The sequence below is a fragment of the Melanotaenia boesemani genome, chromosome 7 (genome assembly GCF_017639745.1).
Source record: "Melanotaenia boesemani isolate fMelBoe1 chromosome 7, fMelBoe1.pri, whole genome shotgun sequence".
NCBI lineage: Eukaryota > Metazoa > Chordata > Actinopteri > Atheriniformes > Melanotaeniidae > Melanotaenia > Melanotaenia boesemani.
Window position 1 is genome coordinate 11338596 of NC_055688.1, and position 71524 is coordinate 11410119.

General features: G+C 37.9%; 5 protein-coding genes across 6 annotated transcripts; 2 read left to right on the forward strand and 3 right to left on the reverse strand.

The window, feature by feature from the left end:
• Positions 1-14956: 14956 nt before the first annotated feature.
• arl9 (ADP-ribosylation factor-like 9) lies at positions 14957-20229 on the reverse strand. Its single transcript, XM_041989570.1, has 4 exons — positions 19818-20229; positions 18532-18709; positions 16677-16852; positions 14957-16331 (listed from the first exon to the last, which is right to left on the reverse strand). The coding sequence occupies exons 1-4, from the start codon at positions 20034-20036 to the stop codon at positions 16140-16142; spliced, it is 765 nt and encodes a 254-aa protein (XP_041845504.1). The 5' UTR covers positions 20037-20229; the 3' UTR covers positions 14957-16139.
• Positions 20230-21144: 915 nt separating this feature from the next.
• On the reverse strand, positions 21145-22882 carry LOC121642708 (snRNA-activating protein complex subunit 1-like). Its single transcript, XM_041989568.1, has one exon. The coding sequence runs from the start codon at positions 22811-22813 to the stop codon at positions 21683-21685; it is 1131 nt and encodes a 376-aa protein (XP_041845502.1). The 5' UTR covers positions 22814-22882; the 3' UTR covers positions 21145-21682.
• Positions 22883-23650: 768 nt separating this feature from the next.
• On the reverse strand, positions 23651-33700 carry srp72 (signal recognition particle 72). The gene is made up of 19 exons (XM_041989563.1): positions 33562-33700; positions 32825-32945; positions 31308-31428; positions 30658-30801; positions 30454-30565; positions 30325-30356; positions 29714-29838; positions 29470-29527; positions 29257-29388; positions 29024-29152; positions 28240-28312; positions 27959-28023; positions 27782-27877; positions 27490-27593; positions 27150-27227; positions 26915-27052; positions 26737-26774; positions 26013-26172; positions 23651-24687 (listed from the first exon to the last, which is right to left on the reverse strand). Exons 1-19 carry the CDS (start codon positions 33659-33661, stop codon positions 24504-24506), a joined length of 2010 nt encoding a protein of 669 aa, XP_041845497.1. The 5' UTR covers positions 33662-33700; the 3' UTR covers positions 23651-24503.
• Positions 33658-40582, forward strand: leprotl1 (leptin receptor overlapping transcript like 1). 2 transcript variants are annotated; one of them, XM_041989572.1, is made up of 6 exons: positions 33658-33723; positions 33891-33957; positions 34613-34744; positions 35364-35439; positions 36816-37002; positions 37610-40582. In XM_041989572.1, the coding sequence occupies exons 3-6, from the start codon at positions 34729-34731 to the stop codon at positions 37724-37726; spliced, it is 396 nt and encodes a 131-aa protein (XP_041845506.1). In that variant the 5' UTR covers positions 33658-33723; positions 33891-33957; positions 34613-34728; the 3' UTR covers positions 37727-40582. The 2 variants fall into 2 exon arrangements, with proteins under 2 accessions (XP_041845506.1, XP_041845507.1); XM_041989573.1 differs by having other exon boundaries at positions 33891-33953.
• A 2121-nt stretch (positions 40583-42703) lies between these two features.
• LOC121642709 (zinc finger protein 853) lies at positions 42704-59588 on the forward strand. The gene is made up of 8 exons (XM_041989569.1): positions 42704-43063; positions 45033-45190; positions 45971-46227; positions 48519-48606; positions 51074-51186; positions 53294-53407; positions 53589-53676; positions 59324-59588. Exons 1-8 carry the CDS (start codon positions 42973-42975, stop codon positions 59360-59362), a joined length of 948 nt encoding a protein of 315 aa, XP_041845503.1. The 5' UTR covers positions 42704-42972; the 3' UTR covers positions 59363-59588.
• Positions 59589-71524: the final 11936 nt, after the last annotated feature.

Sequence of the window (71524 nt, forward strand, 5' to 3'; positions counted from 1 at the left end):
GTATTTCTGTGTGCTGATTTTCAGAGTTTTCTATTAATTTTGGTAAATGAAACAAAACAAATGACATTTTATTGACCAAACTTAGTAGAACATCCAAACTTCAAACTACATGTGTCAGGTGTTTAACAGACAACTGAAAGTTTGGCTTAAAGAAGTGGATGCATGTGCTATAAGTGAAACTATGTTTAATCTGTATGTACATTCCCTCATTTGATTTTAGCAGCAACATCACCCCCATACTATACTCAGAAATATTTCCTGTTGGTTTGAAAGTCAACACAGTCCAACATATTTTGAAGCAGATTTTTATCAGACATCCATAAGAGCAGCAAACAGGCAATGCTCATTGTTGAAGTTGAAAGATTTGATCATTTCTTGGCTCACATGGCCTTGTTAAGCAAATTTCATCTTGCAGACAGATCCCTGAAATGCATTCATAGTCAAATGCAACTCTTTCCAACACCTCTGGATAAACTCTGAGAGCCTTTCCTTCGAAGGGATCATTTTTCATTCCTCTGTTTGCCCTGTTCAGGACCATTTACTCAAACGAACAACTTAAAGTAAAACCACATGGATGCTCTTCCTATACACCACAGCTGTGGTTAATTGGGAAAATACCGTTTGCAGAGTAAAGTCCAGCAGATTTATTGGTCCTAAACCACAGCATCACGCAGAGCTGCTGCTGCCAGTTTCTCACTGCTACAGGAATACTCACCAAAGGCCTTTTGTTTGGAGAAAGTTCCTGTTTATTACTCTGCCATGACGTAGCTGCTGGCAGATATGCTCTACATAAAAACAAAATAAACAAAACAAACTGAGTTCTTTCCTCAAAAATGATTAAAAGTTATGTGTCATTATCTGAAATGAGACTGAGTGGCCTTAATACCTGCATTAAGTTGAGTTTTCACTCTGGATTAAAGCAGGAAGTATTTTAAACATTAAACAATAACCATGATATTAAGTTGAATATGATAAATGAAGACAAACTTAAAGCCACTTAATCTGGTAGTGCACAACAATGCTTTGACCAAGTCTTGGTTTAACTACTTCCTGTGTTTAACAGAAGGTGTGGGCTGACTGCTCAAAACACAACATCCTATTTGAGGCCACAGGCTCAAAATATGTGGCAAGAGTCCAGCAAAGCACAAAGACGGCAAAGACTCACAACTTCTGTCCACAAGTGAAATAAATAAAATCACACAAAAGTACAACATTAAGTCAATCAGTTTATAAGTTGTTAGACATCAATGAAAAATGTTTTTCACATGCTTACAGTCTTAGATGATATCTTAAAATTTTGTTCTTTAAATTTATGGAGAAACAAAATGTAAAGAGCAGCAGATATTTAGATTTCTAATGCCAGCAGGAGCTGATGCAGCAACCAGTTAGAAAGATATGCTAAGCCTGAAAGGTGTGGCCCTCTTTTTAAACTGACTTGATCGCCATTGCAACTCAGATTTTAATTGGCTTTTTTAAAAAAAAAATAAAATATATATATATATATATATATATATATATGTATATATATATATATATATATATAAGTTAGAGAACTCAGACCAGATACAGATACCATATTTGTAGGGTGCAATGTTTTTAATTTTTATGGCTCTTTATTGAACAGTGACAACACGGACAGATGAAGTACAACACAATAAACATAACTACATTCAGATTGCCAGGAGTGTTAAATATAAACTTTAAAAACAAATGTAAAGATTCACACGTACAAATTCTACAGCGACTTACATCTGAAGTCTACAGCTTACATCATAAGGCTTTTGTACTATTGTTCCACATCCTTAACAAAAAAGGGGAACATGGTATTTTACTGGTAAATTTACATCTATGAAATGAATGAAAAGTTTGTTTACAGAATTAAAGGATTATTACAAAAAGTATTTGTCTTCCTTTCTGAGGATACTAAAAAAAAAAAAAAAAAAAAAACATTTATAAGTACAGACCATTTATAAATCTGCTGAATTTCTACCAGAATCTCTGTGTGCAAAAGCAGTACCAAAAACGATGTGTCACAGTTTCCGGTTGATCCCCACAGAAGCTGCAATTAATATTTATGCCAACAGCAGTGGTATTGCAGATGGTACATTATATAATACCCCTAAAACATGTATGCATCCTAGGTCCTTACATCTGGTAAAATATGCCCAACAATGCCCCTACAGGTTGCATCTTGCAAAAGTGTAGTGTTAATATTTGAGGATGTGCACAAAATACATTTAAAATGAACTCACAGAACTATTTGTCATATATGCAAACCTGCTGAGTTATGCAACTAAACAACAGAGACAGGTACAGTAGTGCAAACTGTATATTTTCTATCACCATGGAGACCTCCATTCAATCATGTGATATAAAGTACATGCTTATACCTGTTATTAGCCCTTTAATGGATATTAAAGGTGAAAACAAAATATTTACATCAGCTAGAATTAGCAACAGCATTGCAACTACGTATTGTGAAGAAGAAATGTTGCATTTATAACTATATTATAAACCTTAACAAAAAATGGGTAAAATGGGTAGCATTTAAAAATGGTGAATGGGTATGATTTGTGGAGCACACTAAGATGATGAAAATCCAGTCTACAACTAAAAGTTGAGCTGGACACAACTGAGAGGGTTTAACATTAGGATTTCTTTCACAAAGACGTTTACCTCCTTTTAACAACAAGAAACAGGTAAAAAATAGGAGAATCTGTGTAACTCAGTTTGGTTTACTGTCAAAATAGAAGCTAAAATAAAGCTAGGCTACACTAGCTTAGCAGGAAGCTAACAGTTTTGTTGTCTTTTTCTTTTTCACGTTTTTCTTTTTGTTTGTCCACATGTCCCCACAACCTGCTTCTAACCCTCCTCCTTATATCTCTTATATCCTTTTATCTCTTATATCATGACAGGATCAATCCCAGATTAGCCGCCCAGTTTGAGCTAGCTTCAGTCTTCTGATGTCTGGCTGGTCTGGGGTCTGGAGTTGGACCACAGACCTGCACTGATCTAAAGACCCTGCCGGCTGCCACCCCAACAGTGCTCTCTTTTTACATAACCCTTGCTTATAGGCACCAGCAGTGGAAGTGGGCTTACAGTGGATATAAAAACTGATGTTGCAGCCTGTTTTGTTGAATAAACCAGTTTTAAAGACAAACTCTTAGAGCTATTCAAGTAATTGATTAAATTTGGGGTAATCAAGTGCGGACCTTGCGAGCTACTATCCTGCAGATTTTAAATGCTTCCCTGTTCAAACACACCTGATTAAAATTAAACGGATCAAACAGTTAACAAAGCTCTGCTCAGTGACTCACTCCTCTGGATCAGGTGTGTTGAAGTAGGGATATATCTAAAACTTGCAGGACTACAGCTCTCAGGGACCGAACTTGCCTTACCCCTTTCTTGGGGGGGGGAGCATAGCTTCTGAGGAGCTCTGACGGACTAAAAAATTACTGTTTCAAGTTTGCGGTGTATGTTGAATAAAAAGTGACCCAGTGTCATTGTACAAGGATCGAAACACACATGGTTGTGATGATAGGCCAGAATCCAGCTCAGCTGTGGAGGAAATACCATGTGTATCACTGCATCATGAATACAGGCAAGTTTTTATTCCTAACATAAATTGCTTTCGCTCCTAAAAGACTAGAGATTTATACCAACAATATTTCATAAGTCATAAAGTTACGGTCAAACACTAAAGTTTCATCCTCAGTAATTTTCCTCAGTTTATAGTCTATTTTGTGATAATCTTTTCAAAGCAGAAATCGAGCATGAATATTAGTATTGTTTAATATGATGATGGGTATAAACTTGAAAATAAGTGACTAGGTCATCATGGTGGCTGACTCTCATGCGAGCTGTGCATTTTTCCGGCTCCACACTGGTTCTCGCGGAGGAAAATAAGCCTCTGAAAGTTGCTTTGGTGCTGCCAGCATCTCAACACGCACGGTTGCTGTGGCTTTCTTTGCTGCCCTTGAAACCTGATTAGATATACAAGATTTAGGGTATAGTTTTAGTTAAAAAATCTCTTAGAAAATTAAAAGTGAGGAAATTTAAAGCTATTGGAAATGAACTAGTACTGCAAGCTGTTAACAAATTTGCACAATGTGCTGTATTTTTCTGTTGCTTACTAGACTTTTTATTCATAGAAAAAAAGAGCAGATTGTAAAACAACAGTAGTCAATAAATATCTAGATATGAAGTACAAGCTGAAGCTAATTCATTAAACAGATATTTGCCTGTTCCACAAAGTTCCACAATTAATTGATTAAGGGGTTAATTATGTGGAAAATTGGTTCTTATAGCTGGAAAATTTTTAATTGACTGATATTGAGCATCAAATTCAGAAATAGCTTTTTTTTCCTTTAGAAAAATTCTCACAAGTTACAGATTGATGGTGATGGTATTTTATGTATAATATTTCAGTAAACAGTGTTTAGTGATATGATGATGATGATAATGGGTGGTCTTACAATCCAGATGGGCTCCTCAGGAAATCCCATTTGGTAGCAGATGTTGCTCTCCCTCAGCCTGGGCAAAGACAGCTGTGTGAGTCTCTGAGAGAGTCGAGCTGTTCTAGATGCAAAGGAGATGGTGGAAGCGACACTCTGGGGGGGGGGAAAAAAAGATTTTTCTCCTTCCTTCTGAATCTAAATAATGGCTTCAGAGGATTGACATGTCATAATATGCTCTTATATATACACAATGTATTCATTTAGAAGGGATTAACATTACATAAACTAGAAAAAAATATATCAAGTTTTATCTATTGAGAATTATTCTATAATGATTAAATAGTTAGAATCCATTTACCAGAAACAGCTATTTCAGACAGAGGCTACAGCAGGAATCAAGGGTGAGGAAAAGCTGCCAACCAACATTACAAATTGGAATTATTCTGGTTGAAAATATGTTCACATCTTACCGCCCTGTCACTCAGAAAATCAGGATGAGTCAGTTTTGGGTTTGAAAGGTGCAGCAGTTGAGGCGTGATGACAGCAGTTTTCATTCTGGGATTGATGTGCCAGACAGGACAGTTATTCTCACACTGAGGTGTGTGAGGAGGCCTGTGGGATTACCAGGGAACACTTTAAATATACTGCAATGAATACATCTCTCAGTATGTCCTATTAAGATTTATTGTTTTTTTTTCTCAGTGAAATCATGGTTTTATGTTTTTATCATTGCTTAACTAAAAGACATTAAGATATCTATTGCACAGCTCCAGACATTATTTAATCAGGTAAACCTACTATCACTTTAGGAACACATCATGAGTAAAAGATCTGATGTCTCAGCAGGACCTGAAAAAACTAGTCCATGCTTCATCTTTGATTATTGTAACAGTGTTTTTACAGGCCTACCTACAAAATCAATTAGACACCTGCTTATTCAGCTTATTCAGAGCTCTGCTGCTAAGCCCAAGAAAGTGAACCACATCAGTCCAGCTCTGAGGTCTTTACACTGGCTACCTGTTCGTCAGAGAAAAGACTTTAAAGTTCTGCTGCTGGTCTGAATGGTTTACATCAGTGACCTCTTGACCCAGTATGAACCTGCCAGAACCCTCAGGTCATCTGAATCCAGTTTCTTATCAGTTCCCAGAGTCAGAACCAGACATGGAGAAGCTGCATTCAGCTTCTATGCTCCACATGTCTGGAACAAACTCCCAGAAAGCCTCAGATCAGCTGAAACACTCAGCTTATTTAAATCCAGGTTTAAGACCCACCTGTTCTCTGCTGCATTTCACTAGTTTTTATTTAGAAGTCCAAACCTGTATCTGTTTTTTGTTAAGCATGAATTTTTAAACTTTTAATGATAAATGATGCTTCTTTTTTTCTGTAAAGCACTGTGAATCACCCTGTCGTTGAATTGTGCTATACAAATAAACTTGCTTTGTCTTAATGACTGAAATAATGTAGGATTATGGTGATACATAATATTGTACATAATTACAAGGGCTACTTAAAGTGTAGTTTTAAGCAGTTTTAAGTTTCCCACAGAATACTATTATAAAAAGGGCACAATCAGTTGGAAACTCATAGAAATGCTAACTTGGTGTCCTTGAGTCCAACATGTATATCGTCTTCCTCTAATAGTGCACATATCTAAATCACATGAGATAAAGACATATATGTGCCTTCACTTCAACAAAATCGTTTTTATGCTCCTGTGCAGTTCCTATAAAAACGTTGGTAGTATTTAATTTTTTGTCAGTCATGTATTTATACCTTTTCATATTCTCATTGTTTAGACTGCATCATTTGTTATTGACTTTTAAGACCTAGATTGTCACTTTGTTTTGATTGTAATATTTGTAGTGCTGTTTTGTTTATTATTATTTATTTTTACTTGGATGTATCCAAATTATCCATCTATCCATCCGTCCATCCTGACTGTTTGTGGTGGTCTTTTGTTCTCTGTTTTGTGTGATTTATTCATCTGCCTGTGTCTTTTTGTAACAACGCTACGGAAAGATTAAGCCCCGACTGCTGGTGATTATTTCTTAAAGCAGGGAATTAAAACAACAACCTCTAAATGAAATGTCCTTTACTTAAATTACAGATGTGGCCATCTACTTGCGGTATTGAATTCTAAATAAACCCTGGATGAATCTCTCTTAAATCTTTCTCTGTGGCCAACAACATGTTCAGCTGCTGAGTTGAGGATGTATAAAAAGACTCCTGCGGTTGTCTACCAGTATCCCGGGGGTCCTGAACTTTGGACAATAAGATCTATTGTCTCGGCTCCTCGCTCTCCCACAGTCTGACACTGAAATAACAGATGTCCGAACGCTGGCTTCCTCACGCAGCCGAGACGTTAGTGTTGGACCAGAGCCTCTGCTCAGCCTTCTCATGTTTTATTTTGTGATATGTTATATTTTGCTGCGATTAAACTTTGGTTTGATCGTGGGCCTCGGGAGTCTGATGTAAAAAAAACAAAACAAAACAAAACTGGGGAGCTGAATGTGGAGATAATTTAGGAAACGGATACCAACAGTTTGTCATGCTGCTGCAAAACACACATACGTCAACAACAAGGCAGTAATGAGCGGTTTGATACAGTCAATACATTTTAAACAGGAAAAACATTTAAAAAGTAGCCAGAAATCTCATTTTTTTAACTACAGATCAGGAATTTTGGCCTCTATTGATTTAACCATGTTACATTAGGCTGAAACTGATTCTTTTATATTTTATTATGAATTTGTTTTAAAATAATTATTTTAAATTTTATTTGTTTAATTCCTTTTCTTGATAAATGACATCATTATTAATGACATGTTCAACCTCTATTCATATTTAAACTATTTTCAGAAGAAGCAAGGGTGGCCAGAATGAATTAATTAAAGTTTTAATATGACTTAAGTTAAAACTTCAAGTATTTAATGTGCTTTTTTAATCAGACTGTCGGATTTAGAATTTTTTTAATACAGATTTTGTAACTATTAGTGTTATAAAGGGAATGTAAATGTCACCACTCCTGTTAAAGAAGTTCCCAAATAGGAAAACATTTGATATGGCTGCCGCCAGTCGTGGGATTAGAAGTATAACAAGTGAAAATCATTTTCAGTCAAAGACTGGTGTTGACAGGGGTCCTTTACCAACTAGATATTAACATGAGGCCAGTAACCAGACTTCTTTTTATATAATGTACCTCCTTTCTACACAAAATATGTATTTGAAAGAGAGATTTCTGAGTGTAATAAAGGTAACAAATGCCACAGTTGATATTCTGGTTGTATATAAACAGGTTCATAAACCAGCAGTGTTTGTGGTCAGCTCATTCAGTAGAACCATGAGGTGTGCACGCTCAACAACCAGACTGACAACGCTAACAAAACATTAGCTACATGGACTCTAAGTGGAAGATACTAACCTAAGTTTAGTTTATTGTTTGTCAAAACATTGTAGCTTAGTTTTTATTTAACAACATGTGAGCATGGATTCCAGTTGTTTATTTCTATTTATTTTATAAAGGTTTATGAATAGAAAAGCCGTCTTGCTAATTCTGTTGGTTTAGTCTATTACACAACAATTCTTTCCCATTTTTAAACATGTTTTCTGTGTTTGAGTGCTGGTCAAACAGTTCATGTAAAATGCCTCAGTAAACTTTCATCTATTGCACCTTAATGTATTTTTTATTTTAAAAGAATTTTAAGTTCATATTTTTAAACATATTATTCATTCAATGACCTCTTTCTTCCATGTGAGTGTCTGCTTCATTGTTCCTCCTGATTTGTGGTCCACGCCACTTTTACATGGAATGAAACGTTATTCTTCATCAATAAGAAAGGCTAATTTCACATCCCCCCATCATCGAACTACCACGGGTCGCTATTTTTGTGAATGATGATGTTAAATGGCATACAGTATGAACTACACTGTGCATTTACTCTTTACCAGAGTTGGCTAAATATTCAGTTTTCACTTTAATGGGTTCAAACTGTATCAGTTTAACCAGTCAGCTACTGGTTTCTTTTCTTGTTTAGTTCTGATTGGCCCCAAAATCCACAGCGAAAATTGAAATCACTTCAGCAATGAGATGCTCATGTTTATGTACATGGGATCGTCATGATTCAATGACACCTTTAATAGAAGGATAACACCTTAGTTAAAATAGGTTCTGCTTTGTTCTTTTTTTCATCCATTCATTTTCTATACCGCTTAGTCCAATTCAGGGTCATGGGGAAACTGGAGCCTATCCCAGATATTAGCAGGCAGGAGGCAGGGTACCCCCTGGACAGGTCACCAGTCCATCACGGGGCCAACACAAAGAGACAAAGATGTAGATCCAGCAAAGAGACACTCGCTACTTGGGAGAATTTAGAGTTACCAATTAAACTAAAATGCATGTCTTTGGACGGTGGGTGGAAGCTGGAATACCTGGAGAGAACCCACGCGTACACGGGGAGAACATACAAAACTCCACACAGAATGGCCAATGTTCGAACCTCCTTCCAGCCGAGGCTCGAACCAGCAACCTCCTATCGACCTTAACGTGTTGTTTAAACATTGGTAGTTGTGTTCAAAATGTTTGACTGTAAAACTATTAGTTTGTTAGCCTTTTTACTTTTTCATTTACAGAGTTAAAATATAAAATTTATAAAAATTTCAGCTTATTTAAGACAAATTCCACAAGGGGAAAAAACTAAAGCTGGGGTTTTCATATTTATTAGATTACATTGACTCATAGGAATAAATAGACTTTCAGTTAATTTGCATAAGAAGAAACATAATATTAACCTCAAACAACAATTCGCAGCAACCAATTACCTGGCAGACCTAATCTATAATAAATTGATTAATTACTACATAAAATGAATAAATAAATTTATTTTAAGCTCCCTATAGAAAATTGTAAAAAGAAACCAGTCAGATGATAATGCTAACTATGCTAATGCTCATGTTCAGCTCTTTGAGACAGATGATATCAAGCTTACTTTCCTATGATTGGTTGAAGTGTAATTTCTGATGGTTTTTACCCTGCTTCTTTGGGGCTTCGGCTCCTGGTTTTGGGCGTTGACAAGCGCACAATATTTTCATACTGGGACGTCTTAGAGGAAGGACGTTTGGTCTTCCTGAAGAAGCTTGCCTCCTCCTCTTTCCTGCAGGAAAATGGAAGCTATTACCACGTCCATAATAGGTTGTGTTGTGTGTCTGGGACAAAAGCTCATTTTAAGCCAGAAGGAAAAAGGAGGAGGAGGAGGAGGAGGAGGATGGGGACCCAGAACAATGGTTAAGTGTCAGTCCTCACTTAATGATGAAGGTATGAGTGGAAAAATGGCCTGAACCCACAAAAACATTTCAATTTATTTCTATGGAGACTGTGGAATAATACCCGAGGACAAATTCTCCCACAGGACAGTTTTCATTCAGACTCATTGTTTTACTAATGAGCTTTAAACACGAGAGCATGTCAACACTAAATCCTTCGACTCCTTCAGAAAATAATGTCTGCTGATAGTCATTGTCATAAATCCAGCTAAAGATCAACACAAGCAATTAATTCAACCAAGTGATGAAGTATTAGGTTTATGTTTTTTTTTAATGGCACACAACAAACAAACAAAAGATAAAGATTTATTATAATTGTTTACCTTTAAAATAAAATCATCTGTTACAGGTGTAGCTTTGCTTTTCTTGGTTTAACATTATGGAACAGATAACATTCAGTCTGACACAGCTTGCAATCTAAGGTTAACACATACTATTAATAATTCTAATTTGACTGTTTTTTATATCATCTAACAGGTCTCTCTTGAAGATGAGACACTGGGTCTCAGTGGGATCACCTGTACAAATAAAGATTAAATAAATGAATGAATAAATATTTTTATGAATCTGAGATGGGAATATTTCCTCCATGTTAATCCAAAAACCTGTAATAATCGTTTATATTACAAATAGTCATCAGTTGCAGACATAAACTGAATGTAAAATTCAAAAGAACAAGCTGTTGTAATATAAATATTTAGGCATTACAATAGTAGAATTTATTATATATAAAATTACACACACAAAAACAAAGTAGTGCCTCCAGATGAGATCTCTGTGCAATGTAAAAGTTGCTCTAAGGATGCATTTAACAAGTCAAACGTCCAGTCAGGAAAAAGCTAGTTTGCCTACAGCTTGTATTTGGAGCCTGAATGTGTCATCACAGCTTGTGATGCTTCACACTGAACCAGCAGGTGGCTGCTGTCAACTTCACTTACAGTAAACTGTAGTTATAAATTCAGTGAGCTGCACTTCCTGAGTGGGCCTCTGATTAAATTATACTGCATGTTGCTGTGCTTTAAATCTGCCAGCTGAGGCAGAGAAACAACAGTCAGAATCCACACTGAACTTTCCCGAGCTGTAAGTATCATCACATCATCCCACTCACAAACTCAGCCTGACAGCTCCCCATGTAGCAGGGGAGGATGGGGGGTGATTGGCTCTGGTCATAAGGCAACTGGCATTGGTCCTGAACATCACTTTGCTGTCTCCTAAATTGACTGTGCTAAAGAACTTCACAAACATTTCCGCACAAATATATTGACGAAGCAAAAGATAAAAAGGCTTTAGAGCACAACACAAACCCTTCCTCTCATGCTTTTTTGATAACATCATCAATAATGTTGGAGGTGCAGACAGGCTGCACTTACCTCCGGTGGTCCTCCCTTGCTGAGAGGTCTCTTTTGTGCCTGGCTAGGTATTGGATTCTTGCACTTGGAGCGGCTCCGAGTGCTGAAGCAGAAATGGGCCATATTGGCTCCTGGTTACCCCAGCTCAGCTTCTCACTGATCAATAAAGAGATGGAAATTTAAAAAAAAAAGTGCAATTATAAAAATAGGGGACAGAAGCAGTAAAAAATATACAAAAATAGGGTATAACATTTGTACAATTCAACACTTTTCCCCTTTAAAAACACATTCAGAATGTGCCAAACATCTGTCTTTAATTAAGTCATTTTAAAGAAATTTGACTGAAGGAAGGAAACACTACCCACACTGGCTCCTGGATTCTAAGAAACAGCTTTAATCTTTGATTTATTAATAAACAAGGACTCTCAAGTACTAAAATGTACAAAGCTTTGAGGATACCAGATATCAAAAGCCATCGTGATACTAAAGAGGCTTGTCAAGAAAGGAAGAAAAAAGTTATTGTGGGCTACTTACCAAGGAGCTGTCGCCCAAACTGCTTTTGAGGTTTTGTGCTGTGCCAGCTCCACGATTCTGCCAAATAACATAACATTAACAAAACATCACAAACTGACATTAAAAACAAAATGTCTTTCATGGAGTCAGTATCACTTGGTGGGTTTTCCTCTCTTTGGTGAGGTTTTTTTTTTTTTGCAGGTCCAGGTTTTTTGTAACTTTATACAGCGAGTACACTCACCGGTCACTCGTTAAATTACTTGTTGACACAAATATCTAATCATGCAATGACATTGCAGCAAGTCAGTGCATTTTGTCATGTAAACACAGTCAAAACAACTCGCTGAAGTTAAAACTGAGTACCAGTATGAAGAGAAAATGGGATTTAAGTAACGTTGAACGTGGCATGATTGTTGGTGCCAGATAGGTTGGTCTGATGCTGATCTACTGGGACTTTCACACACAACCATCTCTAGGATTTAGAGAGAATGGTCTGAAAAAGGGGGAAAAAATCCAGTGAGCAGCAGTTGTCTGGACCAAAATGCCTTGTAAAGCTCAGAAGATAATTGGCAGACTGCTTAGAGATGATAGAAGGCAACAGGAACTCAAATAAGCACTGGTTCCAACTAGGATACCATCTCTGAACATGCAACATGTCCAACCTTGAAGCAGAGGGGCTACAGCAGCAGAAGACCACACCGGGTGCCACTGCTGTCAACTAAGAACAAGAAACTGAGGCTACAATTTCCACAAGCTCACTAAAACTGGACACTAGAAGATGAAAAAATGTTGTCTAGTCTGACGAGTTTCCATTTCAGCTGCAACATTCAGATGGTAGGGTCAGGATTTAGTGGAAACAACATGGATCTGTCCTGGCTTATATCAATGGTTCAGGCTGGTGCTGGTGTAATGGTGTGGAGGATAATGTCTTAGCCTACTTCGGTTCCCTTCGTACCAAGTGAGCATCATTTAAACACTGCAACATACCTGAGTATTGTTGCTGACCATGTCCATCCCTTTATGTCCATAGTGCAGCATTTTCTGATGCTACTTCCAGCAGGATAATGTATCACGTCACAAAGCTCAAATCATCTACAACTAGTTTCTAGAAGAAGACGGTAAGTTCCACAGCCACCAGATCTCAATCTAGTAGAGCAGCTTTGGGATGTGGTGGATTCTCATCATGGATGTTAAGCCAATAAATCTGCAGCAGCTCTGTGATGCTTTCATGTCATTATGGAGCAAAATCTCTGAGGAATGTTTTCAACACCTTGTTTAATCTACAGTTTAATTATAACAGTTTAGTTCAATGAGGGTCCAGCCTGATATCAGCAAGGCGTACCTAATAAAGTGCTGGTGAATGTAGATCCTACAGTTGTATTTGGACTATAAAGTTCCAAACTCACAATGAAGTTGACTTTATAGTAAGAAGTGACTAAATTAGTACAAATTCCTCATAATTTCTAAAGATCAGAATTCAAACTTCAAAAATTATTTTTGATTGAAAAACTTTAAACTTGTTCTGTATGAGTTAATCTTGAATTAATCTAACATTAAAAAAGCTAACATTACACTGTAATTGATAATTCTGCTCAAATTCACCATCCATGTTGATTGGAAAACCAGTTCTAAAATTTTAGTATTTCTTACATCTGCAGAAAGTCATGATGGCTTTACAAGAAAAAAAGCTTCTTTTAGCAAAGCATGTCATTACTTTTTGACTTATTTCAGCTCTTTTATTTCTTTTGTTTAATCTACTTAGACATATTCCTCCTTTAGTTTATTTGTAAACTTTACAGGACCAGTTTAAAAGATTATCAGTTGCTTTTTATTAAAGATTTCAACAATGAAGACGGGTTTCTGTGCATCATCATTGCAAATACGCATGCACAACTAGGAGACGGAAAACAGTGCTCATCTCTTTGTGTGGCAAGCTCCTAAACAGTAATGGTGAAGGATTTAATGCTACCAACTGGTCAAAGAGATGGAAGGAAATTGTTTAATATTCTGAGGGGATCACAGCCTTTTGCAAATTACAGCAGATCAAACAGTTCCAGTCCAGTTAAAACAAGAATGACCGCATCTCTACAGTCATCATTTTGTGTCATTACAAGACTTAACAGATATCCCTCTGTAAGACACAGGGTTCACACCATCTGCTGTCAGAAGTAGAGCCAGTGTCTGCTCATTTCTCAGCATGTGTAATAATAGCAGAGGAATTGATTTGTTTCAGTCCATGTTGATAAAACCAGTTCCACCCACTGTTTTCTGGCAATGTGTCAGATTCTTTTAGCTTCTCCTGTCATGCTGCACGCATGGGGATGCAGCTTGACAGTTTTTTCTGAATTTCAAGAATTTTAAAGACGATTTAAATATTGAGAATAAGAAACCATCAGCAGTTTTACCCGGTATCATGATTAAAATGTTAGGTGTTAACTACTGTCTTTGCTTTAATGAAGGTTCAGTTGTCTTTTTATTAAATGCCGTAACACATAACCATTTCTATAATAATTATTCCTTGGCTGTTCTTGACACAGTCTTGGTGTTTTCTGAATTTTGATTAAAACGTAATCCTAATCACCAGGTGAATTATATTAAAAAAAAGGGGGGAAAAGGTAAATAAACAGAAAAATGAGCACAGCAAAATGGTAAATATTTAATTAGGGCTTTCTACTTTAACATGTAAAATATAACAAGAAAAGCATATTGTGTTAATTATGACATCAAGTTATAATAGAAAGCTCGATGTGGAAGCCTGAGAAATGATAAAATTAAATAACTTTACCTGGTTGATGGACCAAACCTGGCCTGAACACCTGCAGGAATCAATAAAAGAATTTAGACAGAAAATATCAGACCACAGAACATTTGCACACCCAGACAGGAACTGATAAATTTACCTTGTTTTCCAGGCACCATCTCACCTTTCGGTCTGATGTCCGGTTATGGTGTCACAATTATCTACTGCTGTTGCTATGAAACCACGAGCCCTTAGCAACCAAATCCACACCTGAGGACTCCTTGAAACTGGAGTCAGCGTGGTTAATCCATCCATCCTACTGACTCAAGACTTCTCACAGGGTTAACAGGAAAGTGATACAAATAGGTCATCTTAGAAGGAAGTTGCTGTAGTATTTCTGGACCATGATATAAACGCTCTTTGATGAGATGTGACTAATTGTTTAGAACCATGTTCGTATGAGGCTTTCTCCGCAATGAGGGGCAAATGTTTGCCACCAGATAACCTAGTTTTATGCCCATAAGCAGTCATGCGGTGTGCTGTCAGTGATGCAAAGAAGACTAAAAACACAAGAAATATGATTGGAAAGAGTTTATTCAAGAGCGAAAAGATTAACATAACATAAAACCTTTCATGCAGTATTAACCATGTTTTGAGAAAAAAAAAAATCACGTTTTCATTTATCTTCAACTCATTTTGCTCTTTGAAACCTTTATATTCCCAGAATGTTGTGATGGTTTTGTAAACAGTGTAATTTACTTTTGTACAACAGATTTCCTCAAATTAACGATATGTTGGTGAGACAAAATAAGCAAAAACAAAAGCAAATTCAAAAGAACAAAGCTCGTAATCCATATTTAATATAAAACAGACTCCCTTTTGAACATTTAACACAAAATACACAGCACGTGAGATAACAATGAATGAAACCTTTATTTGATAGGATCCAACACTCAAGCAGGAGTAGTTGTTATGTAGTGTTCAGATTTGTCTGATGAACAATAACATTAAGTAAAGCAGCTGCATATCACAGCAAAGAGTTGTGAAAAACAGTTGTTTAAGTTCCCTGTAGCAATCCCATTTTAAAGTTTTGATATCAAAACAATTAAACATGTAGTTCTTTGGGAAATTTGCACACTAGCGACCCCAAATGGCAAAAAGATGTTACTGTTCTTAAACTGAATGCAGGTACTCGTCATAAAATTAGAATATCATGAAAAAGTTTATTTATTTTGGTAATTCCATTCAAAAAGTGAAACTTGTATAATATAGACATTCATTCCTCACAGACTGACATATTTCAAATATTTATTTCTTTTAATATTGATGATTATAACTGATAACTAATGAAAATCCCAAATTCAATATCATAGAAAATTAGATTATTATTTAAGACCGATACAAAAAAAAGTTTTTCTAGAAATGTTGGCCAGCTGAACATTTGAAATATGTCAGTCTGTGAGGAATGAATGTCTACATTATAATAAATCAACTTTTTTACGATATTCTAATTTTAAGACGAGCACCTGTATTTAAAGCTTTAAAACACAAAATAACTTGAAATGTGTAACATTCATGGCTCCATCTGCTGCTAAAAGATGTGTTGTTAAATACAGATAAAAACACACCCTTACAGGTAAGATGTGAACCATTTGTGATAAAAAAAAAAACAGAGACAGGTCATCAACTGTACACAAATACTGTACATTAAGCAGTTTCAGCCAACCACAGGAAAGTGAGAAGTGCAATCACAATGAGAAATCATTGCCGGGTTTCACCTGTTCCCCCACAAACCATCTGGATGATAATATCCCGAGCATCCTGAACACCCGAGCTAAGCTCTGCCTGGCCTTTCTTCACATGGGTACCGATGAGTAACAGCTGGCGCTCCCCGATCTCTGACAGGGACAGCGCGTCATGGAGGTCCGTGATGCTGCAGGAACCTGGAAGATCCTAGCATCAGAAGACAAACATGTTGATGATCTACATTAGACAGGCCTCTATATCTGTGTGGCATTTGGCACAGCATCACATGTTGACATTTTGATCTCATTTTAGTTGATTTTAATTATTTTATGTAACTATTTCAAATTTTAAAGGTACTTCTGCTATTACTATGCTATTTAATTGTTTTTATTTTAATGTTATGCTACATGTTGTAGCACACTGGTCAACTTTCTTGTTTTTAAAGTGCGTTATAAATAAAGTCTCTAGTTTTAAAGCCTCCGTCTTCTTGCAGAAGCAGCCTGCAGGTTTTCTTGCTGAGATCTGTCTGAACTGGTTTTCTGTCACACCCACCTGTTTGTTGGCCAGCAGCATTAAAGGCAGGCGAGGGTGAGAAGCCAGCAGCTCGTGTAAATGCTTCTTTGCTACTGGAAACAGTTGCGGGTTGGCAGAGTCGACCACGAACACCAGCAGTAGAGCTTTGGACATGTACCTCTGCCAGTATGGCCGCAGGTCCTCTTTACCTCCAACTGACATGCAGACAGAGACAAGCAGATGAGCCACAGTTTAAATGCATCATATCTTTTGTTTATATGGTTTCTAAGGCCTTTTAATTTCACACCGGATGTAATTTGAGTCTTAAACTATATTATAAAACCAGCAAGAACTAAACATGTCACAACAAATACTAAAATCAGGGCTGAGTGAGTGGAATAAAATCTAATGAAGTATGTAGAGTAACTTCTACATGCAGGTAAGCATACAGGTAAAAGAGTAAAAAGAATCATCTGTACCATTTCTCACTTTAGCTTTATGAGAAAAACCAGTACAAGTGACAAGAAATGTCACTAAAATTCACAATTTCACACATTACAAGCCAGGGTATTTTAAAGTTTTTGTTTTTATAATATTAAATTATTTACTGATGTACTAATAAGCTTATTAAAAAGTGTTTAACAGAAAACATTTGAAAAAAGCTACTGCAAAGCATTCATATCAAGATCATGAAATTATAGTTTGTGTGAAATACAAAAAACCCAAATATGCCCTCTCCGGTGGACATGCCATTTCTTTTCACTGAATGATCCCTCTCTTTGTTTTGCTGCAACTCGCATGTTAAAAAACAACCAGACAAAAAAACAGCCTGTCGATTAGCTAAAACTAAAATATGTGACACAAATGTCACTTTCAAAAGTCTCAAACATCTTAACTCAGGTTATAAGATGCATTGTTTTGTAATAAAAAACATATTCAGTCATGTTTACGCCCTTTCTGGAGACCAAACGACAGTTTTTATCGTTTTATGTTAATCTAATAACTTTAACCTTTTTTACGTCCATTTTTAAAGTCTTGTCTCTTTTTTCCTCATCTTGGAAGTATTGAACCATTCAGTTTGTTTTTTAGCTCCTAACTGGCCATCAAGGGAAGACAAATTCTGATTTTTGAGGTAAGTTGGTGGATTCTCAGTCATAAGAGCTTGAATAAAGTCAACTGGACTTGTTTCTTGGTAGAAGCGGACCTTATTCAAGCTCTTATGATGTTTTTAAGGTGATCTATTCCCTTCTCATACTTTGTGTTGTCATTTTAGCAAAGCAGTCTTTATTTTCAACATCATAGTGCAGACTAAGGGACTAGTTCTTTATAATACAAACTAACCTCAAAATATGACTTTTTTTTTCTTTTTAAAGGAGTTCTGATAATAAAAAGTCATGCATGCATGTTTCATTTTCCATACGTTAACAGCCTTTTTACTTGCCCCCTGCACGGCTTGTGTTTCAGTTATTGTCTCACATTTTTAACCTGAATGTATTGTTACAATAAGAAAAAAGATGGCCTATAAAATGGGCTTTGGACAAATGTATGAAACGTAGTCTGGAAGCAGAAGGGACAACCATTAACGGCCATTTACGTCTTTTACAGATCTTCAAAAAGTCCAAATGAATCACGTTTTTATTGGAGCTCATTTCTTTTTAATAGGAGTCAAGCCTCTGAGTGCACATGATGTAGCGGAAAATAGCTGCAGAGATGACTTTACTAAATTAAAATGAATTAAAAATTAAATAGAAAAACATATTTCATTAAGCTCCATAGTAAAACCATAAAATGAAGAATTTGTTTATGAATTCAAAATAACTGCAATAAGAACAGTAATTTCATCTCCTGAACCCAGTGTTGTAACACTGCAGGTGCACGACGAGCTCAGACTTACTTTCTAGAAACTCGATGTTCAGGTTGTCTTTGCTGATGGAGACAGCGTTGAAGCCCTGCGTTGGCTGTGTGTCCTGCTCCAGGACGCCAGTGGACAAACAGTAAAGCAGGCTAGTCTTACCGGCTCCATCCAGACCCAGAACCAGAACCTGCCTTCCTTTTGACTCTACTGGCCGGGACTGAAACACAGACCACACCAGATTAGGGCTTAGTATTCTGGTACTTAATTATAATCATACAATCAGGTAATACATACCAGAATTATACAGTCAGAAAATAACTCAAGAGATACTTGGTGAGGTAAATTCTCTGTTATTCATGTATTTTGTCAAATTACAAACATTAAACAATCAGATTTTAAAGAAAAAAAAAGAAGAAATGTAGTTATAATTTAACTTATATCACATCTTTCCTTTTTTATTCTACCCTTCTGGTTAGCCATCTATTAAAATGAAAATTGATTATTGCATCATTCTGTTTACATGGGATGAAGATCAATGATGTCCCACTGCATGCACAATGTTTGGCAAATCAATCTTCTGATGTTCTGTGCAGATTTCCAACTCCAGGGCAAATGATGTGAATGTTTACTGGATTTAATATTTTTAGACCACGCTTACCTGTATGAAAAGTAAGGATGCGGCCTCCTCAGATTAATAACTGACATTAAAAAAGTGTAGCTGCATTATTATTATTTGACATTTTTTTATTACTTTGAGTAAAATGACTTAACCAGCACTGAATAACACTCTGTAAAACTCTTCTCTTGTTGATATAACACTCTTGGAACAGGTGTACATGGTGACCAGAAACAATATACTTTGTGACTGATCTAGTGTATGAACATCAGAAGAGAGAAATGCTCTTGGACAAATGAAATGAGCGACTTTTGATGGAGTAGATAGGTGAAACTGAAATTAAACTAAATAGTGATGGCTAACAACTTGCAATCTCCTCTCATCTGTTATGAAAAAATAAATAAATAAAATCTAAAGAACGTACACTAGAACAACCTGTTCTTTGAAAAGAACATTTTAACAAAACTCAAGTTTTCTGACTACGTTTCCCAAAATGCATCACTGCAACTCTGCAAGAACGTGCCAACACGTGTGGTGAAGTGGTAAAATTATATTTCATTAATAAACTAAGTGATTATAGACTGATAAAAAATGTCAGATAAAACAACATTCCTGAAATATTTTATCACGTCGTTTTTATAGAATAGTTTGGTTATCTGCGTCTGTTTACAGAAGCAACTGCATCGTAACATCTTTCCCGCAACTTTACCGTTGATGTTTTCGGAGCTTCAACAGCGGCCACAGCTTCTTTAGCCGGAGCCTCCTGTTGGCTTTTCTCCTTTTCCTTTGAGACACTCTTAACATTTCTTTCCGGCCGTGTAGCGCTCTTCTGCCCGGCAGAGGACACATAGCTCCAGATAAGATAAGCGGTCCCCGCCGCAACAACAACGGAGCCGCTGAGAATCCCCGCTTCCCTCAGGCCGACCATGGTGCGCAACTGCCGACTTAGCTACTCTGCTTTTGCGTTCTTTGCCAGTCTTCCTCGGACATTGTTTAAGTTTAGACGGGACTTGTGCTCTTCTTCGCCTCCTCTTACGCTACTCTTCCTCAACAAGTGGCTTAAGTGACAGGAAGCTCCGGATGAACTTCTCCACACGAAATTTCCGGCTGAATTAAGCCGTCGTGGTGATGCAGTTGTACGAACAGACCACTGGAGGGAGCCAGAGAGTGCAGTAACTGCGTAAGCTACGACCGGCAGATGTCGCCATCACTTAAATAAGCTGTAACGTAAGGCCTGTGTTTATCTTCCATGTTTTAGATGTGTTTTAGATCCTGCTCTAACACACCTAAATCAGACAAATAACTTCCACATGAAGTTCTTTGCAAGCCTGTTAAAGAGTCATTTGTTTCATTCAGGTGTGTTAAAATAGGGTTACCTCTAATACAGGGCAGTGGGTCCTGAGTACTAGGACTGAAACACTTTAGATGGTTTCCCCTTCTCCAACATACCTGAGTGAAATCAGTGGGTCATTATAAGACTTGTGCAGAGCTTTTCATTTGAGAGTGGTGTTGTAGTAGGAAAACATCAAAAATCTGCAGTACCGTAGCTTATAAGGACCACAGATGGAGATTCCTGGTCTGAAATAACTTCAATATGTTATTTAAACATATTAATATTTTAGAACACGCTGCCCAGAGTCCAGTCCTTGAGCTCTACTATCCTGCAACCCTTACAGGTGCCCCTTGAATACACATGAATCAAATAAATGGCTAGTTACCAGGCCTCTGCAGAGCTTAATGACATGCAAATGAGGAAATTCACCCATTTGATTCAAGTGTGTTGGAGAAGGGTTGCACCTAAAAGTTACAGGACAGCAGATCTTGAGGACCGGACCTAGGCACCCCTGTTGCAAAATGTATTTTTAGATGTGCATGTTATAATTTTAAAATATACATTTATTTACCTTTATGGTTTTAATTCTTAAGATATTTACTAAGTCAAAAATAAAAATTTACAAGATTTGTTTTAAAAGAAAACTCTTTAAAAAAAAAAAAAGTTTAATAATGAGGAATTCAGAGTGTTGAACAAACGGTAGTGGGAGCAATAATTTTAATGAAACCGACACCAATACACCAAAACAAGTAACCGATAAACTGTGAGGTTAGGTTCCCATGCAAGGATCCAGTTCCCTCAGAAGATTTTGAATGAGGTAAGTGTAGTTTTTATAAAGATTTTCAAAACCAAAGACATCTGGAAGCCTGAAAATTCACAGGTGTCCAATTACAAAAACAAACATCTGGATATTTGCCTGTACTTTGTGCATTCCCTCTTCCATTCCTACTGCTGAATATGAAAAGCAAGAACATTTTGTTTAAAAAGAAACATAACTGATCAGTTAGGAAGTTGACATCTTAAGTACAGATATTTAACTTTTCTCTCATTGTATTGTCATAAGGGTTCTTGCCCAGACAAACTAGCTTGAACAGAATTTAGGAGAAAGATGAAAACTTAAGAGCAATTTATTGATAAATTAATAAATACTTCCACCGAAACATTTCAGGAACCGTAACTTATTCGATCATTGGGAACATAGCCAACTAAGCTCTTGACCAAAAAGTGGAGGTAAAGATCCTCTACTCTGACAACTTGTATGGTGCAGACTGGTCTAGCCTCTTCACATTTAGCAGCCCCTCCAGCTGCTCAGGAACACTCAGAAGCCAGGCTTGGGCAGTGCTGTCTTCCTTGGTCACGCCCAGGCTCTTGTAGGTCCGGGCCCGTAGAGAAATGGGCCTCTTCTTCTTCTGAGGAACAGGAGCTTTCCAGGCCTGCTTAGCACCAGAGCTGCAGGAGTCCACCACCTCAACATGTCGGTGTCTCCTGGACTTGGACACCTCCTGATAGTTTCTGTAGCTCTTCTGCTTAATGGAGGATAGGAGCCTGGCTCTTCTGCTGCAGGATTCTTCTTCAGTTGGCTCAACATCGTCGTCGTCGTCCTCTTCTTCCTCCTCCTCATCATCTTCATCTCCAGCCTTCTTGTGTTTTTTGCTCTGTGCGGGGAAAGTCTTCTCCTGCCATGTGATGAACTCAGACATGCAATGTTTTACTTGAAGAGCTAACTCTGGGTTGACCATGTTGACTTGGGTGTTCACCTTCATGGTGCCCCCCTTCAGCTTCTCATAGTGTCTCTGGATGTCGGCCAGCTCATCCAGGAAATCTGCAGACATGAGCTCCTGGACTGCAGTTGTCCTGCCCAGGAACTCCGCAGGCAAAGGGTCATTCTTTAGGTTGTGGTGCTTCTGGAAGGTGAGAAAATGAGGCATGGCTGTGTAGTGGAAGGCTTTAGCTGCAACAAGCTTCTGGTATATATAAACCACATCATAGTGTTGCGCGTCCACAGAGTCTCTGAGAAAGGCTTGCACGTGATCCCAGTCCTTCAGAGCCAGTCTGATCCTCACCGGAGGAACGGCAAGCTGCATGTTGTAAAAACCAAACATCAGATACAAACCGCCCGTTCGGATCTGGTAGCTGTACGGTGGCAGGAAGTATTTCATGGCGGTTGCCATGGTTACCCTGCTAAATCTCTTAATTTCACCGTTGTTGGTCATGCCCAAGAAAACGTCCGAGAATCTCATGTCCCTCCAAATGGCCGAGAAGTCCTCATACCTGACAGAGTCTGTCCGCTGGAAACGGCCCAGCAGTTCCTCCACGTCTTCAGTTAGCGGGCTGTAAAAGACATCCGAATAAGCAGGTGGAACGCGAGGCATCGTATCAACGGAAACTCTACGGAAAAACTATCAGCAGTTTTTCGCGCCTTTTTGAGGCTGAACGAGGTACGGCAGCAGGTGTTGCTCATTAGTAAAGAATCGGCGAACAGCGCCCCCTAGCGATTCATCCAGCATCAGCGGGATTAACGCTAAAGAAGAGGTAGTAAAATTAGAAGATGAAGTACATCAATATACTGAAAAAAAGTATTAATTTTGCGGCGGCACTTCTCAGATAGTTTTACTTTATATCTGGGATAGGCTCCAGTTTTCCCATGACCCTGAATTGGACTGAGTGGTATAAAAAAAATGAATGGATGAAAAAAAGGACAACAAAGCAGAACCTATTTTAACTAAGGTGTTATCCTTGTATTAAAGGTGTCACTGAATCATGACAATACCATGTACATAAACATGAGCCTCTCATTGCTGAAGTGATTTCTAATTTTCACTGTGGATTTTGGGGCCAATCAGAACTAAACAAACAGAATATCCAACAAAGAAAAAAACATGCTGAATGGAAGTATACTTATTTTAAGCTCATAAAATATAAAATTTATATTGACAAAGTTAGTTGTATGTGATTCTTACAAGAAAATAGAAAACTCATTTAGTCTCCTAAAACATTTTTTTTTTTGCTTTTGAACACATTCAAATTCTGAAGTTCTTTCTGAAATTAAAATTAACTTGAATAAAACTAAATTGTAACCATGCAAAAAAATGGATCCCTCTGATTTCTTTCTGCACAAAATATTTAGTAGAAAAAGAACATTTAACTCAAACAAAAATCAGATAACAAAAATACATACATACAAAAAAACCTTAAACACTGGAGGCACATAGCTGTTCAGAATTTTATTAAGACTTAACAAAATATGACTTGTCTGGCCAAATTATTCTTCAGTCATCATGCATCTTACAGTGAAAATATTTAACTGAATTCATACAGATAGATTCAAAACTGAAACCCGCCTTCACTACAGCCCACTGAAAATAAGAGGACATTTAAATGAAAAATGGAGCAGACAGCGTGGAGTCTAACAACTTAAAGGACAATCTCCCTAAAATCCTACCTTCAAGTTCCTCTGAATAATCTGCTTTTTTAAACCATTCACATTGTTTAGTTTGAAAACTATAGTTTAAAAAAAAGTATTTAAAAATGAAGAACAGAAAATTGCTTCAATTAAGTGTCTAAATAACTGATATGATTTTAAAAATGTAATTTGAATTTTATTAGATGACATTTATAATCCATTTAGACATTTCATGAGACATTTGTTGCTGTCTTTTACATAAACTGAAAAACACATAACTGTAATATACTGATGGAAAAATACACAAGCATCACTTTTCAAATATACTGTTAAGTTAGTTCTGTAGTGTTTTTGTTCATTTGAGTCAGATTTTAAAAGGTTACAGCTAAATAAAATGATAAGCACTGTTTATATCACTTTTTACAGAGCAACAAAAAGCATATTTTAGTGGAACTGTCCTTTAAATTTCCTCCTGTATCCTTCTGTACTTCATTTGCACATAAAAAAAAACAAATCAAAAGGTGGAGAAGAGTGAAGAGTACATTTTGGTTTTGCTTGAATAAATGTCCTGAACAGGAGAAAAAAAAAACAAACAAAAAAACAAATGAATTTAAAATAAAAAGCTCCTGATTTTAGTTGAAGGTGTTCTTCCTCACAATCTACCAGCCACCTTTGCCGCCTTTCTTCTTCTTCTGTGGTACTTTTTTGCGGGTGGCTCCAGACGCTGAGGGTTTCTGCTGTCGTGGAGGAACTGCACTGGGGGCAGCGGCAGCTGCAGATGAGCCAGACGCAGACCCTGGTCTCGGGGAAGTGGGGGGGCTACTAGCGGTCTTACTGGCATCCCTGAAGAGACAGATTGAGCCAGGGTGGGATTAGATGTTTGTCACACAGTCACTTAAATCATTATTCAACTCAAACAAGTTTGAATGTGATGAGTTGAAATATTTGTGTCTCTGTAGCCAAAAAAAAGTCACCACCTGGATTGGACTATGTTCAGTAGTGAAAGTAAGAACCTTTCCACACACATGATGAGAAGGGAACTCAAGGGATTAGGACAGAACAGCTGTGTAGCTACAAGAAAACCACTGAGGCCAACTGGAGAAAAAGGCTTCAGTTTGCTAGGGAGCATAAATATCGGACTCTGGGGCAATGGAAGAGGGTCATGTGGTCTGATGAGTCCAGACTGACCCTGTTCCAGAGTGATGGGAGCATCAGGGTAAGAAGAGAGGCAGATGAAGTGATGCAGCCATCATGCCGGGTGCCTACTATAAAAGCCTGAGGGGGCAGTCTATGATCTGGGGTTGCTGCAGTTGGTCAGGTCTAGGTTCAGCAACATTATGTTTCCAAAGAATGAGGTCAGCTGATACCTGAATGTACCGAATGCCCAGATTAATGGATTTTTCTTCCCCGATGGACAGCCTTGTGGACAGCGGCGAGAATCGAGAGGGATTCGTAACAGGAGCAGGGCAAGCCCAAAAACGCAGCTACGCTCAGGAAAACAAGCCCAAAAACCCACAACACACGACTGATGTTTGCAAGTGATAATAGGCGGACTTGGCAACACTGCTGTTTTTCTCTGGCGCAGTCGTCTGCATCGCTCCTTTTGTTTTATCTAGCTGGCTTTCTTTCTCCTTCTACCGTCTTGTTACCTGCCTTTTAAACTCTCGTCCGAATGCTGTAGTGCTGCAAAGTTTTCCCCAGGAGCCTCACAGACTCAACTGGCTGAGTGTATCACGTGTATCGTATCCTTTGACATGACAAGTGCCGCTTCTCAACAGAAATGCAAATACAGGTTAAGTGTTTTCATTTTGGCTCAGGGCACTTTTCATTATTTTCTCTGAGTAACTAAAATCTAACTTTCACTGCAGACATCGTGACTTGTCTTATCAGGAAAAGCACAGATAGCTAGCTAACACTATGGCTCATTTTCATGAACTGTCCCAGTAAACCATCTTCCTCTTCAACATCTCTCTCTGCGCTGCAGCCATTCAGAGACTCCTCACTGGTTTGTTTTTCCTCAAGTTTCAGAATACTTTTAATATAAAAGATTTCTTCAGCAAACACTGAGGTTTGTTTAGCAGGGCAACAAGTCTCAGGTGATTTTCCTCCATTAGTGGAGTCGATTAGAGGACATAGCACACATGCATCTGATTGCAGTGATTACTCACAGCTCGGCTGAAGCTCCTGCTGTCGCTCCTTGTGTGCCTTTTCCAATTTGCTCCTTCTTCTTGCCCTTCTTCTTTCCTCTGTAGTAAGAGCGCTCCTTCATGGGAAGCCACCTCTCAGGGTCAGGAGTTGCTTTGGGGTCGTAGTTCTTGGGCAGTTTGCCTAAAAACAAGTTTGAGTGGGGTGAATATTCTACAATATTAAATATTTTACAGTCAAATGTCAACAAGAAAGATTCATTTAGATCAACAAATGGTTTTTATTAATGATGAAGTTAAGGATTAGCTGCATTTCCATGGAGCAATTTTTATTTGACTCAACATCCAATCAGAATAAAAATTCATCATGTAAACATCTCCGCTCATCCGACTGGTTTAAGCACGATGGGATCAGGAGGAAAAAATAACAGTGCATTCACTCTGATCGTTTCTGTGGTGTCTGTTGTTTCTGAGCATGCTTGAACCTTGTGGGGGTCAGATGATATAATGAGTTTCAGAGAAAACTTGAAAAATGGCGGCAACAAAACGGTTTGTTAGAAACTAAAAAAAAAAAAAAGTTGAGGATTATTGAGCAAAATTTAAAAAACAAACCTTAATCTTCTGATTTAGTAGGCACTGAGCGTGCCTGACTTTATCTAGCATCTATATAAACATGTCAGGTGGAATCTCTGATCCGACTGATTCCAATCTGATATTTTTGTCCATGTAAACATAGGGATTGACATACCTTTCTTTTTCTTCCTCTTCTTTTTGATTTCACTTTGACTGAAAAGAAGATTCACAAGGAAAAATGGTTGTGAATCTGCAGCTCATCCTTTTATTTTTAGATCAGTACATCTTGGTGTAAAATAAGTCAAATGTTTAGAACAGTACAAAGCTGCTGTGGAAGAGCAATAAGAACTTACCCGGGCTCTTTGGGAAGATTTTCTCCCGTGACTTTAGCAGCTTTTTTCCTGATGTATGTGGCACCATGGGAGTTCTCCAGCTCATCCACGTCCACGTTGAAAGACATGGTGTCTGCGGATGGTAGATGCTTGCTGAGGCTGCAGAGGAGCGCTAAGGATGTCAACAGGCTCTTCTATGCCAACTCTTTCAACTTTAATGTCTTCCATTTTAAGCATTCATCATGTCAAAGGATACGATTTGGCTTTATCCGTGTCCACCAGAGAATAAGCAGAGATGAGCTGTGCCAGCGTGTGGACGTCATTTGTATTTTGTCTGTGTTGGGAAAAGGTACAGATGGAAGTTTGTTTACTGTTAGGCGGCTGTTACTGCAACTCTTCCTGACAAAGTAAGACAGATTGTTGGTTTCTTGTACTGAATAAATATTGAAAATGATGAAAAAAAAAAATGGTCAAATTGTTAAAGGTACTTGTAAATATTTGTTCTAAACAGAAGCAGCAGCAGTGAGGTTTGTTTTTCTAAAACACTTCACACGTTGGATGCACTGCTCGAGTATCCTGTAGGAACGTTAACTCACTTCCACAGCTGCTCCAAATCACTAATGGCTTCTTTTTTCCGCCCGTGCTTCAGTTTGAAGTTTGCAGCTTCTCGCACAAGCGCCAAGTGTGCAGCAGATCCGGGCTGTGGAGGAGAAACGTGTTATCTGAAAGTAGCATGAAGTCGTTCATGCTCAGGTTTTGTTGACATTATTGACAATAATACGCTTAAGTGGATTTTTTTTTTTCATGAGGGGGCAAAAACAACCACATGTACTAAAAAGGTGACTCGACAGATTTTTGTTCTGTAAAAACACAACAGTGGAGACAAACCTGTTCGGATTGATAATGTTCTATTGCTTGTCTGAAAACATCAATAGCGCCATCAATGTCTTCTTCATGGGAGTACATCGTCACCAAAGCTGAAATCTGAAGAGTAACCACACAGTTTATATTTTAGACAAATAATAAAACAGAACAAAAATAATCTTCTATATTTAATCAGCTTACCATCCCTGCTTTGTGCTTGAATTCTTCAATGGACCTCAGGACATCACAAGCTTTTGTTACATGACCTGAAAACCATAAAAAGGGCATTTCACCAAAATAGAAAGCCCAAAACTTCAAGTTAAAAAGTTTAAGATGTTAATAAAATTTAAATAAATCATCAAGTTGATCTCTTAAGTGGATTAGTAATTATCTACTGTATGACTTTACAACAGGAATCTGGAACATAAAACATTTTCAAACATCATCATGACCTCACCAAGTAGAAAAGGTGAAGTCAGTACCTTGAACTAAATAGAGTTGTGCCATGGTCAGTTTGATGCGGGACGCACACTCTGGATTTTGATCAGAAAATTGCTGGAAAAAAAACAAGGAAACAAGAAAAGTGGATTGAACTAGGGGCACACAGCAGATAAAATCATCTTGGTTTTAAAGACATTTTTATTTCTTTGCATAATATACAGCGTGGTGAAGTGATCTTTACTAAATTTCCCACAATTTTAAATCTTTTTTACTAAATGCTTCCAGGTCATTGTTCATAGCATTTGTGGCAGAAGTTCGTTAACTTGTGTGAATCATCCTGACAACAAGTAGCCGTACATAGGGAGGGAACTGATAAGATTTTAGTTATATCAATGTCATTATCAGTTCTGGCTGTCAACCTGGTTCTTTATCGAGTCCCTTATCAATTCCTGACCAAATGTCTTTAAGAAGAAGAAACAAGTATCAACAAGACAGATTGTCTGACTATTTAATATCTAAAGAGAGTAAACTCAACTCCACACAAACAATGTAGAAAAAAAAATCACTCTTCAATAACATCTTCAAACTGATCTGGATGTCTTGTCAGTGAAATGTAGCCATGCTCTGGATCGCCTCTGAAGCGCACGTCTGTTGTCGAATGTCTGTTTATCTGTAGTCAGTAAGCTGGCCAGCAGCTGTCGGCACCGATAGAGAGCATTGATAAGCCCAGTGGCGCACAATTCCAGTGCTTTATAAAATTTATAACTGGTTCCCGAGTGGAACCGTGTTTGTATTCCCATCCCTAGCCGTGTGCGTCATGATTACCTGCAGAAGCTCTATGGCCCTGCTGTGCTGCTTCTCCCGGCACAGCTGGGCCACCTGGATGAGGACCGGCAGTGGGTGACCTGGATTCTGAGACTGCAGACTGGACAACAGTTTCTTGCACTGGTCGGCCTGTTCACAGACACACAGCAAAGAACCAGTTTATCACAAATCAATCATAAAACTATGGAAGATGACCGACTGCTGCATCGTCTTCCTTCACATCCGATCTCTACCTGGTTGGTGTACATGGCCAGCAGGGCTTTGTTGAAGTCGATGGCCTGCAGCTGCTTCTTCGCCAGCTTGTATTCAACTCCTTCAGCATTCGTCAGTTTCACCTTTTTCTTCGAGTCGAACACGTTTTGGTCCTGAGGGAACAGAAAGGCTGTTAATGGTGACTGACAAATAAGGCTGAAGCTTGCTGCTAGTTCAAGCAGCTTTCCTCTCACCTTGTTTATTGTGATGATATTGTTGGCCGTCACAGCCAGCAGCCCCACATCCGACGGCCTGAAATAAAATCACATGATCAGAAAATCTCATGTAATATCTATTTAATGTCTAAATAACTCAAAATGATTCAATCACTAATTCCCAAGCACAAATAAGAAAACAGACATGGTGCCATTTAAGCCTGCATCACGTCTACTTCACCTGCATTTTCATGAAGTCTGACGTGATGAAGCCTCGACTTACTTGAGCTTGATGACCTGGTTGTAGAGCTGCAGAGCCTCGTCTGTCCGACCCTGGAGCTGCATTATGTACGCCATCTGAGAGCGGATGACCGCCAGCTCCGACTCAATGTCCTCTTCAGTCACATCCTGGATGAGACAAATTTACATTGAACTGTGATTATGAGAGAAATAACTTATTGCTTTCATTGGTGTAATTTTGGCTGATTTTGAGCACATTCATTTTTCTAATAAAAAAATATGGTTAATGAAGAATAAAGTTAATGTTTTTGAACGGCCAAGTCAAACTCCTGACCTTTAACAGAAGACATTTTTTTAACAGGACTTGAGTAAAAATCTGACGTTTTAGAAATGAATACAGACAGAAATCCAGAAAATAGAACAGCTTTTAAATAGTACCGATTACTTTGTACTGATTCTGACTCTGAGGCCTCAGTACAAATGACATATGTAAAAGATGTAGGGTAAATAAAAAACTAAAGTCCTAGAAACATTTGAACAACTGCCAAATGCCTCTACTAACTTGTTGTTGTCTTATTCATTTTCAACCAAAAGGGTTGAATTTAATCATGGTATGATGTAAAAAACAAAACATTTTTAAAACAAAAAACTTACAGAATCATCTGCCAGAGAGACTCTGCAAAGCTCTGTAAAACAAAACCATTAGTTAATGTCAACATTACATTAAAAAAAAAAATGGAGAAAACATCGGCTCAATAGAAGCAACAGTGAAAACTGACACACCTTCTGCTTGTTGTAATTTATTGAAGGCTTCTGTTAGTCGTCCTTGGCCAATCAGAGCGCAGGCAGTGTTATAACAGAGCTCATATGTTGACTCAGGAAGACCCAGATCTTCCTACAGAACCAGTGCACAGAGACCTTCACTCTTCTGAATTTGGAGCATTAACTTAAAGACTGGAAACAGCACATGAACGTTGATGAGTTTACCATCTGCGTCTTCTCCCACTGACTCATAGCAGCCACCACAGCAGAAAGGTTGGTCTTCCTCTCCTCCTCATACTCATCCTGAGAGTTCCTGATCAGATCTGTGTAGACAGACTTGCACTCTTCGTAGCGCTCCAGTCTGTACAACTGGTGAAGGAGAAGAGTTTATATCAGCGAATGATCTCACATTAGAAAAACAATCAGCCACTATTACTAATCAATAAACTGAGCGAACCTGAGAGCTGCGAAAGATTTATCCTGGGTTTAAAGGATAAATCTTATAGTCTCTTCATTGTCTGAATGCCATTTAAGAGATTTTAATAACTCAAAGTAATTTAATCTCAGTTGTCTGAGTGATACAATCATACAAATTTAATATGGAGGAGGAACCGGTTATTATTATCAGGTACGGAGAGACAGGATTAGTTTACTAAGAAACCTTTTCTTTGTGGGTAAAAGAAAAGGTTAGTTTCTTTTTACTTTTATTAACTTTATAAACTACTCTATACTTTATATATAATTTAAAATAAAATTTAATCAGTAAGACACAAGCATGAATCCTCTGAGGTTACTCCATACCTAAATAGTAAATGTATGCTATATAAAAACTAAACATATAACTGCATTAGCATAATTTTGTCAAACAGCCTCACCACTTGGCCGTAAAGTTCCTTCAGCTTGTCTGTCTGTTCGGGAGCAGCTTCGATGGTCTTCAGGGAACTTTCCACTCTGTTCAGCCGGTACTCACAGTACGCCTTTTCAAATATAACCTCACTAAATGGAAAGAAAAGAAAGGAATTTATCAAAAACAAGTGAATGGCAACAAAGCTAATGTGTAAAATGTTTTAATACCAAATGTGATGATCTATATCAAACACAACAGCAAACAAAGAGTAATTTATTCAGGAGTTAATTTTTATGATAAATTGTTACTGCATGTTAAAACCTTAGTACATTAACAGCCACCCAAATCTATCCAACAATTCACTTAAGAATTTTTTTTATCATCCAAAGTACTGATATATATTATACAGCTATAAAACAGTGTTTTAACTGAAACCCCAACACTCTCCCCCACACAATACATTAGCCCATCTCTGCTTAACACTCAGGCTGGACTAAGACATGGGAGGAACCCACGCTACTGGTGCCAACAAGGTTTAGCCACTTTTAGACTTCTTTTCAGAACCTTTCAGCATCCGTTACGATCTTGTCCAAAGACATTTCGGCACATTGGACTTGCGAAGCTGGGGATTAAATTACTGACTTCCAGATTGGTAAATAACTACTGTATCTCAGAGAAGCTGCAACAGTCTTTGTTTAGTAAGCATCTTGCAAAATACTGGTGAAAGCTCTTTGAAATGCTGACCAGAACCTGAAAATGCTTGTGCTGACAGAATCATTAAAACACATTTCAATCCCAGCTCCTCTCTTCTTGGCCGCCTCCTCCATTTTACAGATGTAAAGTGCCCCTTTTCCTTTTGGTTTTAAGATATAGTGGTTATCAAGCCATCCATGTTGCTTCCAAATGCCCTGACTGAGGGTTTAAATAACAAAAGACTATTTGATCTCTAATAGTGGCACCTTATTTTTGAAAATGGATGGCTAGGGCCAGGGAGGGGAATTAGGATTTGTCCTTAAAGTGGAGATGCAACCACTTAAAAACAAAAACTCAGATGTTAGGTTAAACCTAGTATGGTACTATGCTGACCTCACAATTTGCTTGATCCATGAGCACTGTAAAGGATAAAACAGCCCATATTGTGATAGGGCTAAACCTGCATGGAGGACTTTTTGGTGCTTGCCAACCTCAGCACCAAAGGACAATGATCAACAATCAACCTATAATATAAGACACTACTCTTTATCAGCTTTGGTAAATGTGGATCTTTTTACTCAAGTAAACAAATACAAATATTTTTGTTATGTTACACCAGAACAAAAATAACTGAGGACTTTACTAACAGTCTAAAAACCTTAAAAGTGGGTTTTTAAAACTAGGTTTTATTTAAAAGTATTACTTAATTGATGTTATATGAACCAAGGTACAACTAGTGTTATCCTTTGATTTATGTAAAAATGCACCGTAGCTGCATTTAAATAGGTGGCATATAACTATAATAAAAAGTTATTGGCGTTTATAATGACCACAGGTAAATATGTCGTTTACCTGCCGAGTACTTTGGAGTGGGTGTTCATGACATTCAGCGCCTCTTTGAAGCTCCCATTCTGGATAAGGCAAACTATTTTACATTGCAGAGCCGTCACATCATCTCTGTTTTCATGTAAAACTGTGGCAGAGAAAATAAACACAACAAATATTAAAAATTCGGCAAGTAAATCGTAACAGCTATCTGAGCCAAACATACATTTAATCTAAGATAAATTTACTCTTTATTCTACCAAAAAAAAAAAAGAAATAAAAAAAAAAAAAAAATAAAAAAAAAAAAAAAAAAAAGAAAGAAAGAAAGCACGGAAACAATAGCGACATAATCAGGAGAAATTCAAACGGTTTCCAACGCCTCTGTAGCAGCTAATTTGCTAACCATAAGCTTGCAGTCGGACTTGGGACACGTCAGTAATCAGACACCGAAAGCGCAGTTTGCGACGAAATATAACTATAAAATGTTGCAAAAACTACAAAATATTACAGCTGACTCTTTTGCCTTCTTCCATTAATATACGACACTGCCAAATAGGTTGGCACACGAAGCTCTGTTGCTGTTTTTAGACTTGACAGTTGACAGCTGAACAGTAGTTAGCATAGAAACATGCTAACAGCTAGCCCTGGCTCAGAATGGCAAGCCCCTGCTAACTGGCAACGGAGGAACAGAATCGCCTGTCTCTCGTCTGGGAATCGCTCTGATTCCGTGTCTAAAGGTGGCCGTAACAGACATGAACACCTACTCTTGGTGAGAGCTTTCAAAGCTCGTGTGTAATCTACATTCTGTCCGCAGCGATTTACTTCGGTCCACAGCGAAGCTAAAGAAACACCTCCGCTCGCCATCTTCACTGAATGGACCCATGGGCAAGTGGAAGCAGAACATGTTTACTTCCGGGCTTACAATGGTAAGTATGTATTAGGTAAATTAAAAAAGAGAGACAGAATATAAAATAATTGTTTTTAATGACCAATGCGTTTTTAGATTATAATGTAAGATTTCAATTTTGGAGATGTACTTTTTTATGTATAAAATTAACGTTGCGATATGATGCATTTACATGTCAACATTCAGAATCGGAGCAAGCAGAACTGCTGCCTCCGAACCGATGGAAACCAGCAACAGAAATGCCAAGCAGTGGGTAATTAAAATTATAGTTTATCTGTATTCGCTATTGACAACACTTTTATGAAATAATTAAACTAGTAATTTATTTTTTTTATTAAACTAAATAACATTTTTAATTTAATTTAATTTAATGTTGGAGACATTTTCTGTAATGGTATATTGCTTCCTGACTTGGGGCAGTCCTCATTAAAGCTAATTTTATCACAATCAACAAATCAATCAATCTTTTTTATAAAGCACTTTTTGTACAAAACAAATAGCAATGCAAAGTGCTTTCCATTAAAACCCAACAACAACAACAAAAACCCAGCCCCCGAAGGTCAGGTCAATTTGGAAACACACCGGAAGCCAATGCAGATATTTTAAAACTGGACTAATTTGATATTTTCTCCAACACTATTAACAAACAAACAACAAAAAAAAAGTTGTAATCTAAGACACTAATTCAAAAAGTTACCAAGTTACGGGATCAGTGACTTAGTAGCTAGATACCAAGTCATAATTTTGAGATACTAAGTCATAATCCAGACAGTGTCTTACAATTTACAGTATTTAAAAATGAACACTTAGTTTTTCTCACAATTTTGTGTCAATATTGTTATTTTAACACATCAAAAATGTGTTCCATTATATTTCTGTGATAATTGGCTTATTTCCTAATTTTACAGTGGTACATGAAAGCCGCGTGGTTGGAGGTTCAGTCGGGCTCTTCAGCTGAGGAGCAGGAGGAGGGGGCACTGTTGTCATCCGTCAGGGCTGTGTGTCGAGCTTTTGTCCAGGAGAAATGGCCGGGATTAAAGGTAAGCAGAGTCCATTTCTCTGTGCCTGTACTAGAATCCTGAATTGCACCTCAGCTCGGATAATGAGTAAAATTTGCTGGAAATACCAGTAATGCAATTTAAATACCCAGCTAGCTAACGGTAACGTTAAAAATGTTAGCAGCAGGGCTAGTTTATTCGTTAGCAGAAGCTAGCTGAAAGACCACCAGTTCCTAAAAGCCGCTTCTAAATGGTGAATGTAACTAAACAGATTAAATGTTTTATGACTAGCACGCTGCAGCCATTACGGTGTATGTAATGTGTAACCACGTAGTGAATAAGTTACCAGCAGTGCTAACGTTAGCCGCACCTTAACTTGAGGAGTTACACGGTTGCTAATTGAGCTGCACGGATTAACGGTTGTTAACAAGCAACCACGCGGACTGATTGACGCTAAGAGTTGAACGAGCGCCTCTGATAGCATGACTAGCTGTTGCACGTGAAATCAACTGATTCATCACATGATATAGTCTCAGCCGTTAGGGGCCCTGTTGCCATACTGAGATCATAGATAATGGGAACACACACACACACACACACACACACACACACACACACACACACACACACACGATGCTGACCCCTTCTGCCTCTCTTGCAGCTCTCATCAGCCTTTCCTTTGGAGGGGCTATTGGCCTCATGTTCCTTATGCTTGGATGTGCCCTCCCAGTGTATGAGTGAGTACCCCCATCAGGAATGCTGCTTAGCTTGAAGCACTCTATTTCCACATCTATTCCATTTGACTTTTATTGTTTATTGCATTCTGCAATGCACTAAATGACACACTAAGTGATGTTGCAGAAAGAACGGCTGTTCTTGAGGTTTTGGGAACAACAACATTAAGAACATTGTTCTTCCTGCTATTCAGGATATTACAAAGAAACTAATACAATTTTATGATCTCTTATCCTTTCTTTGAATTCAAAATAATGGGTTATATGTAGTCACGAAGGATTTTGTACTCAAACTGGAATTGTAAATTTTTAGCAAAAGCACTTTTACCTGCCGTAATATTCATTGTTGCCGGGTGCTACAACAAAAACAATAAAAAACGTAATATGAAACTGTTAACTAAGTCAGTAAATTTGTTTCTGCAAGTCATTAAGATGTTATTAGCTGAATTGGCTTCTTGTGACCAATGTTAAATTCTGACCAACTTTTATCTTCATCTTAAATTTGATCCTTTTCAGTTTACATTTATTACACATAGTTTGTAAATGTGCTGGCTTGTCCAGCTGACAACCATAACTGTTCTTTAACTGCAGTTTATTGTTTCCCACAGATAGTTTCTCTCTTTGTTTTCTTTTTGTTTGTCAAACTTTGACATCCTGACCTTACAAAAGCTACAGATTTTTTAAACAAGCCCGCTCTGCTTAATTTGTTTTTGCAACTTTAACTTTTATATGGTATTTTTGGTGGAGAAGTAATACAGTGCACTTCCACCAGGTTTACGCTGGGGTGATGTGTGCTTTTTTGTGCCACTTTATTCACATCTTAACGTGGTTGGGAGGAGGATTTATTATGTATTTAATTTCCTCTTTGATTCCAAATACAATGACAAAATTTTAGTCAAGATAGTAGCTGTAGTTGAAGTGTTTACTGAGAACTGTCAGCATCAATTCATTTGTTATGACAGTCATCAATTAAATATGTTTATTTAAAGGCTGTGATTTTTGCTAGTCAACTTTCAACTAATGGAGCTCCTGTTTGTATGTTTTATAGATGTTAGTAGGCAAAAAGTTATGTTAAAAAAGATAAAACAAAAGACTCTGACATCTTGTGTTTGACATTTCTGATTAAACCTGAAATGTGTGTTTTGATGGTTACTTGCAGGCAATGTGTAAAGGTTCATTGTAGAAAACAAAGAAGGATTTATATTTCCACTGATTTTTTTTTTTTTAACTCAAAGACAACAAATTAGCCTCCCCCTGTGAAGTTTGTGTCTTGTAATTTTATATTTTAGTTCATTTTGATGCATCCTGCATCGTCACAGCATGTGTATTTGTGTCTCCTTCATTTGTCCTGTTTCCCTCTTTTTTTTCCCACTCTGCAGCAAATATTGGCCTTTGTTCCTCCTCTTCTTCTACATCCTCTCCCCAATCCCTTACTGCATCTCACGGAGGGTGGTTGATGACACAGACTCGGCCAGTAACGCCTGCAAAGAGCTGGCCATTTTTCTCACAACAGGCATCGTCATCTCGGCCTTCGGCCTGCCCATCGTCTTTGCGAGAGCTGAAGTAGTAAGTAACCAGGACTTATAGTGTACTTTGTGATGATGGTGAAAGGAGGTGCTTCCAGAATGGAAGGCTTATTTTATTTTTTATCTTTTGCACACAATTAAAAAATTTAAACTAGTTCTTTTGTTGTTTTGTTTTTATGTACATTAAGATAAATCAACGGACTCTAGAAATGACAGGTTTATCTTTAAATCAGTGAAGATGTTGTTAAGCTGTGAGCCTGTTTCAACCAGCATCCCATTTAGCAAATTATTGTTGCTTCCACATAGCAGTTGGTTAGATTAAATTAAGACAAGTTGATGAAGTTTAATCCGTTACGTTGAACAGTCCTCTCTTATTCAACAGTCTTCGTTTTTCAGTCAAGTCTTAAAAGCAACTTGTCTTATCTTCTAAACACTTTCTGGAAAATATCTTGGTTGAGTTAAAAGCTGATGTTTGCCCCCTAAAAGAGGCGCTATCACAGCAGAGATCAAAGTGAGTGTAATGAATATGTCTCTGCTTCAGTGAGAGGAATCGTTTCTGTACTTTTGTTCTTGACACTGTTTTTATTTTGCTCTAAATAAGCTCTGCAGCATTTGTTAGCATTAATTATTTATGTGCTTGTTTGCAGATTGCCTGGGGGGCGTGCGCACTTGTGCTAACGGGTAATGTAGTCATCTTTGGGACCATCCTGGGCTTCTTCATGGTCTTTGGATCCAACGACGACTTCAGTTGGCAGCAGTGGTAAAAAGGCCATGGGAGAGGGACCTTAGTCTGAACTGTTTTTATTAGCATTACGACTATTATTATGGTATTACTGTTTGGTTGTTGTTGTTGTTATTTATATGATGACCACCCATCCATAGACTTACACCAAACCAGTGCAATACTTTTTTTTTTTTTATTTTATTGCCTGCTTCATGTTGAACTGACAAAAGATGGAAAATGCTGACGTTCAGTTGGATTTTTTTTTTCTTTTTTTATGTTTTAAGTTTTGCTCTCTGATTTATTTGTTGTGAGTTTTCTTCATCTATGTCCCTTTTCATTTGACACGTTGTCAGCTGGTGAACAGCTGCTTGTCTCATTTAGGAAAACATCTTGAAAAGTAAAATCCAACAGGACACAGACAGATCAACTGACCTCTTTTCTTTCATAAGCAGATATTCTGAAAACTGATGTTTTTCTTTTCTTCTGGAAGATGAGCACAGATGAGAGAAAATCAATAGAAAACTGATGATAAATATGCAGGATATGAGCTCAGTTATTCTCACCACTCACCCAGAAATTTTTTTCTTGGTCTTATTGGCTTTATACAACTTCTTTTTGTAGAATTCAGCAGATATAAGTCAACTTTCACTAATGATATGTGACCATTCCTGAAGCTGTGAAACTTGGCAAGAACATGAGTGTGAAAGTGTTGCACCACCAACAAAACACATGTTAAAATGTGTTACATAACTTAACATCTTTCCATTTCTTGCCAGTCAGCAGTCCGGGATTCATTAAAACGCACTCACCATCACTCACAGATCAAATTAAACAGACTTGCTGATTTCCCAGGTGCCAGCAGGATGCAAGTGCTTATTCACCATCTTACTCTGCATCTGATAGTTCTTTCCTCACAGTATGCATGAGATTGTTTTTCTTGTAAGGTCAAGAAAGTAGGAAGCACCTAAAGCAGCCACCAGCTAAGGTAGGATTAGCTGGAGGACAGCAAGCTTGTTGGAAACTCAGCCAAGGTAATGTAAGACTCTGGCTACTTATAACCCAAGCCCAGTCAGTCATTACAGCCTTTAAGCTTTTAAATGTGACTTTTCAGCACATTAATTCCATTTCTGAAGCATGCATCAGTCATTTTCAGTATTTCCAGGATGTGAAAGAAAAAAACTGGAATATGGAATGACTGAATTAGTTAAGATGTTTTTTTTGTTTAGTTTTTTTTGTTTGAAGAAAGTTAGTTCATGCAGTGACTGGACAAGCAGGACCTGCAGTGCTGTGTTTATGTTGAACTGCATTAGTAGCTAAACATGGAATTAAGCATCTGCTGCCTTGCTGGAGCAAGGCGGTGGTGGAGTGGTACATCTTAGATGTGGTCTTGTTTTTGCTTGTTTCTAGATGCCACTGTTTCAGTATACTTTTTACCATTTATTTAAATTTTGTCTCAACATGACAAGTTAGTTTTAAGCTCAGAAGGCGCTAACCAGATTTCCAGTGGAAGTGTTCATACATATTGTCCTACAGTCTGTTTCATTTTCACTTTTTAAATGCCTTTTTTAAAATTACTTTAATATCAAACATGCATATTCATGTTATAAGAATAGTAAGATTTAGGAAAATATGGGTGGTCACTTTCCTGTATGGAGTTAGATATTCTTTATGGAGCTAGAGGCAGTTAAATAATGGTGGAGCATGACGACTGGAAACAGGGAAACGGCGCAGCTCTCTGAATAAGTACTCTTATTAATGGGTTTTATTTCATTAGTTGAATCCATGCTCTAAGTGTCTGTGCAAGGCTTCAAACTGAGCTTTGTACTTAAACTAGAATGTTTTTTTTTAGGCTTGTGTCTCTGAAAATTTCCACTGTTTCATTTTCTGTCTGATAAATTAAACAAGATACAGCTTCAGAGAAGTTGGCAGCGGGACTGACCTCAGTGCTTTGACTTTAACCAGAAATCAGCGTTTGACTGCTACGTTTCTGTTTGTAGTTGTGTGTTAATGCATATTTAATGATAATAAAAAAAATGTTCTAAACAGTCCAAAACACGAAACAGAAGTTTACTTTAACTTTATATTTAATTGATAATTATGAGGACTGGAACTGGAGAAGTGGGTTGTCTTTCTCACCAGGTGTCTTGTCTTTTTTTATTGAGTCAGTCTAACCGTTTGGCCAGTTTCCCCTTTAAATGCTAAACTTCTCAGCTCCATAAATATCTGACTCTTCCTCTAAAGTGACGATGAACAGCTGATGCTCTTTTAACCATTTCCTGCGTGAAGATAAAAACCTGAAGCAGAGAAAAAATTAGAAAACGAAATAGTTTTCCACTGATGGCCTCAGAGTTTAAGCATAAATTAATATCAACTCTGTGTCATGTTTTCAAAGCTTTTATCCCTTACTTGAAATCACCATCTGATCAAAAGAATTGATTGTATTTAAAACATTCAGAGATGGCAGCGTTTGTTACAAGCACATTTATTATTAAAGTTGCTACTGACAGAATTGTGCGTATGATGATGTTAACAGCCGACTGAAGCTATGGTGGCCTGTGAGTCTGTCTGCTTGGACGAGCACGGTAAACCTATGAGGCGTAAACATCTGTATGACACTGTATGAATTAAAAATGTCAGATGTTCTCTGTCTTTCTGTTTTGTATTCTGCTGTTAACCCCTGAGGTGACACGGTGTAATGTGTGATGAGTTTATCTCCGTTTCTGTTTTGGTTTGTTTCTCTCGCTGACAGTGGGAGGATGTTGTATTTATTTTGTAGGATGCTTTGTGTCTATGTTTAATGCCATTTTCTATTTACAACTTATTTGTTGAAGGAGCAGAGGTCAGCATGAAGGTTTTTTTCCCCCCTTTTTTATTTTTAATAAACACCATTTTTGAACATCCTCTCCTTTGAGTTAATGCTGGGCTCAGTTTTACTTTGCAAGATTGCATTTAATGGGCATTGATTTTATACAAATTCAAAAGACTTTGTTTAATGGTAAAGAGTTGTCTGGAAAATCAGCCAATACATTTTAAGCACACGTCAGTAACAGAACTGTTGGTAATACTTTTTACTTTACTTTAATTATTTTCTTAATCATTTGTTTATTTAAAAAAAAAAAAGCCAGAAATCGGTGAAAAAAAGTCTCTTTAATTCTCGAAAACCCAACGATGTTTAATCTAAAATAACGAAGAAAAGCAGCAATCTATAGAAATGAAACACTGGCATTTTGATTTAGAAAATAGCTCAAATTCTGCTCTTAAAGCGGTACTACTAAACCTTGACAGATTTCCTCACTGGAGCCCCCTAACGAAGGCTCATTGGGCATTTGTCTTGCTTCCTGTCTTTGGTCTCTCTCCAGCCCGTCACTTGAACATTGACTCTTGTTTTATCTCTTGCTATGTCACTTTCTGTCTTTTTCTTGATTCTTCTGATGTCCTCCAGGGTGAACCAGTCATGGTGCACATCCAAAATGGCTAGTTTGTTGATATCCAGTTGATGGTGTGTGATACCTTGAATTGAAACACAGCTGTCACAAGATGCCCAGGGCTGGAAAAAAAAAAGAAAAAGGTAGTGGAGTGTGTGGTTTATTATCCTCAGGATGCTGCACATTCCTGGAATGATGGTTCCTGAAACGATAGTTCCAGGAATGTGGAATGTAGATGATAAATGTCAGTGTGCTATCAAAACTAGTCAGAAGATAGTCAGTTTTATGGTCGTGTGTAGTATTTCTTTAAAAAATGTACAATTTTCTGTTGCTTGACCATATCCAGAGTGGCTTCTTTGAAGTTTGCAGTATGAGACAATTCACACCACATGTTAATCTGTGATTGTAAAAAGGAGAATTCTGATAAAGCAAGATGTATTTTACCCTTTATTTTAGCTACATCCTTCAATCCTGCAGGATGAGTTTTTATCTCTATTTATACTGTGATACTGATTATTATCCTGATAAGGCAAATGTTTTTTAAACAAAAGAAGACTTTATGTAAAAATTCCTGAATTAAAACCTAACTGAAGATGAATGCCAGTGTTTAAAAGTATGATGAAAAACTAAGAAGCAGATTTATCTTTAAGAAGTTTGTCTCCCTCTACTGGCAGAAAATGACAGAAGCAGGTACATCAGCAGCTTGGCTCAACCTTTTCAAGTTCTTCAGATTTGAAGATTAAAAATCTTTGATTAGAGACTTAGATTATTACATTTGGCACAAAGAAATGGGAACTTCACACTCAGCAGTGGGGATACCTCTGATGAAACCCTGAGGCCCCCAAGCCAGACATTTTCCCTGATTATATAGCTTGACATTGTGTCCAAGACCACTAACAGGATAAGTGATAATGACCAGCCTTGTGGAGTCCAGCATGCATCATAAATGAGTCTGATTTTGTACCAAGGATGCGTACAGCTCTTCCTGTGAATAGACAAGCATCTAATACTCTGCAACAATGGTGGTAACCCCCTTCTGTAATAACCCTAACAGAAATCTTCCTGGGGCAAAGGTTGTAAACTTCCTCCAGATCCACAGAAACATGTAGACTGAATGGTCAAACTCCCACACCCCACTCAGTAACTCTGTAAGGGTAAATAGAAAAAAGGCTGCAGTCACCCACTGGTGATCTAATCCCAAAACATTCAACTTTTCCTTTGAATGATCTGATCACAGGTAGGATTTGATTAGAATATTTTTTTACTCTTGAGAGACCAAATATGTTAGACATGTTTTGAAGTGGATTTGAGTTTTGATGATACAACTACTAACAAACAAAAAGGGAAAAGACACTGAGAAACACAATAAGTGATACAAAATGTTTAAGTGTTCATTGGTATTTATCTCCAAACTCTAACCTGAGGCTGCTGCTGCAAAGCCTCCTGCAAGACACAACTTGCCCACCTCCTTCTGCTCTCTCGCAGCCTCAGGGGACACTTTCAGCACAGTATTTGCATGTAATGTCAGATCAAGTCTATAATTTCGGAATAAAACAAGTAATACCGTATCTTCATTCTTTATGCAAGCAGCGGACCAAATGACAACAAAGCACACAGCAGCAGCGCTCCTCACTTCCATGTTATGACAACAGACACTTGGATTAATGCTTAAACTTGCCCTGTGTACCTGCTCCAGGTATGAGTCCTCTTTAAGACCTTCATCTGTTGGAGAAGTTAAATATTGTGTGAAATGTGCACACTGTGTCCTCTCTGACCACGCAAACACACACACACGCCCTGTCCCTGAGGATCATGGGAAGGAGGTTTTAGATTCGAGGGAGCAGTTCAGACACACAGGAGCATGAGGAGGTTTTTCCGAGCGCATAGGGACGAAGACTACAGTCAGATCCAGTACCTGACCGCCAAATGCACCCGCCTGACTCATGATAAAGGTAAGTGCTGAAGGTCAAGACTTTTACGATGAAAATGGGTGAAAATTCCCCTTTACCCCTTACACACATTGCCTGTTTGCCTGTTTTATTGTAGTTTTTATTCAACAGACGTGTTTGAACATAACAGAATTCAACACCACATTCAATCACATTCACTACATTCACCTTAATGTGATTTATTAGTAATTCCTTGGTGATCATCAAAAAGTTTTGAAGAGTTTATACTCCTCCAGTTTGCTGGGATTTTCATGTAATCACATTTAAAACTAGTTTCATGTTGTAAAATGAAATACTATGATTAACATGCTTGCTACATGCTAAATTTGAAGCCTTGTTTTAATTGTTAAATCATTAATTGTGTATTGCCTGATATAATATATATTCTGTAGTTTGATTCAGTGATCACAACTTAAAGTGAAACTAGGTAAAATTGGCCATGCAAAAGTGTACTTATTCTGTCTTCATATTTACACAGTCATCAGGACTTGAAGTAAAACAACTTTTATGTATGAGTTAATATTTCTTTTATTCCTGTTTTTAACTGCTCCATACCATGGAGATAAATTAGCCTGAAATGGTGTGAAAATAACATCTAACTGTACTCTTGACTTGAAGAGGTGGCTACAAACTTGACAGCTTTGAACAAAGCGTCACATCATGACATCTGTTGGACAAAAATGACATTGCAACCACAAAAATCGTCTTCTGAGGCCTAACACATAATCTATACGGTAGATATTGAAAGAAAAGTCCTGCATTATTTTTGCTCTCAGTTTTCTAATATTTTTGACAAAGGGATTAATAGAAGATTAATAGAAGATTATATATTTAGTCTCTTGTGTGTCATCTATCTAATCCTTCCTTTTAATACTGAATTTGACTATCTGTAATATGTTCAAGGGCAATCCATCTACTACACAACCCCTTGCTCTTGATTTGTGATGCCTAAAATAGTTTCAAATTACTCAAGCTGGATAATTGGCCTCCGTGTCCTGTTGTAGACTAAAATGAAAGAAAAGAAAAGAAAAACAAACAAACAAAAAAACACTCACAGATTGTCAGATTGTTTTACATGCTAGAAAAGAGTCTAAAACATTACACTGTCCACAACCCTCTTTAACTTCTTTTGGTCATCATTTGCATGACCAATGGGGGCAACTAGTTTGGCAATAAGTCTTTAAGGACTGGTTTTATATCAATACATATATTGGAGGGAAGGATATTTGGGAGTTATGTAATGTATTTAGTAATGATTTGAATTTACATTAAGTCTTGTTCTGTTATTTTTTCTTCTCTTTGTATTACTGATATTCTGGGTTATTTTATGGATTGTACAGGATAGACAAAAATAAGCCTCGGCTCCAGCCTGTTCCTTTTTTCAGTAATGTTTAGTGCAAGTATGTATAATAAATCTTTGTCAGTTGAATGCATATATTTCAAGTTTTGTAGATTGTAACTAAAATAAACCATTCATTCATTCATTCATTCATTCATTCATTCATTCATTCATTCACTCACTTGTATCAAATAGGACTCATTTAGTGTTATAAATTCCACTTTTTACATGAGGATTTCTACTTCTGCCTTTATTAATATATCACTAATCATTTGCGAGTTTGGACTATGGGATGGTTTGAAGACACTGACCCAATAGACTCACCATTTTCAACTTTTTCTAAACCAAGCTATTTTAAGAGAGAGCATCTTTGTAAAATAAGCACGATGATGTTTAATAGAAGTACATTTTTAAATGTATAAATATGTATTTTTTAATAGTAATATTAGACACAGATCCTAATAACAGGTCATAAACAACCAAATAATTAAAGGTCCTGAGTGCCATTTACAGACCATATATATAATCAATCTGAAATGTGTTGTAATGGATCCCCATTAATTTAAGACATAAATATGAAGATTATGTGTGACTGTCCAACCTGACTGTAATTTGGTCTTTGGGTGACTGCAGGAGTACTGGACAGAGAATTTCTGGTGTCCAGAGAGAGGGAGAGGAAACTGCAGAATGATCTGGAAGCTGTGACCACTCGACTCCTCCAACAGGAGCAGCTGAACATTGAGCTCAGGATGAACCAGGACCAGCTCATCAGCAGGATCCACCAGCAGCAGGTGGCTTCAACATGATTCCTGGGAGTCCCACAGAAAATGATCATACCGGTGTCTGACAATAAAAAAAACAAAAAAATAACAAACAAAACAAACAAAAAAACCCCCCAAAAAACAATATCTTTAAATAATTTAAAACAAGTGTAATACACTAATAAATTCCTTTAATGTAAATATTTGATGAGTTGGTCGGATGCAGCTGAAACCAGAGATGGCACTGTTAAACTATTAGCATATGCTTCATCTTAATATTAGCTATTTTTTCTCTCTTCGTAAGTGTACAATACTAATTTTCAATATGTCTTCATTCAAAGTGATATTCCTGATAAATATAAAAAAAGCTAAGGTAAAATCTGCACTCTGCACTTTTTTTTAAAATTTATTATTATTTTATTTTTAGCTTAGCATGTTCTTAAGCTAACTAGTCGGCTAGGGCTACTTTCAGTTGATATAGCAGTGGATTCAGTCAGTTTATTTTACATGTAGGATGGTATAAAATGTCATGTCTTTTGTCAGTTAAACCTACAGTAGGGCGCCAGAAAGAAGCAAGCTAGCCAGTGGAAATTATTTTAGGCTATGAAGATCCCAATGTTCTTTAAACTTTAGCGGTATCTAGACGTTTGGAGAGTGACACCCCCAAAGAGTTTTGACTCATTTTCAGGTTTGAGCTAGTAAGTTTATGTGTGTTTATATGAATTTCTTTGTTTGTAGTAACAATACTTTGTCCAGGACATCTTTCAGGAAAATGTCCTGAATATACATTTCTGTTAATATGTCTTGTAGGACCTGGTGGGCTTGCTACAGCAGCGTGTGGTCCTGCTGGTGGAGGAGAGCTCTCGGGACGCAGAGCTGCTGCAGCAGGTTAGCTCCGAGTTGCTGTGTCTCCAGAGCTCTGAAGTTCAGCTGCAGGGCCTGGTGGAGCAGCTGCATGCTGAGGCCCAGCATCGGGCTGCAGTGGCAGACAGCCTCAAGGCAGAGCTGCATGCTGAGGCCCAGCAGAAAGCTGTAGTGGCAGAGAGCCTCCAGGCAGAGCTGCGCAGGTAGGCCCACAGTGGATCCAATAGTTTATGTAACTCAAGACTCAGTAGCCTTCATGTTTAGAAATGGTCAATATTAAAAAGTGAGACCAAAATTATAGCGGGGACCATTAGAGAATCCATCACAGTCTTTCCAAGCAAGGATGAATTGGGGCTCACCATTTTTATATCAGAAATACTGTCACAGACATCAGTAAGCTCCAATATAAGATTTCCCAGAGCAAGATTGCAAAAAAACACAAAAACAAAACAAAAAAACAAACATAAAAACCCTACAAAACAATCGGCTTCTAAACATCTATATAGCAATATATTAAAAGACTTTTGGGATTTGGGGAAATTTGATCCCCCAGATGGCACAGCGTGAAAAAACATCCTGCTGTCATGATCAACTACATGGGCTAAGGAGGACCTGGGGAGACTATTTTATTCAGAAAGTCCACACATGGACACATGAAAGAAGTCCTATATCAGCTCTGTGCAGAAACAGAAAGTTCTCTGGACACACACTCATCTCAGATGGGTTGAAATGACAGTGGACTTGGGTTCTGTGGTCAGATAAGGCTGCATTTCAGATGGTTTTGGGATAATCTGATATTTAGTTTGAGATGCCAAATACAAACCAGGCAGCTGTCAGAGAAAGCTGCAAAACCAGCATCTGTGGTGGTATGAGTGTGCGTCAGTGTCCATGGTATAGATGATTTCATATGTGTAAAGATAGCATTGATTCACAGGTGGCTGTTGGAATTTAGGTCTGTGGCTATTTCAAAAGTACAATGTCAAACCTCATTTTACACAACTTCCAACTGCATGTCTTCATACACAAGGTGTGTGTGCTTGACTGGCCTGTCTACAGTCCACGTACTTTAAAGCATGTCTACTATAGAAAATGAATGGAGCATCATGAAAAGGCAAATCAGATAACAAAAAACAAGGACTGCTGAGAAGCTGAGATCTTGTATTAAGCTAGAAAGGTTTCTCTGAAAATTGTATCATTTAGGAACTTTAGTTCCCAAACCTTAAAAAGTGCCATTAAAAGGCAGTTGATGACACACAGTGGTTAACATGCCTGTATTCCAACTTTTGACATTCAATGTTCTCAATGAAAATGTTAAAATTAATGTATTTTTACTTGTATTTATTAAAGGCTGAAAAATTGACAAATTACAAATAAGTTTTATTGCATTTTAAAAATTTTCCACTTTTTTTTGTGAAGGGGTTTGTTTACTGAGTACTATTTTGGTATTTATCAATTGTTGTATAGCAGTGGTAATATTATTCCACAGACTTTTGCAATTTATAAACAACTTTTAAACTTTAATTGCTCTCAGACAAAGAGCTGCCAGGGCTCAGTATATCTCAGAAACAGTTGCATTAACCCGTCCGTGAAGATTCTCAGTCATTCAGGTCATGGCAATCCTGAGTGCATGAATCGAGACAAAGAAACCAGATAAGAAGTCGAGTTGTCTTTTTTTTAAAGTACTTAGCGTTCCAGTAACATAATTTCTCCTGCTGTTACTTGAGATCCTGAATTGTTGATGGTCTGATTCAAACACATTCCTTCATGTTCTTCCCAGCTGTTCAAATGGAACAAAAATTAGCATGAACCCAGACAAGGCTGCAGACAGAAAAAGAAAAGAAACATCAAAATTATTTACCTTTGATCACCATCTCTAGTGAACCCATACCTACAGGAGCTGTCATCAGCTGCTTTGCAAACCCACAAAAAAGAAAATAGTCTCCAACCCGAGACTGAACAAAAACATCAAACTTGGACCTGCACTTTAAAGTCAGCAGAAAAAGCCAGTTGTCCCTCATTCTGCTTCCTTTAATTCCCCACAGAGCTTTGGATTACAGTTAGTTTGTCATCACATTAGGACTTCAAGAGTTCAGATAAAAGAGAACTTTGCATCTGCACAAATGTATTATTTAAATCTGCTTTTCATTTATTATCAACACCAACATGTGTTATTATCTTTGAGGATTAAAAATAAAAATCTCATGAATGAAAAGAACTGTTATTTTGAATAATATTTTATATTTTCTTACTAACTAAAGTCTGGCAGTCACACAAAAAGAATATTACACAATACTGTCAATATCTTACATCTGTTGTAAAATATTTGAAGTCCATTTTCTTTTTAGTTACTGGTGAGTGAATAAATGTAAATAGACATATGCATGGAATTTTCTGTGTAGCTGATTCATTTGTCTATCTGCAAATGGTAAAAGCATGGGGAATGGTAAGACGACAAACGGATAAAAAATATCTTTCCCCCATTTGTCATAAACAGTAAGATGCTGGAGCTTGAGGAACTACAAGACACCAACAGGAGCCTCAGAGAGGAGCTGAGGGAGCTCCGCAAAGCTCATAGCAAAGAGGTGAGGGGTCAAAGTTTAACTCTGTGAGTTGAGATTAAAACTGTATCTGCATGATGAAAAACAAAACAAAACAACATAATGTTCAGGTTTGAAAATTGATCCTAAAAAACTTTAAACATGCTGTGCCACGGATAAAACATCTCTGAAGGAGCACATAACGTTTGTCAATCCATATGCTAATTTTCTGAATGTTCACCTAAAACAACACGCTGACATCCGTTATGTACATTCATGGAGCCATTATTGCCCTACAGCATCTCCAGGCTGAGAATCTGCACTTCACAACTTTGTGTTTATTCCTGGAGCGTTTCATGACAACTGCTCATTGCTTTACCGCACATGTCAGCAACTGGATACCAACATACGGGCTGTTTTGAACTGGAACGTTAGCATGCACACTATCAAAGAAACCAAAGAGAATTTTCTTTTTCAGAGGAGCAGTCCTAAACAGCTCACACTCCTGCTCTTTAAATGCTACTCTGGTCTTTATTATACATTGGAAGGAAAGCATACTTATTTAGCACCTTTTTACTCAGAAACATCCCAAAGTTCACCTCATACATAGCGTTGCTGTCAGGCACAAACCTCCTATGTCCAAAATTCATGATTTTTTTTTCCTTCATAAATCAGCACTATTGGTCACCCTTTATGTCCGTCTGTAGTTTTACAAATATTTAACCAAAGATATATGATGTAAAACACAATACCAAGTTTGATGACATTAGTCCAATTATTACAAAAAGTTTTGGACATAGGAGGTTGGTGCCCGACAGCAGCGATACGCAGGTGTGCTAAGAACAAATAAAAAACAGAACATTAATGCAGTTCAATTTTATAACGAAGAATTAAATCAATTTGTAGAAACAAGCTGTGAGCTGAGGTGAAAAACTAAGATCTTTAGTAAATCTTTAGTTTGGATAGTCTGGACTCTTACTGTAATTTTAATGTACAGTTTTAACCAGTAGTCCAAATATTTTAACTGGGAGGTCAGCAGGATTTTTTTTTCATAAGTTCAAAAGCGATTATGTGTATGGCCACCATTTAGTGTGTCAATAACTCATTAATATTAATAATTTATTAAATATTAAATTAATAACTTATGTTAAGTCATGGAGGAGCAAAAAGAAAAACAAAAAGAGACTAGAGAGAATTGTAATTAAAACCAGTAAATAAAACCTCAGAGATGAGTCCTGTCCAAGAAATTCAGCGGTTCAGGCCACCAGTCATAAATATAATACACCATATACAGGGAACATAAAATAATAAATGTATAAAAATATGATTAAAGGAAAATATAAAACCATCTTAAATTTAGAAACCAAAAGGTTTAAACACCAAAACTTCAGAAAATTGAATCACCTCAACTGCTACACTGCAGGCCAAAAGGGGGCAGAAGTGTGCTGTTTTTTGGCCTGTAAACTAAATATTATTTAAACATGATTACTCAATGAGAAGCTTCAACTGTATGCCACACAACTTCTGACTCAAACAACACTTTAACAAGAAAAATGGAAGTAACATGCAGAGTCACAGGATAACAAAAGAAAGTTGTGGAGTGTGTGAATGTTTTAGACTCGTACTGATAATGTAACACAATCTCTGGCAGGACGCTGAGGCCAAACATCCAGCTTGAGTAATTCAGAATTATTCTCTGAGGCAGATGGATTGCCCTTGATTTCAACATAATACAGATACAGTCAGATTCAAGATTAAAAAGAAGGATTAGATAGGAGATACATACAGATTTCCTGATCAAAATTTTAGAAAACTGAGAGCAAAACTAATTCAGGACTTTCAGTTGAGTATCTAGAGAATAGTTTATATATTATACCTCTGACAACAATGTTGCCCTGTGGGTGCAATGCCGTTTTTGTCCAGCAGATGTCATTATCACACACTTACAGCGCTTACAATCAGGAGTACAGTTAAATGATTTTTATGCTTCAGGCTAATTTATCTCAATAGGGAAGAATGCCAGTTAAAACCAGGAATAACACATTATTAACTCATACATAAGAGCTTATGGTTCAAATTTAAACCAAGTCTGTTTTAGTTCAGATTTTGTTGTCATAAGGTTTGTATTAGTGTGTAATAGGTTTGGGTATTTGTGGATAATTCCCCTGTTTTGTCAGAGGAATTATCTTTAAAGACTCCCTTGTTGGCCTGTGCTTCAACTAGTCCATCAACAAGCAAATAATCTATTTTTACTTTTTATCTTTCCTTTAAGACATGTGCACAAGGCCAAGAGAACAGAGCAGACTGCAGTATCAATGAGAACTTAATGAGAAAACGTTTATTATAAGCCTGAACTCACTCATCTGTCCGAATGATGAGTCGTTACTCTAATCTGTATTTACACACCACAATCACCGTTTCCTGATTTTGTTGTCTTGATCACATCCTGGTTTCAGGAGGAAATAAAGTGATGTCATCTGCCTGTTTTTTTTCTTTCTTTTGTTTGCTTGAGGTAAGAGAACTGCAGCAGGAAAATGAGGGAAGTCTGAAGAAACTGCAGGAGACAGCAGAGCAGTTTGAGTGGCTTTGTCAGCAACAACGCTACTGGATGTGTTGTGTCAAGAGGTGGGTATAATGTAGCCCAAAAAACAAACAAACTAAAAACACCTTATGATTTCCACACAGGAACTTTATTGGTCAATTAGTCAATCAGAATTTATTTGTATAGCACAAATAAAATCCCAGAAATTTACTTGAGGAAATGCTAAAGACGGATAAAAGGTCGCAAAAAATCATTAAATTATACAAAACAGTTATAGAGGATATTAAATCAGGAAGATAGATGAGATAAAATAAAATAAATAAATTTGCCAGTTGGTATATATTTACACTGACAAATGCCAAAATTAACCAACTATTTGAAGCATTTTTATTCCAGCTTGAAGGAAGAAGGGTTTTATATTAAGTACAGTGCTGGCAAAAGTTTTGGTGGTGTCTCAAATTTTGTGCGTCAAAGTTTGCTGCTTCACAATTTTTTTAAAGAACATATCAACATATTTCTATTGTATCCTACTGGAAAAGAGTCGGTATGCACAATGTTGACCCTCTTCATTCAGACTTACTAAAATTGAGCTTCTGAACCAAATCCTGTCTGACTGGGATCCTATGGGGGTATTTTTCTATCTTTAATCAAGAGCACAATTCTTTGCTTTAAGAGCAAGATTTCTGGTTTTTACACTCAAATACCATCTTGCTCTCTCTCAAAACTCTGCTCTCACACTCAGAAAGTCCCTCTTGCTTTCAAATATATTGTTCTTCCTTTTAAAACTCTGCACTCAGACTTGGTCTCTTTCCCTCACACTCAGACACATTCTCTGCTCTCTCAAAACGTCTGCTCTTGGATATTTTTCCTCTCTCTTGGGTTGCAGAAAGAGCTTGGCTTTCTCTGTGTGCTACATGTGAACTTGTTCTTAAATGTGTATTAAATAAGCGTAACATGTTCACATTTGGCACTTTCAAATAAAGTGACTAATGCAGATTTAAAGGACAAGACATCTAAAGAAATGTCAAGCACTCAGTTAAACTGAGTCCAATCTGTCATTGTATGAAAAGGATTTAATTGGCTTGATTACTTTTTAAATCTGATGTGCACATACAAAAACTGATACTACTGTCCAAGCCAGTTTGATTGATGGTATATTTTACTAATCTATGCAACCATCAAATGATCTTGCATGGGGAAAAACATAACTGCTTAGGGTGTTCCAGCTGAAAGAACTGTATACTGGATTTGCTGCAGTAAAGAAGGCTTTGGGACACCCAAGAATATCCACCAAGTATCAGGATTTTCATAATTTTTTGTAGTTGGGAGTGAGTTGGGTTTCCATCAGCACAGAGCTTGAACAGTCAGGTGTGAGTGCTTCTGCATGTAATGTTGATAAAACCTTTGGATGATGGCTCAGTGTCTAAAAGGGCAGCAAACAAGCTGCTTTTCTCCAGGAAAAACATCAAAGACAGACTGAATTTCTGCAGAAAGTACAAGGACTGGGCAGCAGAAGACTGATATACAGTTATAGTCGCTGATGAGGCATCCCTCCATCTATATGGGACATCTGGAAAATCAATTGTCAGATGAAGAAAAGGTGAATTCTAGCACGAGTGCTGTGTTGGGCCAACATTGAAGCACCCTGAGACTACTGTGTGTGGGGTTGCTTCTTATCTAAACGAGTTGGCTTCCTCGCACATCTGTCAGGAACAAGGATTGGTAATAAAACATTCTCTAAGAGCAACTTCAAGAATAATCCAACAGCCATTTTGGTGCAGTTTCGAGCATTTCAAGGGAGCATACCATGCCACAAAGCAAAAGTGATACCAAAGTGGCTTGCCTGCATTAGCTGGAACTTTTTTTTTTAAAATATGTGACCTATCACATATAAATTTATAAACGCAGATTAGAATCAAGAATGAGACTGATAATAGCTTTCTATTGGTAATACAATTAGAGTCAAAGCTTGTTATTACTTTATTATTACATCTTATTAACCTGTTTCTTGGTAGTAAATTGTGTTAATCTAAATTAGGCACAAACAACAACAACAAAAAAATATATATATATACACATTTCATTGCATTCTGCAAGAAAAATTCTTTATGAAGTTTGGAGGGGATAGAGGTTTAGTTGGCTCCACATGTTGCTGTGCATAAAGAAAAGCTGTGTTATTGGGTTTCACAGGTTCAAAGACTGTCTGATGGAGGAGCGGAGGGTTGGGAAAGAAAAAGAGCTACATGATGGCAGTTTAAAGCAGACCCTCCTCCGTCCCCTACCAACCACAGAGGGCTGCGACAGGTGGGCGCATGCCAACAGATCCATCTGTCTTATTAAACCCAAAGTCACTACGTTACCCTGCTACAAAAGATATTGTTGAGAATACCTGCATCAGTTCAACAATATAAATAATGTTCTTCATTTTCCTGCTTAACGTATTCTCTGTATGATACATGTTAAACCTGATTTTAATTCAAAACAGCCTAACATCATGGGATGAAGAGCAAAGGGCAGATCTGGATTCACAGGTCGAGAAGTCCAACATTTTTTATGAGGAGCTCTTTAACCAGGTATGTTTTGTTTGGCTCAGATTTATTTTGTGCTGCTTTTTGTATGAAAAAATGCTTAATAGATCACATTTGATTTGTTATCATTTCAGCCCAAAAGTGGTTCAGAATGTCTCTGCTCAGTCTTTTGGATCTTTTGGTAGGAGACGTGACAAAACCTTAGGGATTTGATATTTAAGCTTCATTAGTGCTAATATTCATCAGGAAAAGTTACCAGTCCTCAACAGGAATTGTCAGTTTTCAAATAAAAGCTTATTCAAGGCGGAGGTCATGTATGTCTGTCTTTTAGCAACATAACTTAAAAAGTTATGGACAGATTTTGATCAAATTTTCAGGAAACCTAATAAATGGAATAAGTAACAAGTGATTACATTTTGGAGGTGATCAATATTACCCCCTGGATCCAGGAATATTTTAAAGGATTCTTTACTATGGAGAGATAGGTACAATTATGTCATTAGAGCTCCTAGCTTAAAAATCATTGGCAAAAAAAATAAAAAAATACAAAAATTACAATGGCTCAGCAGAGTCATTCCAGTTCATCCCAGTTACCTGTTTCTCCATCTCTCTCGCTTTCTTCTCTCCCTTCTATGCATTCAGTAAACCCTGATCTCTGGTCTGCAGTTACTCTTCGTCTTCTTCTTTATATTTTTTTGTTGGCTTGCAAAAACGAATTGGTGCATTACTGCCACCAAGTGGTCTGGAGTGTGGTTCAGACTGTTTCCAGGAGCCCAAGTTGTCAAAACATTAGTTTGTCTGCAACATTTTCCCAATCCCATGGCCCCCCGTATCATGTTGTCATGCCCCCCAGTTTGAGAACCACTGGTTTACGGTGATACCAGGGTCCAAGTACGGACACAGAGCTGAGTATAAGTGAACAAGGTATAATGTAATCCAGTGGCAGGAAAAAACGGGCCGGAGATGAGCAGAGGAGTGATGACATGTAAAGCAGGCAGGTCTGGGTTCCCGAGAGCAGCAAACAAACAATGATTAGACGAAGGCTGAGGGAAATCACGGACAAACTAAAAGTAGAAATGGCCAAGTGCTGTTTCCACTGGGTAAACCAACAATCTGGTGATGACTGGAAGGCCAAGCAGGTATAAATGCTGCTGATTACAGCTAAGGTGAAGATCCATTTGCCAGGTAAACAGAGGCATACCCACCACAGCCACACACCAGAGCAGGGACATGAACCACAACATAAAATGGTTAAAAACCGGGAAAAAACATACCACATCTGGAAAAAATGAAAATTACAAATCCTCAAAATATGTGTGACAAAACATTAGAGGGATATAAAAACATTAAAGATCATTAAGTAAAAAAAATATATGATTAAACCAGGGAAATAAATAAATAAAAACTGCAAGAGGTCTACCTTAAAGTTGTTTTGTCATTTATTTATTTATTTTTACTTAAAGGGGATTTGTGGATTTTGTAACTGAAAGGTTTGTGTGACAGGTTGATGTGTGTAATCCAGGGTTGTCACTGTTTTCATTACTTTAAAGATTCCCCATCAATTTCTTGACCATATAATCTCCCCAGAGGTATTTACACTGCATTTTATTGGAAGAATGAAACTCTTACATACTCAGAAAATCCTAACATTTAAGAAGTTATATCACTAAAAGGCTTGATTAAAAACAATTTAATCAAATATGTGATTAAAAATGAAGGACATTCTTATTCTTAAGTCTTAATTCTCTGACCCTCCAGTTCTTTAATGAGCCTTTTTGTTTTTGAGTATTTGATGATAATATGGTGCAGATCACAGGACTGATATAAAATGCATCCACAAACAGAGCCAATATTCTTCTGGGTGCAGCTGCCGGCCCCTGCAGGAGCTGTCATCCAGCCAGAAGTTTCACAAAACCCTGATATTGTCTGGGTACCACAGTCTCTTCATTATACTTTGACTCTTACAGATCAAAGTATTTGTGCAAAAAAAACATTTAATGCAAAATGCTCCTCAAAGAACAGAGGTTAGGTTCCAAAAAGGTTCCACTGTACAGTTTCCCTCTTTGGTTTGGCCAGGACAATAATGGCGACAATGGACCAGGATTTGAATGAATACACAATAAGTTCCCCTAAACAGGGAGAGGCAGCAAAGAAAATCTATTTTTCAGATTAACAACCAATTCATAGTTTTTGCATCTGTGTCTTGATGTAAATTGTGGCATGTATCTAAGCGAATGGTTGGAGCAGACTGTTTTGTTTTGGTTGCCAGCCTGTAGCCCAGCATCTGTGATGACATGGAGTTTAGGCATTGCAAGCAAGACAGACTGCACACAAATCAGGAAAACATGGCAGTCACACAGTGCAATTCCAGTTATTCTTCTGAGAATTTCTGCAGGGAGACTTACAGCTATGCCTTAATTATTTATCGTTTTTAATAAACATAAATATCTGACACCTTGTTGAAGTAGCTGATTGTTACCATGAATTTATGGTGTGAATACAACTGTGTGTCTTTTAGCTTCAGTTACATTAACATCAATACTCTCTGACTAAACAGCCTGAATGGAAGTTGTTTTTTTATTGTTCGTCTAAGAGCCAACTGAGAATATTTTTAAAATGATTCAAGCAGAGCCCCTCTCACATGGTCATATTTTATACTCTTGCATTTTTATTCCAATGTCAGATAGGTTGCTTTTACTGCACAGCATGGGAAAACTGGTACTAATCAATCACTTTTTACCACTGAAACTCAAAAAGCATGATATTAAAAAGTGTATCTGTTCTTTTGCTAGGCCTATAAGAGCTTCAAGCTGCCAAACGAATGAGAAATTTAAACTGCACAATTTGAGGGTACTCACATATCTAACCTGTGAGCACTTATTAAAGGAAAACTAACTAAATTTCTCCTAAATTTCAAACTACTAATTTGTCTTTTATGATGCACAAGTTTCTGCTTTTGCATGTTAGAAAGGATTCGTTGAAATTAACCAATCTAATCATCCAAAATCTCTGGATCGAGACAAGTCCACATCTGAGGGGTGAGGAAGAAATTCAGAACATAGTGATATTCATCTAGGGATGGCAGCCAGTCCCCTGTGGACTCATACGGTCACCAGAACATTCATAAAATTGATACTTCATGGTAACCAGAGTCTAATTAAAGTTAGAGAAGCTTTCGGCTGAAAAGCCATTTTATAACCAAGCCAGAACTGTACAATGCCCCAGAAAGACCTCGTCCAGGGAGAGTTCACAAATCCTGACAGGACCTCAAACACTTCATCCTCCTGGAAAATCTTTTAGTGAAAGCTGTTTGTTGGGGATTTCTAAAAGCACCCACATCTTCCAAATGACAAGTTCAGTGTTTTAAAAACTGGGGATGAGAGGAAGCCTGACAGACAGAACATAAGGCTAATACTCATGGGTGGATGTCTGCCAGTCCCCTGAGGAGCCGCCAGGTTGCCAGAATTGTTAGAGAGGGCTGATGGTCTCTGAGCACAGGAGTCACATCATGCCTTTTCACTGTCTGTCTGTATATCTATCTGTTGGTTGCACATGGCTTCCTCCCAAGTCGCTCGAGTTGTCATCCAAAGCAGCAAAGACATGACTAATAATGACTGAAGGAGGTGATTGCCAATAGCCTCTGTGCTGCATTCCCTTCACCTCTCACAGGCTCTGCTCTGCATTTCTTTGGGTAATTATTCTGATTGAGAGCAGATGATGCAGTTTTTTTTTTTCTTTTTGGTCCCCGCAGAGCTGAAAGAGGTTTGGAAATTTCTTTGGAGGAGCTGATAGCCTCAGAGACAAGCAGGAAACAACCATGATGAAACTTATTACCAGCTCTGACATGATTTATAGAAACTGCAGATCCACATTGTCTGGACAGACGTTTCATGCTAACATGATAGAGACAGAAGTAGGAAGCTTAACTGTTGGCTGGACAGACATCAGAGTCAGACATTTTCTGTTGCAGTCTTGGTTATAATCAAGTTGATAAATGAATCTTTTTCTGATGTCTAGCAAGCTAATTTGCATCATGCTGAAATGTAAATGATGATATGCTCTTAGGTCAACTGTTAAACACAGTTTCATTGAAAAAGAAAATGAGAGAAGATGACAATGCTTTCATGCTATCACTTCCTTTTATCTACTTCATGCTCTTCTGATATAGTCAGTATTTGACATTTCAGCATTTCTTGCTTCAGGAGCTTGTATCTACAAGCTAACTAAACTTAACATTGATTAGTAATTCACTTTGTCATATTGCCAGTTTGAAGATTCTTCAAGTCCTTTGAGTCTTTAGATTTTTGGCTAAGTTTGGTTGGGAGAGACTATCCTCCTCTGTTAACATGCCCATGTGGTGTCCATGTGGCTCTGTTCAAAGAATATGTGACCTTTAGTGGTTGTGGGAGCAACTGATTGCAAGAGGAAAAATGTCATCTAATAATGTTGATTTTTAAATCAGATAAAGTGATGTTGCAGCCTAAAGCCAACAGGTTAATAGCAAACTTTCATTACATGTTATTTTGCACATGTGGATTGCATTGTAAAAAGAATGTATTTAGGCTCAAATGCTGATCATTTTCTAACTGTTGAGGTAAAGTTTTTGTCTCAACCCAACCAGAAAATGATTAAAGAGTAAATAACTATATATATATCTAAGAATCTCATTCTGACAAAGGCTCATGATTAAAAGTGTGGCGCTTAGCTGGAATTGTTGTGTGGGGGTTGGTGGGAGGAGCATGGCACATTGTTTCTTCTATAGGCAGTTCAGGATCATTGGACCTGGTTTTATAGGCCTTGATTTGATGTTTTTGTAATCCAAAAAAAAAAAAAAAAGGGTTTCTTATTTTCCATGTATGTCACATATGTGTTGGTGTGACTCATACACTGTATATAAAAGACTGCACAGGCCAGTATAGTGGTGGAGCATAGGGCACCACCTGTCCAATCAAACAAGGGTTTGCTTTTCTATTTAAGCAATCCAACAAGTAGTTTTCTTCTAAAATTCTCCTCATCTTTTAGACCTCATCTTGACCTCATGTGCACTGCAATTTAATAATTCCACTATGAACAGAGGGAATAGCTACAAAAAATGCTCTTAATTCTTTATTTATGAAATATCTAAGCCAAATCTGGAGTGTTAGTGTTTTTTTGAGCCAGGCTACATCCACTAAACCAAGCCAATTAAAACATATCCCATTGCCAGCAGTAGCATGTTTAAACTCAATGCTCTGGGGGTTGCAGTGTATTCAGAATTGGTCCAGTAGTTACATTTACCTCCCACTAACATGCAGGGATGGCATTACTCTATACTCTGAAGGTTGTGTTGGATTCCAGCTTGTGATGACCATGACTTAAGCAGTACAAAATGATAACACATCAATCTTGGTTGAAATAAATTCATATTAGGGCCAACATGTTCATTTATTTGCCAAATTATCTTTAAAAATGAAGAAAAACAGGTAAAAGTGAAAGTCATGTTTTGTTTTGTTTTTTACACTTAATCCTTAAATCTTAAAATTTAAGATAAAAAGAAGTCCATCAAAACTTTTTATCAGCTTGTATGTATTTTTAATTTTTTTAGTTTACATTCCTTCATGTTGGATTTTTTTCTTTTTTTTTCAGATTTTCCACATACTTTGGTTTCTTCTCTTTTGTCATCTTCACTCAGAGTTGATTTTTCTGTCCTCAGGCCGGGAACCCTGTCATCAGAAACCACAAACCTCCATGAGGACAGATGCCTGAGGACTCATCTTCACTTTCTCTTCCCACCTTTAGCAAACAAGAATATAACTACAAGATGTTTGTATGTGTGGCTGTGTGGGAAGACTTCCAGTCATTGTTCTGAAAAACCAAACAGTCTTGGAAAAACATACCTGTAAAACCACACGGCTGTTGTTCCTCTTCCACTATTGTTTACAATGATTTATAACTGTATTAAAAACTCTACAACCCTCCCCTTTTCCACCCGTTCTCCTTTTGCTGTCACATATGCACATCACATGTGCCTAAAGTTGTCAGGTCACATTTTTCTGTAATTGTCCATTTTTCAGACCTTGTAATCAACACCACTAATAAGAGCACAAGCACCTGAGAATGCCCTCTTTTGTTGTTTTGCCAATAAATCCGCTGAGGAGAAGCAGCAGCTGGTGCACAGAGACCCAAACCAACATGTTGTTTTGACCAGTTAAAACTTTATTATTGTTTCCACACTGGTTCAAGGCATCGCAGCAGTGATGATCACATCTGTACTTATCACTTGGCTTCCCCTTGTCAGCAAGAATCTAAAGATTTGGTCTTTTTCATTTGATTTGAAATGTGAAAAACATAGTCAAGCCAATTTTATGCAGAGCATTGCTTGGAAGTTTGCAATTTTGCCAATTATTTTCTGTATTTCCTCAATGAATTAAAACAAATTCAAGTTTTGATAGCTTCAAAAATAAAATAAAGGGAACGTGAGTCCAAAATATGAAAAAATACTTTTTAAAAGTGTTCCAAACTGACCACTGTCACTGCTTACACCCTCTTACAAACTCTGTAGTTGAAGCTCAATGCTTGTTTAGTCATGATAAATCAACCAGCATGTTATTTGTATCTTTGTATCTACAGATTTCCTATAAGAACATCTTTTTTCCCAACAAAGTGTCCGGCTCGATACGGGACAGGATGCCACAGATAAAAATTGGAAAGGGTGCTAGAATATCTGATCCCAAACCATTTTACACTGCTTTCCATTGGTTGGAAAAAAGAATAGCCACTTCACATGCAACTAGGCAATCGGAACAAAGCGAGAGCAGCGCCATGTATAAAAATAATATGGATTTTTTCTTTATGTTTAAAGACACAAGCCAAGAACAGAAACTGGATGATTGCTTCTGTGTCACATTGTTCTTTGTTATAATTAAACAGACGTATGTCATGCTATTATGTAGCTAACACATCTGTTGCAATCCGGCTTATATCAAACTGATCAGGTAAGGGTACGGTTGGGACAGGAAATACAACAGAGATCAGGGTTTGTTGAACTAAACTATCTCACCTGAGCTGACCCCCTTAATGCAGGGGTGTCAAACTCTTGGTTCTCATGGGTTGCTATGTTGGTTTTTATTTTCCTGCCCCAACAACTGATTGAAATTAAATGGATCCAACAGCTTTTTGTCAACTTCTTCATAATAGCTGCATTTCCATTGCAGTTTTTCACAAAGTAAAAGCAATGTTTTTAAAATTTTGACAAAGTGCAATTGTGTTTTGCAGGTGTTTCCATTGAATGGTGTTTAGCGCATTAGCTGTTACACTCGTAAAATCTCATCCCGCGAGGCACCACTTTGAGGAGAATAGAGATTTCTAAATCTTTGTAAAACTCCATTTTGCAGTTATTTGTCATCAAGTATTACGATTATATATTTTTCTTTAATTATTTGTAAAAAAGATTTCTGTCTCCTCCTGCATTGCGCCATCTTTATTTGAAATGAACTGGTCACGTGACCCGCTTCGTCACATCTGATGAAGCATAAATGCGAGAAAAGTGTTTCTGAAAACCACCTCATGAAAGCGTAAAAACTGTTTAGCGATATTTGAGAGTTTTTTTCAGAATGCAGGTGTTTCCATTACCGGTTTTTTTATTGCGAGCAGGGAAACAACTAAAACCTGCAGGTCCTCGAAGACTGGAGTTTGACATCCATGGCTAAGTGGAAACATGGCTTTTAAAGAGGCTGCTACCATCATTAATAAGCCTAATCTGCTCTGACTGGTCAGTTATCGTGGCCTGATAATTTGTCAGCTATTCTGTATCAGCTCATTTGATGATTTGCAAACAATATTTCATTAAATGCAAAATGAATGAATGCCTTAAGTGCAGGATAAGTTGATATTTAAACTGCTTTTAAGCAAATGATCATTCCTGGAGGAGTGATTTCTCCTGGAAAGCCATGTTTGCTTGTCGTGGAACTGTGTAAAACTCAGGTTGAAGGCAGAGGAAACAGAGGTGGAGTGATGCTGTTCTCAGTCTGCAGACGTGGCTTTATGGTTCGTCTCGTCAGAAAGGTGTGGCCCCGGATCTGTGGCGGCGCCCCTGACCACGAGGGACACCGGTGGCAGCATGCCCTCTGACTGCCAAGCACTAAAAGAGCTGGACCTAAATGGGCTGTGAAGGGTTTAGGTGTAGCCTGAGATTAACTACGTGTGGCAGCTGGAAGCAGGTCGTGTTTGCACACAGTAAATACTCTTGCACCTCTCCATGCAGAGCGAGACTCAGACATTATAGGTGTTATTAATAGAACAATTATAGGTACAGCAAGAATAGCATGTTTATGTCCACAAGTCGTCACAGCCAGGGGAAACACATTACAGTCATTTAATACCAGGATATACCCAGTAAAAAGTGAGACTTGTTAAAAAGGAGACCAGGAGACTTGTATTTCCACGTGTGACTTCTGTCTGTGCACTTGCTTGTATAAACATGGATTATGTGATGCATGCATGTGCTGTCCATAGCTAATGGTGTGTGGATTATAAAGAGCAGCACATGGGTTTGGACAAGATTCATTTATTGTGAATAAACCGGGTTTATGAAATATTTATGAGAGCTGGGCTACATTTACAGAAATACTCCTTTATCTCTGCTCTCAAACACAAAGTTTTTTAAACCAAGAGAAAAAATGTATAAGTGAATCACAAACTTATGTCCGATTCACTTCTCAGGACATGAGACTTCAGTTCAAGTGAGTTTAGAGTTGTTTACTTGCCTGTCTTCCCAGTGTACTGCTGTTAGGGTTCATCAGATTGATTACTATGGAAGCTTTGGGATTTTATTTTTACTCTTCGGGTGAAGAGGCAAACTGCTTGGTCGCATGCTAATGTAAAACAGAATGAGATGATTCAGTTTTCACTCTGAAACTGTTTGGATTAGTATGTAAATGTTTAAGGGAGGAGTGAGTAAACACACACAAGTGTTAGGTGTTGAAGTTTTGAGGTGGCCCTGATTGGTGGCAGAGGAGCACAACACAGAGTTGAACACAAGGCTGTGCTTTTCTTGGGGAAACATATCACATGTAGAGGAATCCATCTCATTTCAACCCCACACACATATTTCTGCTAACAGTAACAGATGCTTGGGGAGAGAGAATACTTCAGGTCTAGTACAGTATCTTTAGAGAAAAACTACAAAATGAATTTGCCATCGGGAGAGATTTCATATGAGAAGTTAAGATAATTAGAATCACCAACTTAAATAAACAAAAGAAACATGATTGCATCATATTTGTTATTACAATGGATTATTATGATGATGATTTGTTGATACTCTACTTTTGTAATATAAGGTATTATTTTGCTGTCTATAGTAATTCCCATTTAAGTGTGTAGACTCCTTCAGTGAAGCCTGACATCATCTCAGGATGCCAGATGTAACCGAGTAAAAGAACGCTCACCAGGTGATTTGAGGTGTGTTTGAGCTGTGGCCGCGCTCCCAAAGTTAACCTGTTAACTTCATTTCATACAAAAAAGTTTGGAAAAGTTGTGTAGAAAGACCTGGTGGAACAGGTGAGTCATACGGTTTGGGATAAAATGAGTTTCATAGACATTCAGAAGAAAAAGTGAGGAAGGTTTTGCCTCTCTGTGGAAGACTGCACAAAGTTTTCTCAATGTAGTTTTACAAAGAATTTAAGGAATTCGTCATTTACAACTAAATCATTTTAAAAGTCCAGAAAATCCTTTGAAACCTGTATGTGGGGCCTCCATGGTCCTCAGGCAGCTCCATATCAAAAACATGCATAATTCTGTAGAGGATAGCATGATCTCAGAAGTATTTCTTAGAACTCATGTCTGTGAATACAGTTTGTTGCAGAATCCACATATGCAAGTTTAAACTCTACCACATAAAAACAAAACAAAACAAAAAGTTCTCAAAAGTCCTGCTGCTACTCACTCTGGACCTGAACTCATTTAAGATGAATGGAGGTTGTGTGGAAAACAAATCAAAATTTGTAATTGTTTTTTTTGGAAGATAGAAACATGAAAATCTTTAGGCTAAAGAGAAAAGAAAGCATCCAATTTATTATCAGGGCTCAGGTTAAAACTAGAATCTCTGATGCATGTGGAGTGTGTAACGTGCACATCTGTAAAGGCTTCAGAATGATGACCAATCCATATCCTCTCCAGAGTCTCCAGCAAAAGGCAATGCATTCCGTATAGAATAGAAGTACTTTATTCATCCCAAGCTGGGAAATTTAGGTGTTGCAGCGGTACAGTCATTTAGCAGTTGTGCTTCTTAAGGTAGCAAAAAAAAATGAAAAACAGTATAAAAATTTCAATATTTACAAGACTTATACAATTAGGTATTTAGCTATACACAGTAAGAGTGAGAATAGCCAGCGAATAATATAGTCCAGTGCAATGATTAGTAGTGAAGATGAGGAGTTTAACTGTGCAAGGTTGATCCAGTCAGTGCAAAGATTCACCAGTTACAACAGTCACTCATATTGTTATCTCTGAGACCATGATGATGAGTTAAACAGTCTTATTGCGTGTGGCAGGAAAGATTTCCTGAAGCGGTCCTTGAGACAGCGAAGCTGTCTGAGCCTTTTGGAAAAGGAGCTCCGCTGTCTGTCCAGCACAGGGTGGAGAGGGTGGTCCGGGTTATCCAAGATAGATAACAGTTTGTTCAGTGTCCTCCTCTCCATCACTGCTTCTAAAGTGTCCTGTCTGCAGCCAGTGACAGAGCCAGCTTTCCTGATCAGTTTGTTCAGTCTGTTGGTGTCACTGGCTGCAATGCTGCCCCCCCAGCAGACCACAGATGAGAACAGGGCACCGGCCACAACAGACTGGTAAAAGATTTCCAGCATCTTGCTGCACACGTTGAACGACCGCAGCTTCCTCAGGAAGTAGAGTCTGCTGCAGGCCTTCTTGTACACAGCTGTGCTGTTGGTCTTCCAGCTCAGTCTGTTATCAATAGTCACTCCCAGGTATTTATATTCCTCAACCGTGTCCACATCACTACCCAGGATGCAGAGGGGCTGTGGAGCTGATCCCTTCTTCCTGAAGTCTAACACCATCTCTTTGGTCTTGTCCACATTAAGCAGCAGGCGATTCTTACCCGCCCACTCCACAAATCCGTCCACCAGCCCCCTGTACTCCTCCTCCCGTCCACCACTTATACACCCAACAACTGCAGAGTCGTCAGAAAATTTCTGAAGGTGACATGACTCTGAGTTGTACTGAAAGTCTGTGGTGTATAAGGTGAACAGGAATGGAGAGAGCACAGTGCCCTGCGGGGCTCCTACATCACTCATCACCACATCAGACAGGACACCGCCCAGCCGGACAAACTGCGGCCTGTCCGTCAGGTAATCAGCGATCCAGGAGACAGAGGACCCGCCGACACCCATCAGCCGCAGCTTCCCACTCAGTAAAGAAGGCTGGATGGTGTTGAAGGCACTGGAGAAGTCAAAGAATGTGACTCTCACAATGCCTCCACTACCATCCAGGTGCGAGTGAGCTCGCTGCAGCAGATAGATGACAGCATCATCCACCCCCACACGTGGCCGGTAGGCAAACTGCAGAGGGTCGAGAGAAGGTTTCACCAGCGGCCTCAGGTGGGCCAACACCAGCCTCTCCAGCACCTTCATCACATGTGATGTAAGGGCAACTGGACGGTAATCACTGAGGCCAGATGGAGATGACTTCTTAGGAACAGGAACCAGGCAGGAGGTCTTCCAAAGTTGTGGCACCTTCTCCAGGCTGAGGCTCAGATTGAAGAGGTGCTGGAGAACTACAGACAGCTGGCTGGCACAGGTCCTCAGTATCCTGGGGCTGATACCACATCATGGCTTCAAGCGTTCAAATGCTAAACTGGCCAGTCGGAAGTTGAGATTTTTTTAGGGCATATTCACACGGGCGCTCTTTGGACTGCTTCCATGGATAGTCCAGTCCGTTTGGAGTAGTGTGGACGTGCATTTGGACCAAAGAAGACAATTCTGACCTGGGTCTCGATGGTCTTGCAAGTGAACCCTAGTCTGATGCAGTGTGAAAGCAAACAGACCATCCAGCGGACTGAAGAACGAAGCTACGTAGTATGCAAATTACTGAAACATGTTGGATAACTCACTGCTACTCCCGTTGCTTATACTAATCAAATATTAAAGCACTTTTCATACAAAAAGTAGCTTAAAGTGCTCTACATAAAACACACAACTAACAGTTTCAAAACAATTTTAAAAGACTGCACACATTTATTGTTACTCCATTATTTACTTGTGGTGAATGAGCCGTTTTCAGCCCTGGCCAGATTTTCTTCTTCTTTCTTCTTGGTCAGCTGTTGTTTTGAGAAGTATTGCCCCCTAGTGAGCAGCTGTTGTAACTGTATAACATATTTAAGGCGGTTTGATCCACCCATAGACTGTATGGATCCTGCCCGAGTAAAGTGCAGTGTGAAAGAAAACCAAACGAAAGGAAGGTGTGAAACTTTGAATTCTCCATCCAACTGAACCAAGTCCTCAAGACTATCCTGGTGTGAATGTGTCCATAATCACCAAAACATTTGGAGCATTATGAAACCCAAATAAGACAATGTTCCAAACTACTAACAAGTGCCATTACTGGTATTCAGTCATGTGACGTTTGCAGGCCCATGTACCTCAGGGAAACAAACCAGTGGTCAACCACACCAAAACTGCTAATCTTGTGCAAGGAATGTACAAGATGGCTGAGCTCTGTGAAAGTTTAGATTTAAGTCCACCCTTTTTAAAGCACCAACCTTAAAAAAGTTGTCATGTGATGGCATAGATTCCTATAAGTTACCAAGAAATACCTGCTAGTTTAGTTTTGTATTAGACAACAGACCAGATGAAAGCAAGGACAAGCTTGGAAGTCTAAAGCTTCTTTGTGTGCATATGGATGAAGGCAATTAGGATTAAGATCCATTCATTATACTCCTATAAGTATGCATTTTGGTGTTTTCATAGTATCTTTGTATCCTGTATTTGATGTAACAAAGTACTGTCACATGTGGTGGCAGAGGTGAGGACCCAGTCACATGCAATTAAGGCAGGAGGCAGAATCGGTGCAAGTGACAAGGTTTAATTTCCCAAAACTCAAGACAGGGAACCACACACAACAGGGAGTATACCACATATAAGGATCTGACAAGAGCAAACTGAAAACCAAGGGCATATATACACGGAGGGAGTAACAAGGAACAGGTGACGTGAATGAATAATTAGACCAGGTGAACTAATGAGCCAGGAACAGAAAACCCAGAGCACATGGGGGAAAACTACAAACTGAACTAAACATGACAAAACCAAAAATCCAAACATGATCTAAACAGAAACTAAACATGACAGACACCAGAATATAAACCAAGATCATGAAACATGACAAGTACATCTTACTGTTTCACCCTGTTTTGGTATAATTCTTTATAGGAGTCTTTGTTGCCTTCACAATAATGAACACAAGGATGTCCTGGTAAATTAAGCAAAGACATAAGTTCTTGCAAAAATTAGCTCAACTCATGTTTTTGCTTACTGTCCACAATTTTTGATTAATAAAACAAAAAAGCAGCAATAGTTTTATTTGTCCCATCGGCTTTAATTAGAAGCTAACAGAAGCTAACAGAAAAAGACCGTAATGAACTGAATAAAGTGACTGCTCCTTTTAATTCCATGCAAGTCACTTTTTATGGGTTTTTGTAAAATTCTCGGCCTGATTCCGTTTTCATGACTTCATGAGGATCCCTGAAGTAACCTTAATCAGTTTCACAATTTGAATCTAAAAATCAGCGTGAATGTAAAGCATTTTCTAGATGCATGTTTGCCACACATGATCTGGGCTAAAATGAGCTTGGCTGCACCACTTTATGTTATGCAGAACTTAACACTGCAGTCTGTGTCCTCTGTCATAATAAAAACTGTTTGACACCTTTAAGCCTTTTTCAAGGCCGTTCCCATGGACGTGTTGACCCACTCATTGCTCTTTAAATCCTTCGTTTGTTGTAGCTGACATGCTGTCTGCAGATAAATCATGACTGATGTGGAGTTTAACTCCATGTCTCCATGTTGTTTCTTCATTGAGGTTTCACTTCTTTGTGTACCGTTTATGGTTTGGGACTTGGGTTGAGATTAATGTAAAAGTTGTGGTTTAGCACTTGGAGCAGGGAGGAAACTGGTTTGATGTTTGTATAGAATATGTGTGTATTTTTGTCGCTTTACCAGACAGACAAGATGTTGACACATCAATGACCCCTGGCTGGCATGTGGTGGCAGCTTATTTTACAGCCTGAGGGGTCACTGAGGGGTTCCTCAGAGTTTGTGTGTGTGTGTGTGCGGCGACAAGGATGAGCTGCTATAGCCGTCCGGACCATCGAGCATACAGGTGAAGCACAGCGACAAGGTCGTTCCAGCATCTGGAGGAACAGCCTCCCTTTTCTGTTGAATGAAGCTTAATGTCGACAGTCTGGACGACAGATGTGTTTTATGATGAGAAATATTCTTTCCACTCTGTTAAGTGTTTACACTGGCAAGATATTTTGACTGACATTCAGGTGAACATTTCCCTCTTATTACACAGTCAATATTGCCAGTGTTCTGGCTAAATGTTGATAAATTGTTGCAAGAGAGATTTCCAGGATGACCTGGAGGATGGGGGTGAAAGCTGTAATTTGGATTTCAGCTATTAAATGGACTTTTTGAGATTTCACTCATAAAGGGATGATGAAGACAGAGAGGTTTTCTTTAGCCTGTCATAAATTATGGATTAAGGGTAAATGTTTAGCTGTTCAGCCCAGATGATGATTTAATGATTCTCCATGCAGGTATTTTACTTTTATACATTCAGATTTAGAGTTTGGCAGGACAAATCCAAAGAAAATGTAGTTAACGTTTTCATAAATCCTCATTTAGCTTCTTGTTCCCTGTAAGAAGGTGGGAATCAGTTTGCCAACCGATTGTATTCCTTTGGAAAAAATCAGGTCTACTAGTACCTTGAAACCTTGTTTAATGTCATGACTTTAACACACAAAAAAATCTTTTTATTTTGTTTTTTTTGAAAGTCATATTTAGGAGGACCATGGGTTATTACCTCCCACGTTTACAACCCCACCCCCTGTTCTTTGTTAGTAGCAGGTCATCTGATTTTAGTCACGACCATCTATCTTTAGACTAGTGGTAAAAAAAAGCAGATAAACATGTTTATTTTTTCAACTCAAGATAAAATTAGTTGTTACCCTGTAATGAACTGTTTACCTCTCCATTCTGGGCTGAAGTGCTTCAATAATGTTAAAGAGAGAAATATTTTATTTCTTTATGTTTTGTCCTGTCCAGCATTAAGGCAGCAGATTTATGGTCTGGCTGCCTTGTTTTGCCACCAAATTTACTTTGCCAAGGGGGATTTTTTAATTAAATATAAAGGGAAAAGGCATATATATCCTCTTGATACTTCAGTATTATTCTTTATTTTCTAATTTGTTTATTGCTATATTGCATATTGATGCTGAACCTGACAGAAAAGGGAAGAACAAACAGAAGAGAAAAGGAAAGTGTGAAGAGCAGAAAAAGGGGACATACAAAAGCATGGCCCTTTAAAGAACATTTCACACTAGTTTGTTTCAACTGCAAATACTTTAAATATAAAAACTTTTTATTCCATTAGTGTTACTGCTTTAGCTCAAAGAGTAGAACAATAATCAATTCTCTATAAGGTCTGTGCTTAAATCCTCTATTTTGGCCTCTCTAGAAAAAAGTTGATCAGTATGTTGCTCACATTTTTTTGGCTCCTGACTTCTGACACTCATCTGATGCTCTAATTGATATTTTTTTGTCCAAATTAAGCTAAACATTTATTGTTTCTAAATAGTTTTAGAGATGCTCGTGGGTAGTTCGGTATGCACACCTGCTACAGTTTATAGGATTGTTGTCATATCCAAAATTTTCTAATTGACTTCTGGGAGCCAACAGCTGTGAATGAGGCAGGACTTAAAAAGAACTTGACAAAATAATGAATGTGCTGAGTCTGTGTTTGTTGACCTGTTTTAATCTTTCCCTTCAACATAACTGTACCGAAGCAGGACATGATGCTGAACTGAACAGTGGGTCTGTCTAGTCTTGCTAGCAGTGCTTTTAGTTGAAAGTACAGACAAGTTTTTTTTTCTAGAGGCTGTGACTGATTGTTGCTACATCCCTGAATGTGTGGAAATCACATAGATTAATACTTAGAGATTTGATGTGAATTATAACTTCCTCAGAGCCCCACCAATTTTTTTTTGGTTGCATTATCACAATGTGAAAAAGGTTGAAACATAAGCAGATCTGGTCGTGCAGAACTTTTATCATTCAGTTTTGCTTGTTCTGATTAGCCATGGAGTCTCTGAGGAAGAGAATGATCCAAACATCTTTTAACTTTACTGATGATTCATTAGAAAAAATGAGATTGAAAGCGTTGGTGGAGTTCTGCATTTCCGGTCCTTTTTCCTCACCCTTTGCTGAGACAGCATTAGAGCACGTGAGTGACGTCCACTGTCTCGTGTAACTCTCCAAGCATTTTCCTTAAAAGTCAGACCATTCCTTTCAGTGGGACAGAGTTTGATTCCAATTTGATGTCATGTCAAAGTGGTGCCAGAGTCTCTCTGCACTTTTTGTTTTTGATGGCTTTTGTCACGGTTGAGCTGTTTGAATCGATTTTCATTCTGGATGTAAAACCAGTAAGATATCCAGTCCTGCTGCTGGCAGTGATTTGATATACAAGGTGCACCAGGTTGTAAACATTTCCTCTTCAGGTTTTGGCAGCAGCAGCTGCAATCTATTTTCCCTCAGACCTGAAATGCCTTTTGTGTGCCTGAACACATTTTTTCCCTTACTCCATCTCCTTTTCTTCTCTCGCTCTCTTTTTTTGTCTCTTCTTAACTTCCTCTTTGTCAGACATCCAGTCTTTCATTTGGCACCTTAAAAGACAAACAGTGAGAGGCCACAAAGGATCCCGGAAAGAATCTCTGAGGTTTTTGTCAGACATCATTAGTGGAGGTCAGGAGGGATGTCTTTCTTTGCTTTTTCTCTGTTTGGTCATTAAAGCAACAGCTGAGCTGCTGCTGCTGATCCCTGCTGGGCGTGTATCATGTTTGTTAGAAGTCTTGGAATTGCATGTGAACCACGATTAAAGCCATATTACAGCCACTTATCAAAGACGCTCAGTGAGCTCATAATTTTAAAATGGACACTAAATTAAAATAGAAAAGTTGTACGGTACTGAACTAATCAGCAGTTAGCAGACTTACACAACAGGTACCCTTTCATGAATACTTAGGTGCCGTTTCTTTAAATTCAATTCCTTCCCATACCACCAGACAGGTTGGCCATTTACTTTCTAGGAGATAAAAATAGCCTTCAATGCGTCTTATGTGGGTAAATGTCTAAATTTGATTAGCAGTGAACTTCATTCATCCATAAGTGCATGTTTTATATTGTCTCTTTGTGTTTCAGGCTGGCAACTTTTTATTTGTTTTCTGTATTCTGGCCACTGGAGGTCCCTCTTGCTCCAGGATGGCCAGGTCAGTAAAAACTTTTGGCACGCTGTGATACATCTTTCCAATGTGTCTTCAATTAGTGGGCTGCAGTCAACACCATCCCGAGAGTTGGAATGTCAGCTGAGTTGGAGATAACCTCCTTGGTTTTCTTTTATCTCAACATAAAAACCCCACTGAGGGATGGTGGGGTCATGGATGTATTGTGCACATTTGCAAAGCAGATTTAGAGTCAGAGATAACAAAAAAGCCACTTCTGAGGGATACTTTTCAGTTTTCACTTCAGTTTTGATGTGACTCATTGTGGCATGATTGAGCAGTTCTGCATGGGGAGTTTTCGGTACTCACTGCTCATGTAGACCAAAACAAAACCAGGCTTTCAGC

Coding starts and splice junctions, on each gene's coding strand:
- arl9 (XM_041989570.1), bottom strand. CDS start 20,036: ATGGTCGGCCTGAGGGAAGCGGGGATTCTCAGCGGCTCCGTTGTTGTT. Junction 18,710..19,817: donor AAGCTCCGAAAACATCAACG/GTAAAGTTGCGG, acceptor TCTGTGTTTCAG/TCCCGGCCAGTAGAGTCAAA. Junction 16,332..16,676: donor TGCTGCTGGCCAACAAACAG/GTGGGTGTGACA, acceptor TTCTGATGCTAG/GATCTTCCAGGTTCCTGCAG.
- LOC121642708 (XM_041989568.1), bottom strand. CDS start 22,813: ATGCCTCGCGTTCCACCTGCTTATTCGGATGTCTTTTACAGCCCGCTA.
- srp72 (XM_041989563.1), bottom strand. CDS start 33,661: ATGGCGAGCGGAGGTGTTTCTTTAGCTTCGCTGTGGACCGAAGTAAAT. Junction 27,878..27,958: donor TCAAGCACAAAGCAGGGATG/GTAAGCTGATTA, acceptor GTTACTCTTCAG/ATTTCAGCTTTGGTGACGAT. Junction 24,688..26,012: donor GCAGGAGCTTCAGCCGAGCT/GTGAGTAATCAC, acceptor CTGTCTCTTCAG/GGATGCCAGTAAGACCGCTA.
- leprotl1 (XM_041989572.1), top strand. Junction 35,440..36,815: donor TGTGCCCTCCCAGTGTATGA/GTGAGTACCCCC, acceptor CCCACTCTGCAG/CAAATATTGGCCTTTGTTCC. Junction 37,003..37,609: donor TCTTTGCGAGAGCTGAAGTA/GTAAGTAACCAG, acceptor GCTTGTTTGCAG/ATTGCCTGGGGGGCGTGCGC.
- LOC121642709 (XM_041989569.1), top strand. CDS start 42,973: ATGAGGAGGTTTTTCCGAGCGCATAGGGACGAAGACTACAGTCAGATC. Junction 53,408..53,588: donor ACCACAGAGGGCTGCGACAG/GTGGGCGCATGC, acceptor AATTCAAAACAG/CCTAACATCATGGGATGAAG. Junction 53,677..59,323: donor ATGAGGAGCTCTTTAACCAG/GTATGTTTTGTT, acceptor TTCTGTCCTCAG/GCCGGGAACCCTGTCATCAG.